The sequence below is a fragment of the Primulina tabacum genome, chromosome 18 (assembly GCF_025594145.1).
Source record: "Primulina tabacum isolate GXHZ01 chromosome 18, ASM2559414v2, whole genome shotgun sequence".
Classification (NCBI taxonomy): domain Eukaryota; kingdom Viridiplantae; phylum Streptophyta; class Magnoliopsida; order Lamiales; family Gesneriaceae; genus Primulina; species Primulina tabacum.
Window position 1 is genome coordinate 16,035,085 of NC_134567.1, and position 72,089 is coordinate 16,107,173.

General features: G+C 39.6%; 1 pseudogene; it reads right to left on the minus strand.

The window, feature by feature from the left end:
* Window positions 1–1,974: 1,974 nt before the first annotated feature.
* On the minus strand, window positions 1,975–43,431 carry LOC142532663 (uncharacterized; annotated as a pseudogene).
* Between the last annotated feature and the right edge of the window lie 28,658 nt (window positions 43,432–72,089).

Genomic DNA, 72,089 nt, shown 5'->3' on the forward strand with positions numbered 1-72,089 from the left:
TTCTAGTTCGATTATGAAGTGTTGGTCAAGTTAAGATTATTTGCATGTTTTTCATGTTAGAATTAGGTCGCAACGAGCCTGGGAACGATCCAACTCATTCGGTAAAAATATGGTTATAATTATATTACGTGCATAAAATATAAAATGTTTATTTTTGAGATATATGCGATATGCCTTGTGGCCACCTTACGCTTATAAGATTGCTTCACCCGGTGACTTACGAACGGTTTATGATTATGTATGAGTACAGATATCCAGTCCAAGGGCTGTGATGATCTCTACCGCCTAGTATACTGTGGTTTAGTCTAATCAGACGTGCATGTTATGTTATGTTATGGGCCACTTGCGTAGAACATTATCTCTACAGGAAATTACGATATGATATGTTATGACAGAGCTCTATCGAGCAAAGCTTTTACGTATGATTTTTAGATATGCACGTATTTATAATTACTCACGACATGATTTCCCCCTTAGGCTTTACGATACGATATTTTTACGTTACACGAAATTTTATGATATATTTTACTTGTTATTCACGATATATGCATGCTGAGTCTTTAGACTCACTAGACTTGATTGTTGTAGGTACTGATGAGGTCGGGACAGAGGGCGAGGACCAGTGAGCTAGCTTGGGTCGGCAGTAGTAGGAACCTGATGACCTCATTTTTGTCATTTACTATTTATGCTCAAACTCCGTTTTTACTTTGACGAATTATTTTTAAGTTGTGGTTTGAAAACAATATTTGCTTCCACTGTTACATTAAACATTAAATCTTTTTATCAGTTTATTTTATGAATGAGGCATTATATTTATTTAAAAACTGAAAATTTTAAATTATTCCGCAAGTTTTCAAATACGAAATACGGGCCTCTACAAAAAATCTCTAAAAAATCTTCGCCCAATCTGAATCAGATCTCAAGGGCACGGACCCCTTGCATGCTTCAGGGAAGGGGTCTGTGTATATTCTGTCCAAAATTTATTCCGGGAAATACTGGACATGGACCCCGTGTAGAGGTTCGTCTCGGGGTCCGTGTAGACACTGGATTTCTCATTCTCGGAGGATAAATGACACAGACCCCGGGTATAGGTCCGGCATGGGGTCTGTGTAGGCATTGTATTTGTCTTCTTCAGGCTTCTAAGACACGGACCCTTACACGGGGTCCGTGTAAGGGTCTGGAGTAAGTCTTTGTAGAACCCGATAAATCAGACTACGTATAAATCATGCATAATTACTATTATTTAAATTAAAATGATTTTTCATACCTGCATGACGGTTTATTTTATTTTTAAAATTGTTAAGTCATGACCATTTATTTTTAAATCATAGAAGTTTAGTTTTATCTTTTCGGTTAAATACGCGAGGCCGGATTGGAGTTGGAGTATTGATATAAAATTTAATAATAAGAAAATATTCCTAGATTTAATTTAAGCCAATGAATAATTTAATTTAATGTAAAAGAATGTTTAAGGATTTATTCAATTAATTGGAGTTAAGTAGTAAATAAGTTCTTTTATGTCCAATAATTAATTTAAAAGCCTAAATTAAAATGTGTAATCAATGGGGATAAATTAATCTAGACCTATTTTAATTAAGAAATTGTAACTTAACATGATAGTAATTTATTTTAAGACCTAGCCATGCATGCAAGTAAAATTGCTATCCTAACTTAATTTATTAATTCACTAAAATACATAATAAGTGTTTAAAAAATTTAAGGAGTTAAAATTCAATAATTAAGCAATATTTTACCTCCATTTATTTAGAAAATTTCGGCCACCCCTTATAGGATTTAATCATGCTTGGCAACTCTCCATTCTTGATCCCTTCCTTATCCTTTCTTGGTATGATAATCCCTCACTTTTAAATCACCAATAATTAATTAATTAAGCAATATTCTTGCCTCCATTTTGATGAGGAAAATCGGCCATCACATCCACCAAATCACCCCTCAATCCATCATTATAGTATATCATTTCCTCATCTCCCATAGAACCAAGGATAGGAAGATTTGAATTGCCATTCTACCTCCCCATTTAATTAGTAAACTTCCCTTCATTCCCTTAGCATTCTCTCCACCCCTCACCTTCAAAATTCCAGAGAAAACCTGCAGAAAAACGTGAGCCATCAACAAAAAGAAACAAGAGAGAAAGAAAGTAAGAAAAGAAACTCCGTCTCCGTCGCGCCGTGTTCGTCATATTGATTTGTTTCTTTCGAAAACAAATTTTCAGGCATGTTTATATTGTTCTTTGCTCTCCAATCAAGTCATATAAATATTTTAAAACATTACATGAGCATGATTTTTGGGAAAAAACCGAAATGTTGACAGCAACTACACAAAAAAATTCTGCACAGATTTTTCGGCTTCCTTCATGCTTCACGGGTTGTGTTGTGTTTGTGATTTCAGGGATTGACTCGGTTCCAGGCGCTCAAGGCTGCATCTAGGCATGTACTAGGATGTGTTGGAATCATGTTGGTCCATTAGTTCAAGCCCCATCCACAATAGACGAAAAGACTTGACAGCAACGTCTTCAATCGTTGCGAGTTGAGTCTTGATTTTCGGATTCTTGATTGTCTAAGGCAAGTGTTCGAATCATGGTTGGTCCAAGGCCGGTAACCATGGTTATAACCTCTCCTTAGCATGTCTAGGACGTGACCAAGATGGCCTTTTAAGGCTTGAGTCATGGTCCCATCGGTTTTTAAAACAAAATATGCAAGTGACCCTCTGTTTCTCTTTTCTGATTTTGTGTGAGTGAGTTTCGAATTGTGGGTGTTGGATGGATCTTGGTTGGATTTTAGCCCTTAGCCATGGTTCATACAATATCTCATGATGTCTAGATCGAGCCATGGTTGATAATATGGCCACTGGAACGACACAAGACAACAAGCGATCCACACCATCGCATCGTACAGAATTTTTGTTTGGTGTTCTCGGTTTCAAGTTTCGGTTGTCCTAGGTGTTTTCTTGGATTGTGGTTGGCCTAGGGTCCTTAGATATGGTTCAAACCACACCTTAGGATGTTGGGAAGAGGCTCTGGTCGGTGGTTCAAGCCTCAATGATCATTACTCTCGTAAACGAACACAGCAAGCGCAGCTGCTGCCATCGCGCATTGGACAGCAGCAGGGCTTCGGTTCAGAGGTGGTGTTTGAGTTCTTGGTTGGCTTTTAGCCTATGGACTTGGACTGGACAGTACCTAAATGAGTTAGGAAGGTCATGTTTTTGGCCGTTAGTGATTTGGTAAAGTTTAGAAGTCGTACGAGGATTTACGGTGCAATGTGCCAAAGTGACTCTCGAAAGAGCGTTTTACGATTTTGGCCTCCATTCACATTTTTCGTGTATTACAGCCCTAGGGTCATGTTTTACAGTATTTTTGATGTATTTTAATCATGGCTAAACGATGTTTCAATGTTGGTTCGCGTTGGTACGAAGCCATGGTTCAATACTAAGTTTGTTGGGCGTAATTGTCTCGTTTTTAGTTCGATTATGAAGTGTTGGTCAAGTTAAGATTATTTGCATGTTTCTCATGTTAGAATTAGGTCACAGTGAGCTTCGGAACCTGTGAAGGGCCTAAAACTCCTTTCTTGAAAATTTGCGGAAAATTTAAAATTTTCTTTTTAAAAGAACTTAAATGGCCTCATTCATAAAATCAGTGGTGAATCAAGTTCAATATTTCAAAATATTGCAGCGGAAGAAAATTAAAGTTTTGCCAACAACAACGATTTAAAAAAAAAATATCCAACGACTGATAAAATTGTTTGCGAAGAAAATAACAACTGCTGCTCTGAGGTCCTCGGGTGCCACTACTGCCGACCTAAGCTGGCTCACTGGTCCCCGCCCTCGGCCCTTGCCTCATCAGTACCTACAACAATCAAGTCTAGTGAGCCTAAAGACTCATCATGCATAAATCGCATCTAACGAGTAAAAATCTGAATTTAAAATATGCATGTGATAAAATATCCTGTCCTGAGGCATACTGAAAATAATCTGTACTGAGCAATTATAATACGTGCATAACTAAACTGGAAATCACTGTAAAAATATTTGCTCCTTGGAGCCTGTACTGAAATATCTGGTAAAATTTTCTGTTGAGATTATGTTTTACGCCTGTGGCCACTGCACTAAGCTGAACTGATCGGTAACTGGCCACCGGGGAGGCTGAAACTGAACTGAGCTGGTCGGTCACTGGCGACCGGGTGGTACCATACTGAACTGATCGGTCACTGGCGACCGTATAAAATAACACTCCCACATAGTGAATGAACCATAAGCCATATCGCATAAATCTCAAAAATAATCATTTTCTGTTTAATGCACGTAAAATAATTAACTGGCATAATGAAAATTCCTGTAATTTTACCAACTGGATTGGATTGGATCGTTCCCAGGCTCGCTGCAACCTAACTGTGCCATGAAAAATATGCAATAGCTTAAACTTGACCAACTATGCAATTTACGTTCAAAAGATGCGACTATGACGCCTAATGACTTCGCATTTAATCATGACTCCGAGCCAACCTGAACCGACACTGAACTGACGTATAGTCATGATTAAAATACGCTGAAAAATCATAAAATAATGTTCCTAAAATGATAGGGTCGAAATCTAGGTGGAATGGAGGCCAAAACACGAAACGCTCTTTCGAGAGTCAATTTGGCACATTGCACCGTAAATTCTCGTACGACCTCAAAAATGATCCAAATGACAAACGGTCGAAAACATGACCTTCCTAACTCAATGAGGCACTGTCCAGTCCAAGGCCATGGGCTAAAAGCCAACCAAGAACTCGAACGAGCCTCTGAACCGACACAGCAACTTGCTGTAATTTCCAGCAGCTGCGACCTAGCTTGCATCGCGTCGTTTGCGAGACTTTTGGCCATTGGGGCTTGAACCACCGACCAAAGCCTCTCCACAACGTCCCAAGGAATGATTTGAACCATGGCTAAGGGCCCTAGGCCAGCCACAATTCGCCTCATTCCAGCAACCACCCGAAAGTTCTCACCGAGGGCCCTCATGCGTGCGTGTGTAGTGTTTATGCTATGATCGATGTCTTGCGTCGTTCCAGTGGCCATTTGATTGACCATGGCACGATCTAGACATCTAGGAGCATGATATGAACCATGGCTAAGGGCCATAGGCCAACCAAGATCCACACCAAGCCACAAAAGAAACGAACCATATGCTGAAAAATGGAAGGGCCGAATGGGGAAAGGGGCTGTTCTTGTTGATTATTTAAAAACCGATGAGCCATGGACCAAGCCACCAAAAGGGCAACTTCGTCACGTCTTAGACATGCTAGGGAAGTGATCCAACCATGGCTATAGGCCTTTGGGGCAGCCAAGATCAGATCCTTCCTCCATGACAACAAACTGAATTTTTCGAACAACATTTTCTGCACCTATGGGGACTTGCTGTCATTCTGAATTTCCAGCAAGCATGGGGCTGGTTTGAATGGACCAACATGGTCCTAATGCATCCTACTACATGTATACAAGCCGCCTTGGGAGCCTGGAGTCGATCCAATACCTGAAACTCACAAACCAAAAGAAATCGTGAAGCTTGCCAAGGAAATCGAAAATTCTGCATGTGTGGTTCCAAAATGTTTTGACATGTATCTCGGTTTTTGCTTGAATAAACATGATCATGTACTGAAAAATAAATGATAATATGACTTGATTGAGGTTTGAAAGAAATCTAGACATGCCTGGTTTCGTTTCGAAAGAAAACGAAAAGAAGAGACGAGACGGCGCGGAGGAGACGGAGTGGCTTGCTTCTCTACCTTTCTTGGCTCTCGATTTTTCTCCCTTTCTCCCTAGCTGTTATTCACGTTTTTTTCTACTGAAAAGGGGTCTTATTTTCGGTGGAGGTGGAGGGGGGAGTGATGGTTATGAAGGTGAGGAGAAGGGTGCACAAAAATAGGATCATATCAAGACCAAGTCTTCATGCATTTGAATTTTGAATTTTGAATTGCTATCAAATGATCTCTTGGGTGGTTCTAGACTATAGTGGCCGATTTATCATGCCAAACAAGGGTTAGGATAGTGGTCTAGTATTAATTAATTAAGGTGGAAAAATAGCTAAAAGAATTAGCATGCTAATCAACCAAGAATGGGTCAAAGGTGAGTTGGCAAGTCCTAGTTTGTTCTTCTAGGGGTGTGGCCGAAAATGCATGATAAATGGTAGGGGGAAAATTGATTATCTAGTAATTTAATAACCCTTAAAAACCTTACTAATCCTTTAATTAATTTAGCGAACTAACCCCTTAATTAAGTAACTTAAATGAGCTCATTTCTTAATCACCTCCAATAATTAAATTAAAGTCCTCAACTAACTTAAATAATTCCTTAAACTTCTTTTTTAACTTAAATGAACTTACTTGCTAGCTAAATTAACTTCTGGAAATATTTCTCAAATCTTAAATTCTATCTCAAAACTCCAACTCCGGTCCGGCCTCACTGAAAATACTGAAATGCTAAAAATCAATCTACTGAACTGAAATAATGAAATAATTAACTTCAAACAAATGCATTTAAAATAATCATGCAATGAAGTCAATTAAATTTAAAAATCTAGAATTACGCATGGCTTATACGTCTACTGACTTACGGGTTCTACAATCCTTCCCCCCTTAAATAAATTTCGTCCTCGAAATTAGAACTCACCGAATAACTCGGGGTATCGACTTCTCATCTCCGGCTCAGACTCCCACGTAGCTTCCTCCTCTGAATGGTTGAGCCATTTGACTTTGACTCGCTTAACCAACTTGTTCCGAAGTTTCTTCTCCTGTCTGTCTAGGATCTGCACGGGTCTCTCCTCATAAGATAAGTTCGGAGTAAGCTGCAACGGCTCGAAATTCAGCACATGCAAAGGATTTGCCATATACTTCCTCAGCATGGAGACGTGAAAGACATTGTGTACTCCGGCCAGATTTGGCGGAAGAGCCACACGATACGCTAGCGTCCCAACTCTGTCGAGGATCTCAAACGGTCCAATGAATCTCGGACTGAGCTTCCCTTTCTTGCCAAATCTCATGACACCCTTCATAGGTGCCACTTTCACGAAGACATGATCGCCCACTGCAAACTCTAACTCTCTCCTCCGCTGATCGGCATAACTCTTCTGTCGGCTCTGAGCAGTCCTCATCCTATCACGGATCTTGACTACTACATCTGCTGCCTGCTGAACAATCTCTGGACCCAACTCTGCTCTCTCTCCTACTTCATCCCAATGAACAGGAGATCTACACTTGCGGCCATACAGCGCCTCATACGGAGCCATACCTATGGACGACTGGAAACTGTTGTTATAGGTGAACTCTACCAATGGTAAGTTCGACTCCCAACTCCCAGAGAAATCAATGACGCAAGCACGGAGAAGATCCTCTAAGATCTGAATAACTCGCTCCGACTGTCCATCTGTCTGCGGATGGAAAGCTGTGCTAAACAGCAACTTCGTACCCATAGTCGAATGCAAACTCTTCCAAAACGAGGAAGTGAATCTGGGATCTCTGTCGGATACGATAGAAACTGGAATACCGTGGAGTCGGACTATCTCTCGGATATACATCTCTGCATACTGAACCATGGTGAAAGTCGTCTTAATAGGCAAGAAGTGCGCTGATTTGGTAAGACGATCTACAATCACCCAGATAGCATTCGATCCTCTGGCTGACCTCAGCAATCCGGTCACAAAGTCCATGGTAATGTTCTCCCACTTCCACTCGGGAATAGGAAGAGGCTTGAGCAAACCTGCTGGTCTCTGATGCTCGGCCTTCACTAACTGGCAAGTCAGGCACTCGGATACAAAACGCCTGATGTCCTTCTTTATCCCTGGCCACCAATACAATAGCTGCAGATCTTTGTACATCTTCGTACTCCCAGGGTGAATGGAGTACGGGGACGTATGGGCCTCTGATAAGATATCTGCTCGGATAGAATAACTGCTAGGAACCCATATCCTATCTCGGTATCTCACAATACCGTCGCTGACTGTATACAAAACACTGCCCTTGGCTTCATCTCTCTTCTTCCACTGTGCCAACTGCTCATCTGCTGCCTGACCGCTGCGAATACGGTCAAAAAGGGAAGACTGAATGGTCAAGGTAGATAAACGAGGAACTCTACCTCGTGGATAAGTCTCAAGATCAAACCTCTGCATCTCAATCTGAAGAGGTTTCTGCATCGTCAAATGATCCATCACTGCGACTTTCCTGCGCAAAGCATCCGCAACTACATTAGCTTTACCCGGGTGGTAGCTAATGTCACAATCGTAGTCTTTCACAAGCTCCAACCAACGCCTCTGACGCATGTTCAGCTCCTTCTGCGTAAAGAAATACTTGAGGCTCTTATGGTCGGTAAAGATCTGACACTTCTCCCCATACAGATAGTGCCTCCAAATCTTCAAAGCAAAATCTACGGCCGCTAACTCTAGATCATGGGTAGGGTAATTCTTCTCGTGGATTTTCAGCTGTCGAGAAGCATACGCTATCACTCTCCCATGCTGCATCAAAACTGCACCTAAACCAAGCTTCGAAGCATCGGTATAAAGGACAAACTCGCCGGGTCCTGATGGCATGGCCAAAACTGGTGCTGAAATAAGAGCTTGCTTCAAAGTATCGAAGCTCTTCTGACACTCCTCGCTCCACACAAACTTTACATTTTTCTTGGTCAGTGCTGTGAGTGGAACGGCGATAGAGGAGAATCCCTGGATGAATTTCCTGTAATATCCTGCTAGCCCAAGAAAACTGCGGATCTCTGATGCATTCTGAGGCACAACCCAATCTCTGACTGCTACAACTTTCGCCGGGTCTACCTCAATGCCACTGCTAGAAACAATGTGGCCCAAGAACGCCACCTTCTCTAACCAGAATTCGCACTTACTGAACTTTGCGAATAGTTTATGTTTCTGCAATGTCTGCAACACTGTGGTCAGATGCCTGCTGTGCTCCTCCCGATTCTTGGAGTAGACGAGAATGTCATCTATGAACACTATCACAAACTGGTCGAGGTACGGCTGAAATACGCGATTCATGAGATCTATGAAGATCGCTGGCGCATTCGTCAGACCGAACGGCATCACAAGGAACTCGTAGTGACCATAACGAGTCCTGAAAGCTGTCTTCGAAACATCAGCACCTCTCACCCTCAACTGGTGATAACCGGAACGCAGATCTATCTTGGAGAAAATCGAAGCTCCCTGCAACTGGTCAAACAGATCCTCAATCCTCGGCAGTGGGTATTTATTCTTCACTGTAACCCTGTTCAACTCCCGGTAGTCAATGCAAAGCCTCATTGTGCCATCCTTCTTTTTCACAAATAAGACTGGCGCGCCCCATGGAGAAAAGCTCGGGCGAATGAACTCCTTGTCGAGAAGTTCCTGGATCTGCTTCTTAAGCTCTGCCATCTCTGTCGGTGCTAGACGGTACGGCGCTTTGGATATCGGAGCCGTACCTGGCATAAGCTCAATGGAAAACTCCACCTCTCTCTCTGGTGGCATACCAGAGACGTCTTCGGGAAAAACGTCTAAGAAATCTCTGACAACCGGAACATCTGAGGCTGACTGGCTGGGTTCCTCGGGGACAGATAAAAAGGTTGCTAGAAATGCCCGACACCCTCTATGCATGAGTTTCCTAGCCTGAACATAAGAAATAATGCGCGGTAAAGGAAAGTACCTGTCCGGCTCAAATAAGAACTGCTCCATTCCAGGCGGTCGGACAAGAACAGATCTCCGCTGGAAGTCTATCAACACTCTGTTCCTCAATAGCCAGTCCATCCCTAGGATGATGTCAAATTCTGGCATCGGTAGGACGATCAGATCCGCATAAACAAGATTACCGTGCAGCTCAAGGTCTATATCTCGTATAACATTGGTAGCTGCCATCTCCTCGCCTGACGGCAACACTACTGAAAAGGCTGTATCTAGCCCAATGGTCTGGATCTTGAGAAAGTTTGCAAAGATCTCCGAAATAAACGAGTGAGTGGCCCCTGAATCTATCAAGGCCTTGGTAGCGGAACCAGATATAAAAATTCTCCCTGAAAGAGCGGAGCTCTAAGTTGAATCCCACTACAAGATCTAAACTTATAGACATGCAAAGGTCTAGGTTCCTCTAGCTTAATTCCTCTGAAATAAATCTGAGTAGAGCATGCAATCCTATAACAGTTCTAAGTTCAAAATCTAAATCCCGATTCCCAAAATGCTGAAATTCGAAGAATAACTTAAAGTTTAAAGGTACCTGTCAACAACATAGTCTCCGGGTTGGTTTCCGCGGCATGGAAAGCAAAAACTCTGCCTTGGGTAGGCAGATTCCTCTGAGGGCACTGCAGCAACATGTGGTCTAGACTGCCACACTTAAAACACTTTCCTGAGCCAGCCATACATGCTCCAGGATGGCGACGTCAGCACCTGGGACAAACTGGGTGCTCCTGAGTCCTCGGGGCTGGGCGTCCCCGCTGCTGCTGCTGCTGCTGCTGGCCTCGGTTCCTGGGAGGTCCATGAAAAGGCCTCTTATTCTGCTGCTGATGCTGATGAGGAGGAGGGCGGTGTGGTGCCTGGACTGGGCGCTTGCCCTGGCGATCCCTCTCGATATCCCGCAGATCCTGCTCTGCGGCTAAGGCCTTGGAGACGGCAACCTCATAAGTAGCAGGGTCAGATACCCTAACATCCCGGCGCAAGATCGGCCGTAAACCCACCAGGAAGTGCATCAGCTTGGCTCTGGCATCATTCGCTATCAGGGGCACAAAGTGACAGCCCCTCTCGAACTTACGGATAAACTCCGTAACCGACATATCCCCCTGTCTCAGACTCATGAACTCGGTGGTCAGCCTGGTGCGAACCTCCTCAGCAAAATACTTGGAGTAGAAAACCTCCGTAAAGCGGGTCCAAGAAAGTGTAGCCAATGTCAGGGCTACCGAAGCTCCTTCCCACCATAAGCGGGCGTCTCCAGTGAACAAGTAGGTGGCACATCGGACTCGGTCTGCATCTCCCAGCTCCATAAAATCGAAGATAACCTCGAGGGATTTGATCCATCCCTCGGCAACCATGGGGTCAGATGTCCCAGAGAATTCCTTCGGGCGCATCTTCATGAATCGCTCATAAACAGCCTCGGGCCCTGTCGGCCTGGCTGCGGCTGCGGCTACGGCTGCGGCATTGCCCCCCGCAAACTGTGCGAAGAACTGTGCCATCCCATCTAACATCTGGGCACTCATGTCCGGTGGGGGCGGTGGAGGAGGTGGTAGGTCTCCCTCCGGTCTATGCTCCTCTCTGTCCTCTCGGTGAGGCTCCACCTCTCTGTTGCGCTCTAAAATGCGTCTAGGGGGCATACTGTTCCAACATAACCCATACGTAACTAACATGCATAATTCCATAATTTATTTTAAATGAACTCTAAAATACTGAAAATCTGGAAGCATGCTGACAAAATACATGCTTTAACTAAAATGCTGAACAAAATGCTGAACTGAAAAACTTACAGACCAAAGGCGTGGCTTCGTGAGCTTCTCGCGGTCAGTAGTAGTGAAACCCTATACAGAACCACCGCTCTGATACCAACTGTGAAGGGCCTAAAACTCATTTCTTGAAAATTTGCGGAAAATTTAAAATTTTCTTTTTAAAAGAACTTAAATGGCCTCATTCATAAAATCAGTGGTGAATCAAGTTCAATATTTCAAAATATTGCAGCGGAAGAAAATTAAAGTTTTGCCAACAACAACGATTTAAAAAAAAATTATCCAACGACTGATAAAATTGTTTGCGAAGAAAATAACAACTGCTGCTCTGAGGTCCTCGGGTGCCACTACTGCCGACCTAAGCTGGCTCACTGGTCCCCGCCCTCGGCCCTTGCCTCATCAGTACCTACAACAATCAAGTCTAGTGAGCCTAAAGACTCAGCATGCATAAATCGCATCTAACGAGTAAAAATCTGAATTTAAAATATGCATGTGATAAAATATCCTGTCCTGAGGCATACTGAAAATAATCTGTACTGAGCAATTATAATACGTGCATAACTAAACTGGAAATCACTGTAAAAATATTTGCTCCTTGGAGCCTGTACTGAAATATCTGGTAAAATTTTCTGTTGAGATTATGTTTTACGCCTGTGGCCACTGCACTAAGCTGAACTGATCGGTAACTGGCTACCGGGGAGGCTGAAACTGAACTGAGCTGGCCGGTCACTGGCGACCGGGTGGTACCATACTGAACTGATCGGTCACTGGCGACCGTATAAAATAACACTCCCACATAGTGAATGAACCACAAGCCATATCGCATAAATCTCAAAAATAATCATTTTCTATTTAATGCACGTAAAATAATTAACTGGCATAATGAAAATTCCTGTAATTTTACCAACTGGATTGGATTGGATCGTTCCCAGGCTCGCTGCAACCTAACTGTGCCATGAAAAATATGCAATAGCTTAAACTTGACCAACTATGCAATTTACGTTCAAAAGATGCGACTATGACGCCTAATGACTTCGCATTTAATCATGACTCCGAGCCAAACTGAACCGACACTGAACTGACGTATAGTCATGATTAAAATACGCTGAAAAATCATAAAATAATGTTCCTAAAATGATAGGGTCGAAATCTAGGTGGAATGGAGGCCAAAACACGAAACGCTCTTTCGAGAGTCAATTTGGCACATTGCACCGTAAATTCTCGTACGACCTCAAAAATGATCCAAATGACAAACGGTCAAAAACATGACCTTCCTAACTCAATGAGGCACTGTCCAGTCCAAGGCCATGGGCTAAAAGCCAACCAAGAACTCGAACGAGCCTCTGAACCGACACAGCAACTTGCTGTAATTTCCAGCAGCTGCGACCTAGCTTGCATCGCGTCGTTTGCGAGACTTTTGGCCATTGGGGCTTGAACCACCAACCAAAGCCTCTCCACAACGTCCCAAGGAATGATTTGAACCATGGCTAAGGGCCCTAGGCCAGCCACAATTTGCCTCATTCCAGCAACCACCCGAAAGTTCTCACCGAGGGCCCTCATGCGTGCGTGTGTAGTGTTTATGCTATGATCGATGTCTTGCGTCGTTCCAGTGGCCATTTGATTGACCATGGCACGATCTAGACATCTAGGAGCATGATATGAACCATGGCTAAGGGCCATAGGCCAACCAAGATCCACACCAAGCCACAAAAGAAACGAACCATATGCTGAAAAATGGAAGGGCCGAATGGGGAAAGGGGCTGTTCTTGTTGATTATTTAAAAACCGATGAGCCATGGACCAAGCCACCAAAAGGGCAACTTCGTCACGTCTTATACATGCTAGGGAAGTGATCCAACCATGGCTATAGGCCTTTGGGGCAGCCAAGATCAGATCCTTCCTCCATGACAACAAACTGAATTTTTCGAACAACATTTTCTGCACCTATGGGGACTTGCTGTCATTCTGAATTTCCAGCAAGCATGGGGCTGGTTTGAATGGACCAACATGGTCCTAATGCATCCTACTACATGTATACAAGCCGCCTTGGGAGCCTGGAGTCGATCCAATACCTGAAACTCACAAACCAAAAGAAATCGTGAAGCTTGCCAAGGAAATCGAAAATTCTGCATGTGTGGTTCCAAAATGTTTTGACATGTATCTCGGTTTTTGCTTGAATAAACATGATCATGTACTGAAAAATAAATGATAATATGACTTGATTGAGGTTTGAAAGAAATCTAGACATGCCTGGTTTCGTTTCGAAAGAAAACGAAAAGAAGAGACGAGACGGCGCGGAGGAGACGGAGTGGCTTGCTTCTCTACCTTTCTTGGCTCTCGATTTTTCTCCCTTTCTCCCTAGCTGTTATTCACGTTTTTTTCTACTGAAAAGGGGTCTTATTTTCGGTGGAGGTGGAGGGGGGAGTGATGGTTATGAAGGTGAGGAGAAGGGTGCACAAAAATAGGATCATATCAAGACCAAGTCTTCATGCATTTGAATTTTGAATTTTGAATTGCTATCAAATGATCTCTTGGGTGGTTCTAGACTATAGTGGCCGATTTTATCATGCCAAACAAGGGTTAGGATAGTGGTCTAGTATTAATTAATTAAGGTGGAAAAATAGCTAAAAGAATTAGCATGCTAATCAACCAAGAATGGGTCAAAGGTGAGTTGGCAAGTCCTAGTTTGTTCTTCTAGGGGTGTGGCCGAAAATGCATGATAAATGGTAGGGGGAAAATTGATTATCTAGTAATTTAATAACCCTTAAAAGCCTTACTAATCCTTTAATTAATTTAGCGAACTAACCCCTTAATTAAGTAACTTAAATGAGCTCATTTCTTAATCACCTCCAATAATTAAATTAAAGTCCTCAACTAACTTAAATAATTCCTTAAACTTCTTTTTTAACTTAAATGAACTTACTTGCTAGCTAAATTAACTTCTGGAAATATTTCTCAAATCTTAAATTCTATCTCAAAACTCCAACTCCGGTCCGGCCTCACTGAAAATACTGAAATGCTAAAAATCAATCTACTGAACTGAAATAATGAAATAATTAACTTCAAACAAATGCATTTAAAATAATCATGCAATGAAGTCAATTAAATTTAAAAATCTAGAATTATGCATGGCTTATACGTCTACTGACTTACGGGTTCTACAGAACGATCCAACTCATTCGGTAAAAACATGGTTATAATTATATTACGTGCATAAAATATAAAATGTTTATTTTTGAGATATATGCGATATGTCTTGTGGCCACCTTACGCTTATGGGATTGCTTCACCCGGTGACTTACGACCGGTTTACGATTATGTATGGGTACGGATATCCAGTCCAAGGGCTTTGATGATCTCTACCGCCCAATATACTGTGGTTTAGTCTGATCAGACGTGCATGTTATGTTATGTTATGGGCCACTTGCGTAGAAACATTATCTCTACAGAAAATTACGATATGATATGTTATGACAGAGCTCTATCGAGCAAAGTTTTTACGTATGATTTTCAGATATGCACGTATTTATAATTACTCATGACATGATTTTCCCTTACGCTTTACGATACGATATTTTTACGTTACACGAAATTTTATGATGTATTTGCTTGTTATTCACGATATATGCATGCTGAGTCTTTAGACTCACTAGACTTGATTTTTGTAGATACTGGTGAGGTCGGGACCTAGGGCGGGGACCAGTGAGCTAGCATGGGTCAGCAGTAGAAGGAACCCGATGACCTCATGCTTCAGTTTATTTATCTTTTTATGCACAAAACTCATTCTCATCATGTTGAATTATTATAAGTTGTGGGTTTGAAAACGATAATTTCTTCCGCTATTAATTTAACGTTAAATCTTTTTATCAGTTCATTTTATGAATGAGGCATGTTATTTATTTAAAGGGAAAAATTTTAAATAATTCCGCAAATTTTCAAATACGAAATACGGGCCTCTACAATCGTTGTGCTATTTTCCTATTTTTCCGGGTATTTCTGAGATGGCATTGCGAAGCTTGACTTTCTTTCCCTTTCGCTGGCTTTTATTATCTTTTGGTCAAACCTGCAAATAGCAATAATAAAACGAATTAAGGGCAAAAATCGGAATAAAAACGCCAAATATGCACGAATAAGACAAAATAAAGTTCCTAAAACGCTATATAATTCGTGCTTATCAACTCCCCCAGACTTAACCTTTGTTCGTCCTCGAACAAATCAGACATCAAAAAAAGATGAGACATATCTTAGATTCAGAACTCAAGTAATACAATCAAAACTTTTCAATTTATCAATTTTTATCACCCCCAGTCAAAAGATCATGCTTCGAATATCACAAGATTCGTGTTCATCGCAATTTAAGATTCAAACATTATCTAGTGAAGATCAACAGAACGAGATGTGTGTAGTGTGCAAGTCAGAACTCATACTCATCAACAGCTACTTGGTTTCAGGATCACTTATATTCATCATCATTCATTTTTTTTATAACATAAGTTTACCTTGCACAAATTTACCATCAATGAGCAAACATCTGACCACGTGCATGGAATGAAATGTCAATACAAAACTGGTTCATGTCTGACTCTCTCCTTGAAACTACGACTCTTCTCATTCAATACTAGTCATGAAACGGTTTCCCGGGTGATCCAAAATCTAACAAATTAATCTGTTTATCAAGTAAAACACGATTTCTCTATCTAGATATAATCTCATCCTACGTGAAAAATGTTGTTATGTGCTGTGCAACGATGCGAACAAAACTGACCCACCCCCGCTATAATGCCCGAGATTTTAATTCTGTTAATCTGAGATTATTGATTATGAACTGATGTGATTATAGCCGGGCCATTCCGAGACCAGATTGGGCAAAGCATAGGAATTACAAAAATGTTGGACCGAAAGTTCGGCGCCCGGGTGGTAGTTTTTGACCGCCCGAGCGCCCCTAAATAACAAGGGAGGAGCGAACATTCTGCGCCCGGGCGGAAATTCATGACCGCCCGAGCGCCATTGTATAATACACGAGGGCCGAACATCATATATATATATATATATTTATATATATGTATATTACAATTCTTTAGAAAGGAAAAAGGGAAGGAACCGAGAGCTAGGGAAAGCTTCCAATCTTTCTATACTAGAATTCTATTTGTGCGAAAATCCGCTCGTTAGATTTTGAATCCGACTTCAGTACCGTGTTCTTATCGACGAGAGCTTCAACTGGACGTAAGTTTTGTTACGTTTTGTTATCATTTGAAATTATGATACTGCCAGAATCGAATATGATTCATATATGGTGTTCTCGATATGTTAGACATCGTATAATCGAAACTTGATTGAAGAACAGATAGCGTATGGAATTGTTATTATTTTTAGATTTGATTTGATTGAGATTGATATCAGATTTGTGTTGTATCGATTATGAGTTGTGGTAATTGATATCTGTTGATATTATATTGACGGGGATATTCAGATTGTTCCGTTATGCCGTTGATTTTGAGTTAGATTCAGATTGATCAGATTCGGTATTGATTTGAGCAGTATATTGATATTGTACTTCTTGATATTGTCATTGCCAGATTGAGTATTGACAGAGTTTGAATTCCAGACTTGAACGTTGTCAGAACTACTATTAAAGAAAGGTATAAGTCAATGTCGAACCGGGAGAATGACTCGAGTCTGAAATACTTGAGTTTCCCTGTAATAGCCAAGCCTGGTGAACGGTATGGTTTAAGTTTTCGTATGTTTATGGATTATTTGGTTTAGATGTTAAGAGTTGTGATTATGGGTCATAGTATTGTTGGTTATTATTGTTTTGTGGCATTGTTGATATTAGTTGATGGTAGTTGTATTGTATCAGCGTTGCGATTCGATTTTAGTTGCATAAGAGTTTGTTTTGGCCAGACCAGACCGCATCCGCGGTATTTGAGCAGCGCCCCCGCGGTCTTTATTGCAGCATTTTTGGTGGATTGCCGAACAGACACCGCACCCGCGGTAAGTTTTGTACCGCACCCGCGGTCGTCAGTTTCAGAATTTTGGTTGTATTGCCGTAGGCACACCGCACCCGCGGTGCATGTTGGAGCGCACCTGCGGTCGATGAATAGTGAAAGCGTGTTTTCGAGAATTTTAATGATATAAGGCATAGATTTGTTCACTTTTCCTCATTCTTTTCCCCTCATTCTCGATTCTTCTCCTCAAGTGAAGGCTAGGGTTCCATTTCCTTTCACATCATCTCTTTGATTCTTGCATCTTGTTGGAGTTTTGTGTTGAGAGCAAGGTTTACTTGGGTTCAAGGAAGCTAAGGTAAGCTTTTGGTTTAGTTTATTCTTGGTTTTGGTGTTGGGAGAAATAATGGGTTTGGTGATTGTGTTGGTTTTATGGATTAATTGTTATGGGTTTATGATTATTGAGATGTTGATGGTGTATTTCATGATTTATTGTTGTAGGTTGTGTACCAAGAGATATATTCTAGGTTCCAAGTGGTTGTAAGTGGAATTTCATTCCTTGTGCTCACATGATAGTATATATATGGTGTTTCAAAGGTTTTATCATGTTATTCCCTTCCATTTGATTCATATTATGTATTGATATACTTGGTTGTATATTAGAGGCAATTGAATGTCTCAATTGTGAAAAAGGGAATACAAAAGAAAGAGTCTTCAAAGTGTTTGTTTAAATGCCCAAGAGAGAGTTCAAATGATTTATGGATTGATTGATACCTAGTCAGAGATTGCATGCAATTAGTTGATCAACGACCATAGGCTTATATCCCTCAGAGTTATCGATGTATATCGATGGGATATAGGTACAGAGACAGAGATACTATATAGATATCAATCCAACAGAGAAAAGAGAAATACCATCTTATTGTTATATTATACTATGTTATTCATGTTTCAGAGTTGATGGTATTTAATGTTTTCAAAGTCATGTTTTACAAAGTATGATATATGTATCCATTGCTATGTAAGAGTTCCACTTGCTGAGTTTTATACTCATTCCAGTTATTTCATGTGATGCAGATAAGAGCGAAGGGCCGGGACGTTGATTGTGGGCCGGAGTCATATGCATATAGAGAAGGAAGAAAGAAAACTATTTCGATAGAATTTTTGACATGATCACAAAAATGATATTTTGTATTTTTGTTGTATCATTTGATTGATCATGTATACTTTTGATTATACATTGACATGTATTTTAAATCCTTCTTTCTTTTTATTAAATTTTAAATTAATTCCGCTGTTATTTTATTAAAACCGGTCGAGGGTGTTACATTTAGTGGTATCAGATCACCGTTCTTCGGACCAATGCATATGACTTCGTCTACTTTCAACAGTCCGAGTATGTCTTCTTCTACATCTATTCATTGTTATCTATTGATATGTATTGTGTGAGCACATTGTAGGAGTTATGCCTCCTAAGAGAAAGGCCGCAGAGGGTGAGGATAGTTCTTCCTCTAGAGTTGTCGATGAGTTCGGCAAGTTGTTGAAAGAGCAAGCTAAGGTCCACAGTGAGCAGATCCAACAGTTACTACGTTTGCAAGGTACAAGTCAAGGTAGAGGTCAAGTGAGAGGCCAAGTGGCACAAGCAATCGGTACTGATGGGATCTTTACTGCTTTCAAGAGAATGGATCCGCCGGAATTTGCAGGAAGCACTGATCCGTTGATGGCCGTAGAATAGGTCAAGGCACTTGAGGCTATTTTTGATCAACTCAACTATGGGGACAAAGACAGAGTTGGATGTGCAGTGTTCATGTTAGTCAAGGCTGCACGCATTTGGTGGAATGCTACCAAGGTTAGTGTGGATGTTCCGGCATTGAAGTGGTCAGAGTTCACTGATCTTTTCTATGACAAGTACTTCCCAGACGCACTTCGAGCTAGGAAAGTGACTGAGTTCTTGGAGCTTCGACAGGGAGGTATGAATGTTAATGAGTACATTCTGAAATTCGAGGAGGGCTGTCTGTTTGCCCCGTATATTGCTTCCAATGACAAAGACAAAGGTGCTCATTTCATTAGAGGCCTTAGAGCAGAAATCAGAAGGGACATTAATATGTCAAAGGCAGTGACATTCAAAGAGATTGTAGCTAAGGATTTGTTGGCCGAGCAAGATGAGAAAGACATTGCCAGAGAGAGACAAGCGAGGCAGCAGGCCATTGCGCAAAGAGGCCAGGGTTTGAACCAAAGAGGAAAGGGCAATTTCAAGGGGAAAGGCAAGTTAGAGTCGAGTCCTAAACCACCGGCAGTTCCATTTGATCCCGAGAAGCCATTGTGTCCCAAGTGCGGTAGGCATCATCGGGGAGAGTTCAGATTTTGTACTCATACTTGCTACAGATGTGGCACTGCAGACCATATTGCCAAGGATTGTCCAAGAGGGGCGAGTAAAGAGAAGGTGCAGGGACGCATCTTTACCATGACAAAGGAAGGTATAAACCATGATTCTTCTGTGATCTCTAGTACTATTTTAATTTCAGGCAGAGTAGCTACGACATTGATTTATATAGGTGCTACTCATTCTTTTATGTCTGAACTATTTTTGAGATCTTTGGGTATAGTTCCTTTTGTTCTTCCCCTCCAGTTTAATGTTGTATTGTCTTCGGGGGATGTGTTGTGCCCGACATCAATTGGGTATGCGTGCTCTGTTCAAATTGATGAGCGAGTGGTTTATGCTGATTTGATTGTTATCCCGATGGTTGCGTTTGATATTATACTTGGCATGGATTGGCTATCAACCTATCGTGCAGTGATTGATTGCGTTGCTAAGACGGTGAAATTTGCAGATGATGGCAATAGGGAAGGTATGCTCGCCAGTGCAGGTACTTCGCTGGTCCTTCCTTTTATTTCATGTCTTGAGACTAAGAAGTTGTTGTTTAGAGGTTGTGATGGGTTTTTGGCTTTGATTGTGGATGTGGATAGAATTGTGAAATTGAATATTGATGATATTGATGTGGTGAGAGAGTTCCCTGATGTTTTTGAGGATGATGTGCCGGGTTTGCCGCCGGACAGAGATGTGGAGTTTGTGATTGATCTAGTTCCAGGTACGGTTCCTATTTCTAAGGCTCCGTATAGAATGGCCCCAACAGAGATGAAAGAGTTGAAGACGCAGTTTCAGGATCTTTTGGATAAAGGTTTCATTCGGCCGAGTTCTTCGCCTTGGGGAGCTCCGGTTCTATTTGTCAAGAAGAAAGATGGATCTTTGCGGCTGTGTATTGATTACAGAGAGATCAACAAAGTGACTATCAAGAATAAATATCCGTTGCCACGGATAAATGATCTTTTTGACCAACTGCAAGGGGCTACCGTGTTTTCGAAGATTGATCTGCGATCTGGCTATTATCAGTTGAAAGTTAGGGAGTATGATATCCCTAAGACGACGTTTCGGACCAGGTATGGTCATTATGAATTTCTTGTGATGTCTTTTGGTCTGACTAATGCTCCTTCAGTCTTCATGGATCTGATGAACCGAGTGTTCAAGCCGTATTGGGATAGCTTTGTCATTGTTTTCATCGATGACATATTGATTTATTCCAAGACCAGAGAGCTTCATTCAGAGCACCTCAGAGTTGTTCTTCAGTTGTTGAGAGAGAAGCGGTTGTATGCTAAGTTGAAGAAATGTGAGTTCTGGTTGGAGCAGATTTCTTTCTTAGGCCATGTTGTCTCGAAGAATGGTATAGCGGTTGATCCAGTGAAAATCGAGAAGATTCAGAAATGGCCTATCCCTACCACTGTATCAGAGGTACGCAGTTTTCTTGGTTTGACGGGTTGTTATCGTCGTTTTATTTCAGATTTCTCCAAGATTGCCCTGCCGTTAACCAATCTGACGAGGAAGACTGTGAAGTTTGAGTGGTCCAATGAATGCCAAAGTGGATTTCAAGAGTTGAAAGATAAGTTGACGTCAGCTCCTGTACTTGCATTGCCCAGTGGTTTAGAGGATTTTGTTGTTTATACCGATGCGTCGAAGAAGGGCCTCGGTGCAGTGCTGATGCAACGTGGAAAGGTTATAGCCTATGCTTCTCGCCAGTTGAAGGACTACGAGAAAAATTATCCTACGCATGATCTGGAACTGGCAGCTGTGGTTTTCGCCCTGAAAATCTGGAGACATTACTTATATGGCGAAAAGTGTGAAATTTTCACGGACCACAAGAGTTTGAAGTATTTGTTTTCTCAGAAAGAACTCAATATGCGACAAAGACGGTGGTTAGAGCTTGTCAAAGATTATGATGTGACGATTAGTTATCACCCAGGGAAGGCAAATGTTGTAGCAGATGTTTTGAGCCATAAGTCAAGTTCTTCTTTGAATTCTTTGATTCAGAAGCCATTGTTGTTAGATTTGCAGCGAGAAGAGATAGCTTTGGTTGTTCCGGGGACCATTGCTCGCTTTTCAACATTGGCCATTCGGGCTACATTGACGGACATGATCCGTAGAGAGCAGGTCAATGATTTACAGTTGACAGAGTTGAGAGCTAGAGCAGAGGAGAGAGGTAATTCAGAGTTTGGATTGAATGGAGATGGTTTGGTGACTTTCAGAGGCCGTATATGTATTCCTGTTGGTGATGATATTCGATGAGACGTCTTGACAGAGGCACATACCGCGCCATACTCGATACATCCAGGCAGCACCAAGATGTATCAGGATCTTTGTAGACTCTATTGGTGGCCAGGTATGAAGAAAGATATTGCCATGTTTATTTCTCAGTGCCTAACTTGTCAGCAGGTGAAAATCGAGCATCAGAGACCTGCTGGGACATTGCTGTCATTACCGATTCCTCAATGGAAATGGGAGCATATTACGATGGACTTCGTGAGTGGTCTTCCAAGGACGCAGAAAGGTTTTAACTCTATTTGGGTTATTGTTGATCGGTTGACAAAGTCAGCGCATTTTCTTCCAGTCAAGACGACGTATTCTATGAACCAGTATGCTGAAGAGTACATAGCAGAGATTGTTAGACTTCATGGTGTTCCTGTGTCGATCGTGACCCTAGATTTAATTCAGAGTTTTGGAAGAGTTTGCACAGAGCGATGGGTACACGGTTAGCATTCAGTACAACATATCACCCCCAGAGTGATGGTCAATCAGAGAGAGTTATTCAGATTCTAGAGGATATGCTCAGAGCTTGTACTATTGATTATCCTGATAGCTGGGATTTTAAATTGCCTCTTGTTGAGTTCACGTACAATAATAGCTACAAAGCGACGATTGGCATGGCACCGTATGAAGCACTTTATGGCAGAAAGTGTAGATCGCCCTTGTATTGGGACGAGATTGGTGAGAGGAAGATGTTGGGTCCAGAGTTGGTCCAACAGACAGCTGATGTTGTTGCTGTTATTCGAGAGAGAATGAAGACAGCACAGTCGAGACAGAAGAGTTATGTTGATGTGCGTCGTAGGCCGTTGCAGTTTGAGGTTGGCGATCATGTGTTCTTGAAGATAGCACCTCTTAAGGGTGTGATGCGGTTTGGCAAGAAGGGAAAGTTGAGTCCGAGATTTATTGGCCAATTTGAGATCTTGGATAGAGTTGGTGATCGAGCTTACAGGTTAGCCCTACCGCCAGATCTTGACAGAGTTCATAATGTTTTTCATGTCTCCATGGTCAGGAAGTATATTGCGAATCCTTCCCATGTTCTTCGCCATGAGCCATTGGATTTGACGTCGAATTTGACGTACCAAGAGATTCCAGTCCAGATTCTGGATCGCAAAGTTAAAGTGTTGAGAAACAAAGAGATCGGCATTGTTAAAGTCCTTTGGAGGAATCATTTGATTGAAGAAGCCACGTGGGAACCAGAGGATGCAATGATAGAGAAGTATCCTGAGTTGTTTGCGCAGTGACGTCAATTTCGAGGACGAAATTCCTCTAAGGAGGGGAGATTGTAATAGCCAAGCCTGGTGAACGGTATGGTTTAAGTTTTCGTATGTTTATGGATTATTTGGTTTATATGTTAAGAGTTGTGATTATGGGTCATAGTATTGTTGGTTATTATTGTTTTGTGGCATTGTTGATATTAGTTGATGGTAGTTGTATTGTATCAGCGTTGCGATTCGATTTTATTTGCATAAGAGTTTTTTTTGGCCGAGACCAGACCGCACCCGCGGTATTTGAGCAGCGCCCCCGCGGTCTTTATTGCAGCATTTTGGTGGATTGCCGAACAGACACCGCACCCGCGGTGTGATAGTTACCGCACCCGCGGTGGAGGCACCGCACCCGCGGTAAGTTTTGTACCGCACCCGCGGTCATCAGTTTCAGAATTTTGGTTGTATTGCCGTAGGCACACCGCACCCGCGGTGCATGTTGGAGCGCACCTGCGGTCGATGAATAGTGAAAGCGTGTTTTCGAGATTTTAATGATATAAGGCATAGATTTGTTCACTTTTCCTCATTCTTTTCCCCTCATTCTCGATTCTTCTCCTCAAGTGAAGGCTAGGGTTCCATTTCCTTTCACTTCATCTCTTTGATTCTTGCATCTTGTTGGAGTTTTGTGTTGAGAGCAAGGTTTACTTGGGTTCAAGGAAGCTAAGGTAAGCTTTTGGTTTAGTTTATTCTTGGTTTTGGTGTTGGGAGAAATCATGGGTTTGGTGATTGTGTTGGTTTTATGGATTAATTGTTATGGGTTTATGATTATTGAGATGTTGATGGTGTATTTCATGATTTATTGTTGTAGGTTGTGTACCAAGAGATATATTCTAGGTTCCAAGTGGTTGTAAGTGGAATTTCATTACTTGTGCTCACATGATAGTATATGTATGGTGTTTCAATGGTTTTATCATGTTATTCCCTTCCAATTGATTCATATTATGTATTGATATACTTGGTTGTATATTAGAGGCAATTGAATGTCTCAATTGTGAAAAAGGGAATACAAAAGAAAGAGTCTTCAAAGTGTTTGTTTAAATGCCCAAGAGAGAGTTCAAATGATTTATGGATTGATTGATACCTAGTCAGAGATTGTATGCAATTAGTTGATCAACGACCATAGGCTTATATCCCTCAGAGTTATCGATGTATATCGATGGGATATAGGTACAGAGACAGAGATACTATATAGATATCAATCCAACAGAGAAAAGAGAAATACCATCTTATTGTTATATTATACTATGTTATTCATGTTTCAGAGTTGATGGTATTTAATATTTTCAAAGTCATGTTTTACAGAGTATGATATATGTATCCATTGCTATGTAAGAGTTCCACTTGCTGAGTTTTATACTCATTCCAGTTATTTCATGTGATGCAGATAAGAGCGACGGGCCGGGACGTTGATTGTGGGCCGGAGTCATATGCATATAGAGAAGGAAGGAAGAAAACTATTTTGATAGCATTTTTGACATGATCACAAAAATGATATTTTGTATTTTTGTTGTATCATTTGATTGATCATGTATATACTTTTGATTATACATTGACATGTATTTTAAATCCTTCTTTCTTTTTAGAAAACTTTAAATTCATTCCGCTATTATTTTATTAAAACCGATCGAGGGTGTTACATTTCCTAAACCACATACTTATTGTTATTGTGTGCATTGCTTGGATTGATTTGCTGGTTCTATTGATTTATAGAAAGAATGTATTAGACGATTGGTCTTGTGATAGACGGGCCTGATGGTGATGGAATCGTCACTGATCCATTGCACATTGTCACCGAATAGTGATTGGCGGAGGTAGCCAAAGTCTGTGACGGATAGGTCAAGACACTGGATGTTTGGTTTATATCGATGTTTGATTAGAGGTGGATTTACTTCTTTTACTGAAATTCGATATAGTATGCCAACGTCTGGAAACCGGGATCCCTAGACTAGGAATGAGTCTAGTCTGAGATATAGAGTCAGGAGTTGATTAACAGATTTATATTGAATTATATGTTCAGATTTTGATACATATTACTGATATTTGTCTCATGCTTTATATTGATTATATGATTGCATGTATCGTTGATTTATACTGAGATATATTTCTCACCGGAGTTATCCGGCTGTTGTCGTGTTTGTATGTGTGCATGACAAAAGGTGGGACATGATCTGGGTCGAGGAGATGAAGAGAGATCGTGAGTATAGTGGAGACTACGGACTTGGATTCTAGATAGGGTTTGAACACTTGATATGTAGTTGTTAAACCTTAGTGTTAAATGATTGTATACGGTACAAGACTTGTACTTTGTTTTCAATGTATATATTCGAATGAATTCCATTACGTTCCGCATTTGACACTTGTATAAAAAAATTTTAGACCCTGTTTATTATAATTGATTTAATTATTCCCACAGAAGATTAAAAAATGAATTAGTGTCCGGGTCCCCACAACAGGTGGTATCAGAGCGATAGATCCTTTAGATTGAGATACAAGCTAGTGAGCGGGGTAGAATGAGTTTTCCTTCCTTGCTTTTGATTGCTAGCATGATTTACTGCTTTAATACTTGTTTACCTGATTATCTGACTTTGATATGGTAATGTGTATTATTGAGATTGAATCAGAACCAATTCTTGATCATTGGTAAGATGATCAGAAGGGAACTGATATATATTTGTCAGATTTTATTGCTAACCTTTTTGATAATCAGATATGCCTCCTCGAAGAATATCAGAACAGGGTAGCACTTCGAATCCTCCAATGGATGTGACAGCAACACCGATGGAAACATTGCTGAAGAGATTTCAGTCGTTCTATCCACCGACTCTGAAAGGTACTGAGACTTCAGTGGATTGTGAGAGTTGGCTAGATGACATTGAGATGCTGTTTGAGTCCTTGGATTACACCGATGAGCGGAGAGTGAAACTGATTGGGCAACAATTGCATGACTTTGCAAAGAATTGGTGGATTACGACGAAGAGAGCACTGGAGCATCGAGGTACGACTATTACCTGGAATGTATTTAGAAATGAATTTTAACAGAGATTCTTTCCAGTGTCGTATAGAAAGGACAAGGGAGCGGAATTTGCAAACTTGAGACAGCGATAGTTGAACATCGAGGAGTATGTGGCCAAGTTCTCTACCTTGTTGAGATTAGTTCCACATGTGGCTGAAAACGACGAATCTGTTGCTGATCAGTTCATTAATGGCTTGCATCCTGAAATATTTACATTGGTGAATACGGGGCGACCGAACAATTTTACTGATGCCTTGAATAGAGCCAAGGGAACCGAAGCCGGTCTGATGAGACAGAAGGGAGCTTCGTTTGTGCCTCCAGCACCGAGACCACAGCAACCACCTCCCCGGTTTGAGAGTGGCATAAAGCAGTGGTGGAAAGAAAGATTTCCAGAAAACCAGAGGGAAGCAGTTTAAGAGATCTGGAAGCAGTTCATCTAGTTCTAGTGGCTCGAAACAGACCGGTCAGGGCCAGAGTTATACAAGAGCCTACTGCAGCACTTGTGGAGGGAAACATGCCACAGAGCAGTGCCGAGGAGTGTTTGGCAGTTGCCGTATTTGTAGATAGCAGGGAAATTTTGCTAGAGTTTGTCCCCAGAGAGATTCTCAGAGATCACATGGTGCCGAATCATCTGGATCAGCGGCACAGACTGATAGACGATCAGCTGTTGTTCATTCGTTCCAGCCAGCACCATCTCAGTCACAGCATAGGCCAGGAGGTAGCCAGACAGTGAGCCAGCCTCCTAGACAGCAGGCCACAGTATTTGCTTTGACAGAGGAGCAGGCTCAAGAGGCACCTAACGATGTTGTTGCAGGTAACTGTTTTATTTCCGGTTATCCTGCATATGTAGAACTCGTAAATCAGACCACGTATAAGTCATGAATAATTTCTAGTATTTAAATTAAAATGATTTTATTGCATGGGTATTTAAATCCTTTTCTTTAAATTTAATTATTTACGCAGTAGTTTAATTGTTACCTTTTTAGTTAAATAAGTGAGGCCGGACTGGAGTTGGAGTATTGAGATAAAATTTAATATTAAGAAAACATTCCTAGAAATTATTTAAGATAAATAATAAGTTAATTTAAAAGAATGTTTAAAGAATTATTTAAATAATTTGAGTTAAGTATTAAATAAAGTTCAATAATTAATTTCTTAATTCACTAAAATATTTAATGAGTAGATAAAACACTAAAGATTTAAAATACCATATTTAAGAAATATTTTCCCCTCCATTTTATTCCAATTTTCGGCCACCTTGATAAAAGATTTGAATTAAAATTTCCAACTCATTTTCATTGATATATCTTCCTAATCCTTTTCTTGATAATTAATCCCCTCACTTTAAATCCCCATTTAATTAATAATTAAACAATTTCCCTACCCTACTTTAACTAAATAAAATCGACCACCTCTTGGTATGATTTAATATTGATTTGTCAACTCATCATTTTATTTCCTTCCTTATCTCTTTTCTTGGTACATAATCCCTCACCATTTAATCTTCAACAATTAAATAATTAAGCATTATTTCCTCCCTTGCTCCTAGAAACCATAATCGACCAAGTGCACCCCTTGATTAACCTACAAATCTTTTGATATCATTCTTGTTTCCTATCTAACCAATAAACTAGGATAGAAAGATTCATTTTCCTTCCATTTATCTTGCAACCTCCCATCTATCTTCCTAGACTCCCTTCCCACCATTACCACCGAGTTTCAGAACATTTGAGAGAGTAAAAAGAAAACAAAAACGTGAGGTAGCAAGGAGAAAAAAAAATAAGAGAGAAAAAGTGAGAAAGCGAAGCACTCGCCTCCTCCGCGCCGCGTCGTCGTTTCGTTTGTTTTTCGTTCAAAACAAACCAAGGCATGTTTATATTTCTTTCACTCTTCAATCAAGCCATATAGGTATTTTTAAATATCGCATATACATGATTTTATATGGCAAAAACCGAAAATTTGTTGGAAACTTTCAAAGGATATCGTGCAGAATTTTTCTGGTTTCACTTGTGCCTTCACGAGTTGCATGTTTTTGTTGTTTCAGGAAGGTGGCTCGATCCTAGGCTCTCAAGGCTGCACCTAGACACGTACTAGGGTGTGTCATAATCACGTTAGCCCATTAGTTCATTGTGTGTCATTGTGTGTCTCGGTTTTGTGGTTTTGCTGTCAAAGGAGAAGGTTTCGAATCCTGGCTGCCCTAGGGGCTGTAGCCATGGTTAGAACCTCTCCTCGACTTGTCTAAGACGTGATCAAGTCGGCCTTTCAAGGCTTGGTCCATGGTTGCATTGGTTTTCAAACAAAACAAGACAAACCCTTCGGCCCCTTCGTTTTCTGCATGTGTAAGTGTGTGTTCGGTTTTGAGGCTTGTAGAGATCTTGGTTGGCTTTTTAGCCCTCAACCATGGTTCATACAATACCTCATGATGTCTAGATCATGCCATGGTCAATCCAATGGCCACTGGAATGGTCCGTGACAGCAAGAACATGCGAAACACCCCACGCGTTGGTGGTGTGCTCTCGGGTGAGGCGTGTGTTGTCAAGGGTGATGGATTGGATTGTGGCTGGCCTAGGGCCCTTAGCCATGGTTCAAACCATTCCTTAGGATGTTGGTAAGAGGCTCTCATTGGTGGTTTGAGCCCCATTGGCCAATAGTCTTGAAAACAACGCAAAGGAACGCAAGCGCCGATGCAGTATTTTGTGACAGCAAATTGTGCTTCGGTTCAGAGGTGTATTTCGAGTCCTTGGTCGGTTTTTAGCCTATGGCCTTGAACTGGAAAGTACCCCATTGAGTTAGAAAGGTCATGTTTTTGGCCGTTTGTGATTTGGTCAAGTTTAGAGTTCGTACGAGAATTTACGGTGCAATGTGCCAAAGTGACTCTCGAAAGAGCGTTTCATGTTTTTGGCCTCCATTCACCAAATTTCGAAGTACTGAAATGTTAGGAACATTATTTCATCATTTTAAGTGTATTTTAATAATGACTAAATGATGGTTCGGTGTTGGTTCGGGTTGGCACAAAGTCATGATTAAATACCAAGTCATTGGGCGTAATTGTCTCGCTTTTTGGAGTCAATTACAAAGTTTGGGCAAGTAAATCATTTGCATATTTTTCACGTTAGATTCAAGTCGAGCCTATGAACGATCCAACCCATTCGGTAAAATTTACAGGATATTTAATTATGTTATTTAATTATATTACGTGCAAAAATATAAAATATTCATTTTTGAGATTTATGCGATATTGCTTGTGGCCACTTCATTATCATGGGATTATTACTTCACCCAGTGGTCACTTACCGGTTCAATTCAGTTCATTTATTAGTACGGATATCCAGTCCAAGGGCTGTGATGATCTCTACCGCTCAGTATACTGTGGTTTAGTCTGATCAGGTGATCCAGTTCAGTTCAGTTCAGGGGCCACTTGCGTAGAACATATTCTCAATATAAAATTATGACATGTTATTTTATGACAGGGCTCGCTTGAGCAAACATTTCACTTATGATTTTCAGTTCAGTTATGCACGTATTATAATTACTCATGACATGATATTTTACGTTACGCCAGACTCATGATATTTTTACCATGCATGCAATTTTATTATTATTACTTGTTATTTATGATATATGCATGCTGAGTCTTTAGACTCACGAGACTTGATTGTTGTAGGTACTGATGAGGTCGGGATCGAGGGCGGGGACCAGTGAGCCATCTTGGGTCGGCAGTACTGGAACCCGAGGACCTCATTTTCAGCATTTACCATTTTATGCCCAAACATTTTATCTTTGTTGGATTATTTTAAATTGTTATTTTGCAAACAATAATTACTTCCGCTGTGCCATTTTGAACATTAAACTCTATTTATCAGTTTATTTTACGAATGAGGCATATTACTTATTTTAAAAGAAAATTTCAAATTTTTCCGCAAATTTTCAAGTACGAATTTCGGGCCTCTACAGCTGGTATCAGAGCCTATGTTCTTGTAGAGGGTTGCACTACTACTGACCACGAGAAGTTCACGAAGTCACGTCTTCGGTCTGTAAGTTTTACATTTACACATTTCGTTTACAGAATGAAATATTTTAACAGCATGTTCTCATGAAATATTTTATGTTCAGATTTTGTTTATTCAGTATTTATTTAAAATTTTAAAGAAATTATGGAAATTATGCATGTTAGTTACGTATGGGTTATGTATGGAACAGTATGCCCCAGGATCAGAGACAGGAGAGGAACGGACCTCCACCCCCTCCACCTGACATGAATGCCCAAATGCTAGCTGGGATGACTCAGTTCTTCGCACAGTTTGCGGGGAACAACGCTGTGGCAGCCAGGCCAACAGGGCCCGAGGCTACTTATGAGCGGTTTATGAAGATGGGTCCGAAGGATTTTTCAGGGACGTCTGATCCCATGATTTCCGATGGCTGGATTAAGTCCCTTGAGGTTATCTTCGAGTTCATGGAGCTTGGAGATGCAGACAGAGTTCGTTGTGCCACCTATCTATTCGGAGGAGATGCACGCCTATGGTGGGAAGGAGCATCAGTAGCCTTGAACTTGGCTACACTGAGTTGGACGCGCTTCATGGAGGTATTCTACTCCAAATATTTTACTGATGAGGTGCGTTCCAGGTTGACCAGGGAGTTCATGACCCTGAGGCAGGGAAATCTGACTGTTACGGAGTTCGTCCGTAAGTTTAAGAGGGGTTGCCACTTTGTGTCCCTGATCGCCAATGATGCTGGAGCCAAACTGAGGCATTTCATGGATGGTCTGCGGTCGATCTTGCGCCGCGATGTTAGGGTGGCTGGCCCTACTACTTATGATGTTGCCAACTCCAGTGCTCTAGCTGCAGAGCAGGACCAGCATGACATTGAGAGGGATCATCAGGGTAAGCGACCGGTTCCAGTACCACACCGTCCTCCTCCTCCTCAGCAGCAGCATCAGAACAAGAGGCCTTTCCACGGCCCACCCAAGAACAGAGGACAGAGGCAGCAGCATCAGGGACGTGCAGTCCCAAGGACCTTTGAGCACCCAGTCTGTCCCAAGTGCTCACGCCGCCATCCTGGAGCATGTATGTATGGTTCCGGGAAGTGTTACAAGTGTGGTAGTCCAGACCACTTGCTACCGCAGTGCCCACAGGGAAGTCTGCCTAACCAAGGCAGAGTCTTTGCTCTCCATGCAACGCAGACGAACCCAGACACCATGCTCATGATAGGTATCTTACAGCTTTAAGTTTATATTTGAAATTCGATGTTTTGGGAATCTGGGTTAAATTTTGAACTTAGAATTGCGATAGGATTGCATGATCTACTCAGTATTATATTCGGGAATTAGGTTAGAAGAACTTTGACCTTTGCATGTCTATAAGTTTAGTTCTTATAACTATTGGGTTCAACTTAGAGTTCCAATCTTTCAGGGAGAATTTTTATATCCGATTCCGCTACGAAAGCCTTGATAGATTCAGGGGCTACTCACTCGTTTATTTCGGAGGTCTTTGCTAACTTCCTCAAGGTCAAGACCGTTGGGTTAGATGTGGCGTATTCAGTAGTACTGCCTTCTAGAGAGGAGATGACAGCTACCAATATGATCCGAGACATAGACCTCGAGCTTCATGGCAATCTTGTTTATGCGGATCTTATCGTACTGCCGATGCCAGAGTTTGACATCATCCTAGGGATGGACTGGATATTGCGGAACAGAGATTTGATTGACTTCCAGCGGAGATCTGTTCTAGTCCGACCGCCTGGGATGACGCAGTTCTTATTTGAGCTAGACAGGTACTTTCTTTTACCGTGCATTAAACCTTGTGTCCAGGATAGGAAGCTCATGCATAGAGGGTGTCGGGAATTTTTAGCAACCTTTATATCATTCCCCGAAGCATCCAGTCAGTCAGCTTCAGATGTTCTGATTGTTAGAGACTTCTTAGACGTTTTTCCTGAGGACGTCTCTGGTATGCCACCCGAGAGAGAGGTGGAGTTTTCCATTGAGCTTATGCCAGGTACGGTTCCGATCTCAAAAGGACCGTACCGACTAGCACCGACAGAGATGGTAGAGCTTAAGAAGCAGATTCAGGAACTTCTAGATAAGGAGTTCATTCGCCCGAGTTTTTCTCCATGGGGCGCGCCAGTCTTATTTCTGAAGAAGAATGATGGCTCTATGAGGCTTTGCATTGATTACCGGGAGTTGAACCGGGTAACAGTGAAGAACAAGTACCCACTTCCCCGGATTGAGGATTTATTTGATCAGTTGCAGGGAGCTTCGGTATTCTCCAAGATTGATCTGTGTTCTGGTTATCACAAGTTAAGGGTGAAAGACACCGATGCTTCCAAGACTGCTTTTAGGACTCAATATGGCCACTACGAGTTCCTTCTGATGCCGTTCGGTTTGACGAATGCGCCAGCGATCTTCATGGATTTCATGAATCGCGTATTTCAGCCGTATCTTGATCTGTTTGTGATAGTATTCATAGACGACATTCTCGTCTACTATAAGAATCAGGAGGATCACAGCAGACATCTGACCACAGTGTTGCAGACCTTGCAGAAGCATAAGTTATTCGCAAAGTTCAGTAAATGCGAATTCTGCTTAGAGAAGGTGGCGTTCTTAGGCCACATTGTTTCTAGCAGTGGTATTGAGGTAGACCCAGCGAAAGTTGCAGCAGTAAGAGATTGGGTTGTGCCGCAGAATGCATCAGAGATCCTTAGTTTCCTTGGGCTGGCAGGGCATTATCGGAAGTTTATTCGGGGATTCTCCTCCATCGCAGTTCCACTCACATCATTGACCAAGAAGAATGTTAAATTTGTGTGGAGTGAGGAGTGTCAGAAGAGCTTCGATACTTTGAAGCAAGCTCTTATCTCAGCACTAGTTTTGGCCATGCCGTCAGGGCCCGGCGATTTTGTTTTGTATACCGATGCTTCGAAGCTCGGTTTGGGCGCAGTATTGATGCAGCATGGGAAGATGATAGCGTATGCTTCTCGTCAGCTGAAAATCCATGAGAAGAATTACCCTACCCATGATCTAGAGTTGGCCGCCGGGGTATTTGCCTTGAAGATTTGGAGGCATTATTTTTATGGGGAGAAGTGCCAGATCTTTACCGACCACAAGAGCCTCAAGTACTTCTTTACGCTGAGAGAGCTGAATATGCGTCAGAGGCGTTGGTTGGAGTTAGTGAAGGATAACGACTGTGACATTAGCTACCACCCGGGCAAAGCTAATGTAGTTGCGGATGCATTGAGCAGGAAGGTCGCAGTGATGGCTCATTTGACGATTCAGAGGCCTTTTCAGTCTGAGATGCAGAGGTTTGATCTAGAGACTTATCCTCGAGGTAGAGTTCCCATCTATCTACCTTGACTATTCAGTCCTCTCTTCTAGATCGTATTCGCAGTGGTCAGTCAACAGATGAGCAGTTGACAAAGTGGAAGCAGAGAGATGAGGCCAAGGGCAGTGTCCTGTATACAGTCAGCGACGGTATTGTGAGATACCAAGACAGAATGTGGGTTCCTAGCAGTGGTTCTATTCGAGCAGATATTCTATCAGAGGCCCATATGTCGCCGTACTCTATTCACCCTGGGAGTACGAAGATGTACAAAGACCTGCAGTTATTGTATTGGTGGCCGGGAATGAAGAAAGACATCAGACGGTTTGTATCCGACTGTCTGACATGTCAGCTTGTGAAAGCAGAGCATCAGAGACCAGCAGGTATGCTCAAGACTCTTCCCATTCCCGAGTGGAAGTGGGAGAATGTAACCATGGACTTTGTGACCGGTTTGCCGAAGTCAGTCAGAGGATCAAATGCTATCTGGGTGATTTTTGATCGTCTTACCAAATCAGCGCACTTCTTGCCTATCAAGACGACTTTCACCATGATTCAGTATGCAGAGTTGTATATCCGCGAGATAGTCCGACTTCATGGTATTCCAGTTTCTATCTTATCTGACCGAGACCCCAGATTCACTTTCTCATTTTGGAAGAGTTTGCATTCGAATATGAGTACGAAGTTGTTGTTTAGCACAGCTTTCCACCCTCAGACAGATGGGCAGTCAGAGCGAGTTATTCAGATTTTGGAGGACCTTCTCCGTGCTTGTGTTATGGATTTCTCTGGGAGCTGGGAGTCGAACTTGCCATTAGTAGAGTTCACCTATAACAACAGTTTCCAGGCATCTATAGGTATGGCTCCGTTTGAAGCACTGTATGGCCGTAAGTGTAGATCTCTTGTTCATTGGGATGAAGTAGGAGGAGAGATCTAGAGTTTGCCGTTGGCGACCATGTTTTCGTAACGGTAGCACCTATGAAAGGTGTCATGCGGTTCAGAAAGAAAGGGAAGTGATTGTTGCACTCCCAAGAGCAGGTTGTCCACAAGTAGTATAATTCGGTGAGTCCGAATATCGTATCCACAGGGAAGCTAAGGTAATTAACAAGTCCACTACAATGTCTTTTTATTTTTATTTGTTTTAGTTGTTTGAATCTTTAATTGGTAATTTTTAATTGTTCAAATTTTAATTAAGTAGTTGAGATTAAAGGATCCACTCTTGGTATTTTAAGAAAGTTAACATTAACGAACATTATTGAAATCCACTTAATAAAATAGTTCCAATATATTAAATAATCATATTTATATTATGTTATATATTATTATCTTATAAATATATAATATATGCCAAAACTTATAAATATTGTCAAGTATTTATTGTGCTATATATATATTTGTAAACACTAAATCAAGGTTCCCACTTTAAATGGTTGGTAAAACTAAACTAACATTTAAATGGTACCAAGAAATTATTATTATGATATATTTATATATAGTAAATCAAGGTTCCCACTTTAAATGGTTGGTAAAACCAAAAAACATTTAAATGGTTCCAAGAATTTAATATTATAATATATTCATATATAATAAATCAAGGCATCCACTTTAAATGGTTGGTAATACAAAACTAACATTTAAATGGTTCCAAGAATTTAGTGTAACATATAGCAACAATAAATCAAAACTCCCACTTATAAGTAGGGTATAAAAATGCTTAAAGAAATAAATATAACATAAACAATAAATAATGATTAAATAATATAAAACATAGATTCTTACCTTTTAGTAACTTTATTATCATGCCAAGAGTTTCACCTTTTCAGCTCAACTTTAGGAAGTTAGCTATTCATTATTCAAAGTGTAAAACTTTGAATATGAAATTAATACGCTAATTATATTTAAATGAAGAAATAAAGGAAAAATATAGAGAGAAATATTATGAACTCAAAGGTTTGTTCATAGAATGAGCGATATCTCAATACATTACAATGCACCCCTATTTATAGCCAAATTTGGGGAGACAACCACAAATAAAATATTATTTTTTTACACATAAGTCTTCATTGGTGTTCCAAGATATTATATTATATTACACATCACTTTTGAAAATCTTCTTTTCTGAATTTGCTTCTTCACATAAAAAAAAACATGTGGATAATTGAGTTGTCTAGTTGTGATATTTTTTTCAAACCATTTGACCAAGTAATTTGAGAGATATTGTCAAAATACTAGAACAAGGTAAAACTGCCACTCCTTTGATAACTTTATTTGTTGCTTAATTTAATCCCAATTGTGAGAGGATTTTTATCTCATGCTTGCCACCTATATTGTAGATATTAACATCAACTTTCTACAGGTCCAAGAATCATCTTAATCCCATTTGCAACGCCAAGTTTATTCTTGTTTTATCGAACCTGTAAAAAATAGTAAAAACTTATAATTACACAACAACTTATATTTTATACAATTTATTATAAAACATATAATATTTAAACATTCAATAAAACAAAAACTATATATTTATATTATAAAACATTTAATTAATGTACAATTTTTATGTTTATCACACCTCCCAACCATCTTATTGCTAGTCGCTAGCAATTTAAGCGTTAATAGCAATACAAAACATATCGATTAATTTAAATAGAAATATAATCAAAACTATCTAAGTGTTTAAATCAAATTTGAAAACTGTCAAAGTTGTATCAAGATCATCATAATTATAATTTATGAAATAATTTGAGATGATCAATTCAAAGCTTATTTCAGGTAGTTAAATGTACACGGCCTTCATAAATTCCTAGTAAGAGTCTCAACTCTATATCCTCACAGGTTAATAAATGTTTCAATTTATGGCAACGATTTCTCTCATGGAGTTGGAATACAGATAAATACTCAGAAAAATGGTTTACAGAATGCAGACAAACAAACGAGCCAAACTAATCAAAAGATAGAAAATCCATTGATTCAAAATCTAGTTGTTCTTATTATATATTTTTTCCTGATATATATATATATATTTTTCATAACATCATGGAATCAGACTAAGTTTATGCTTCTTGACCACATATTTATTTAATTTGTACAATAAATTTCTCTTTTTTTAGGAGAGATATATGGGTCGTAGCATATAACTTAAAAATTACATAGATCTTCAATATCTTTCTTTTTGTATTTTTCTCCTTTTTTTTTCAGGAAATCTCAATTTTTTTTTTCAAAATAAGAACTCAAGATCTAAACAATAGATAGTCTCTCTCATGATCAATAAAGGCTCGAAAGCTGTTTTCTCAGTCCTCTCCACTCACTCACAAAATATGTGTGAGTTTAAAATTTTAGGCACTCTTATAAGGTATATCTTGGGTCATATACTTTAATACCTGATTTTATCACAATGGTTAATCACTCAAAAAGATTTCATAAATCATATTTTTATTTTGATCAGAATATTAAAATTGACTTTTTTTTTCAAATAAAAATTTAAACATTATTAAATAGATTAATGCATGTTCTAATTTAAATCTTTCAAACATGTAATGTATGACATTTTTGCAAAAATTACTAAGATACAAACAATAAACATGATTTTATATATTTTTTTTTAAATTTTTTTTTTTTATAAGTTTTTTCTCCCCCTAATTAGAATATGACATTGTCCCTAATGCCAAAATAACTATTAATAAAGAGTACATAATGAAAGAGATATCACCTGGAATTTTATTGAAGATAACAAACTGAAACAAACGCAAACCAATCCACGATTTTTGAATCAATGATCCAACTTCCTTTTCTTATTGCTTGATTGCGACCAATTGATCTTTGTTATCATCGGATCAGGCTTATGAACAAAAGCTTCCAAATCATCAATTAATTGGTCGGCAGTCGAAGCACAGATTAGCATCCGTCGTGAATTTTCTGAAATGAAATTCTGTTCCACAGCTTTATCAAGAAATGTCAACAAACTGTCATAATAATTATTGATATTCAACAAGCCCACATGTTTATTATGGATATTAAGTTGTGCCCAAGAAACAATGTGAAAATTTTCTTCTAATGTACCAAAACCACCTGGTAGTGCGATAAAAGCATCAGAATTTTTAATCATTTGAGTGATTCTTTCATACATAGAAAAAAATTTTAATTTCTCCCCAATTGTAACACCTGTAATATTTCCTTCAGCTAAAGCTGTAGGAATAATACCCAAAACCTGACTACCTCCAAGATGAGCAGATGTTGAAACAGATCCCATTAACCCAATTTTACCTCCCCCATATACCAAGTGAATTTTTCTCTCAGCCAATATATTTCCAAGATTATTCGCTGCTTCTACAAACACTTCATTTTTTCCAGGACTCGACCCACAAAATGCACAAATATTTTTCAATGTTTGTGCAGACGATCCAGCCATGTTTTTACTTTTTTTTTTGTCTGCGAAAATAGAGAGAAAGATGAGAGATTTTATCGGGGTAATATGTTATCATGACAAAACTATGGGTCACAGCTGTAAACAGAATAAATAGTAAAAACAATAATGACACACATACATATAAACAGTAGTGTGATTGTGGCTCACAATTTTCCTCTTGTTTTACGTCCAGAAACGGCTTCAACGCCTTCTATGAGTCGAGGATATGCTTCCCATCCAATTTTCTTATAAATTGGCAAACATGGTCTTTTTTAGTCGGATTCCCAAGACTGTGACGCTCATCTTGGAATTGTTTCTATAAACGGAGAAGTTCAATATGCACATGTCCATTAGAATGTGTCTCAAGAGTCAACAATATGTTATCTAAAGACTCCTCACTCAGCCCATTCTTAATGAAACCAATTTTATCTTCTCTGTTATTGGAAACACATCCCAAAGATCTGCATCGTTTGTCACAAGTCCATCTTGCACACTTATGAAAAACCCCTAAACTTTTGGCCCTTCGTTTTTTCGCATAAGTGCTTTTTCCTAATCAAGGAAAATACTGAATGAGCAATGATTGTGGAACTTCTCCTCCTAATCGGACCTTAGCTTCTATTACAAGACGAATATCTTCTGGAATTCCTTTTTGCATTAGCAATCTCAATCTTTCACACCTTTCTTAGAACATTTTCAGAAACAGAGGGAAAATATTTACAAATTTTTGAGAGAATTTCATCCATTTTGAAAAGAAAAGAAATGATTTTTTTTATTTTTGTATCAGCAATTGTGGGAAACTGATTTAACCGACTATGAGAGTCACGGAGTACCGTTATCGCCATTTAACCAGGAAAATAAAAAGATTAAGAAAACCTGAAATAAAAACAAACAAACTTAAATACAACACCAAAAAAATAAAAAAATCAAGGATCAGAAAGGGAAATAAACTCTTCTTGAAAGATTTCATTTTCTAAAAATGGTTTAAGCCTTTGTCCATTTACTCTAAAAATATCACCATTTTTAGGATTTTCAATATCCACAGCTCCATAAGTATACACATGCTTTACAACATATGGGCCTGTCCATCTTGATCGTAATTTTCCTGGAAATATGTGAAGTCGAGAATTATAAAGCAAAACTTTTTTACCAATCTCAAAAGATTTTCTAAGAATTGTTTTATCATGAAATGATTTGATTTTTGCTTTATAAATCCTTGAATTCTCATACGCGTCATTTTTGAGTTCATCAAGTTCATTAAGTTGCAATTTACGCAATTTGTTGGCATCATCCATGCTTGAATTTAAAGTTTTGATCGCCCAATAAGCTTTATGTTCCAATTCCACAGGCAAATGACAATGTTTTCCATAAACCAACCTATAGGGAGACATACTCAATGATGTTTTAAAAGCTGTTCGATATGCCCAAAGTGCATCATTAAGTCGCAGAGACCAATCTTTTCTATTTGAGTTAACAGTTTTTTCCAAAATTTGCTTTATCTCCCTATTAGCTAATTCAACTTGTCCATTTGTTTGAGGATAATAAAGAGTAGTTACTTTATGAGTAATACCATATTTTTTCATTAATGAAGCAAATGGTTTATTAACAAAGTGAGTTCCCCCATCACTTATCATGGCTCGAGGAATTCCAAATCTACTAAAAATATTTTCTTTTAAAAATTTGATGACGATTTTATGATCATTTGTTCGACATGGAATTGCCTCTATCCATTTGGAAACATAATCAACTGCAACTAAAATATACAAGTATCCAAACGACGGTGGAAAAGGTCCCATAAAATCAATTCCCCAACAGTCAAAGATTTCAATTTCAATGATAGGATTCAAAGGCATCATGTTTTTTTTGAAATCGCACCCAATTTTTGACAATTTTCACAGATCTTGCAGATTTCGTGGGTGTCTTTAAACAAAGTGGGCCAATAAAATCCACACTGCAAGATTTTTGCAGCCGTTTTCTTTGAAGAAAAATGTCCTCCGCATGCTTCTGAATGACAAAATTTAATGACACTACTTACCTCATTGTCGGGTATGCAACGTCGAAAAATTTGATCCGGACAATACTTGAACAGATACGGATTTTCCCAATAAAAGTTTTTTACCTCATTCAAAAATTTTCTTTTATCTTGAGAACTCCATTGCGGTGGCATTTTTCCTGTCACAAGAAAATTTACTATGTTAGCAAACCAAGGTGTAGTAGTAACTGAAAATAGATGTTCATCAGGAAAATTATAGTTAATTGGTGTCATTTCACAAGATGATCCTGTTACTAGTCTCGATAAATGATCGGCTACGACATTCTCGGTTCCTTTTTTATCTTTGATCACAATGTCAAATTCTTGGAGCAACAAAATCCATCGTATCAGTCGTGGCTTTGCATCCTGTTTGGTCAACAAATATCTAATAGCAGAATGATCAGTAAACACAATAGTCGTTGATCCAATCAAATAAGAACGAAATTTATCTAATGCAAATATTACAGCAAGTAGTTCTTTTTCAGTTGTGGAGTAATTCATTTGAGCATTGTTTAAAGTTCTACTTGCATAATATATCACATAAGGCTTACCGTTTCTTCTTTGACCCAATACTGCACCGACTGCATAATCACTCGCATCGCACATGATTTCAAATGGTAAAAGACCAATTAGGAGGTTGCATGATAGGAGCTGATGTTAAATGTCGAATGATTTTATCAAAAGCATTTTGACATTCTTGAGTCCACTCAAATGCAGTGTCTTTTGTTAAGAGGTTACAAATGGGTTTAGAGATTAAACTAAAGTCCTTTATAAACCTTCTATAAAATCCAGCATGTCCCAAAAATGAGCGAATTTCTTTAATGGTTTTTGGAGATGGTAAATTGGCAATGACATAAACTTTTGCTTTATCAACTTCAATTCCATGAGATGACACGACATGTCCCAAAACAATTCCAGAAGTAATCATGTAATGACATTTTTCTCAATTTAAAATAAGACCTTTTTCCTCGCATCTTTTTAAAACTTTTTCCAAATTTTCAAGACAATTATCAAATGTATTCCCAAAGACTGTTAAATCATCCATGAAAATTTCCAAAAAATTTTCAACCATGTCGCAAAAAATGCTTAGCATACATCTTTGAAATGTTGCTGGGGCATTGCATAATCCAAATGACATCCTTCTAAATGCAAATGTTCCAAAAGGACATGTGAATGTAGTTTTATCTTGATCTTCGAGTGCAATGGGAATTTTATAATAACCTGAATATCCATCAAGAAAACAGTAGTATGGATGACCTGCTACTCTTTCTAAAATTTGATCCAAAAATGGAAATGAAAAATGATCTTTTCTAGTGGCGACATTTAATTTTCTATAATCAATGCACATCCGCCAACTAGATGGGACTTGACTTGTTAACAATTCACCTTTTTCATTTTTTATCACTGTGATGCCAGATTTTTTTGGAACTACTTGTGTTGGGCTTACCCACTTACTATCAGAAATAGGGTAGATAATCCCAACATCAAGTAGTTTGAGAACTTCAGTTTTCACAACATCTTTTATGTGTGGATTTAATCTCCTTTGTGGCTGTTGAGATGTTTTTGCATTTTCTTCTAAGTGAATTTTGTGAGTGCAAATTAGTGGATTAATGCCCTTGAGATCTTTTAGTGTCCAACCAATTGCATTTTTATGTCTTTTAAGCATATCAACTAATTTACCTTCTTGATCACTTTCTAGTTTGGAAGAAATTACCACCAGATATGTTTCATCTTCTCCAAGAAATGCATACTTCAATTCTTCTAGCAAGGGTTTTAACTCCAATATGGGTGGTTCGTCTTTGTTTGCATCAAATTCTTTCTCTGATCCTGGTAACGAGTGATACCTGATAAAATCATCAAGATCAATTTCAATATTTTCTTTAACAGTTTCAATTGAACAAATATCTAATTGATCACGAGTACTCCCATCTTGAATGTTTTCTTCCACAAGAGTTTCAATAAAATTTTCATCTTCACTTTCATCTCCTTTGTCATGTGGTTGCTTACAAAGATTAAAAACATTGAGCTCCAAGTTCATGTTACCAAATGACAACTTCATTATTCCATTCCTGCAATTTATAAGAGCATTAGAAGTTGCTAAAAATGGACGACCCAGAATTACAGGAATTGCATTACAAGCTTCGATAGGTTGTGTATCTAAAACTATGAAATCGACAGGATATACAAAGTTATCAACTTGGACCAATACGTCTTCTACCATACCTCTTGGCACTTTAACAGATCTATCGGCAAGTAAAAGTGTTACCGAAGTAGATTTTAACTCGCCTAGATTGAGTTCTTGATAAACTCAATATGGAAGTAAATTCACACTAGGTCCAAGATCAAGCAAGGCTTTTTTAATCTTTCGTTCTCCAATAATACATGAAATAGTAGGACAACCAGGGTCTTTGTATTTCAAAGTATTATTATTTTGAATGATTGCACTTACTTGTACTGCTAAAAATGCTTTCTTTTTCACATTCAATTTTCTTTTCACAGTGCACAAGTCTTTCAAAAATTTGGCATATGATAGTACCTGTTTTTTGCATCTAATAAAGGAATATTGACTTTTACTTGTTTAAAAATATCATATATATCAGAATTCAAATTTGATTTTTTTGTATTTTTCAATGCATGAGGGAATGGTGGTGACACTGTCTGTTGAACCTCCTCTTCGCAAGTTATGGGTTCCACTTCCTTACCCTTTGGAGTTGATTTATCATCATCTTCACAAGGTTCAAGAATGGATTTTTCCACAACCTTACCACTTCGAAGGGTAATAACAGATTTTACCTGATCCATCGGTTGAGTTCCAGAAGTTCCAGTTTGTGAATGATGATCCTTGGGATTAGGCAGAGGTTGTGAAGGAAATTTACCTTTTTCATGAACATTAAATGCAGATGCAAATTTAGCAAGAGTATCTTTCAAATCTGTCATGGTTTGAGCAGTTTGAGTATTGATAGACTCTTGCTTTGCAATGAAAGAATTCAATGTATCTTCCAAATTTCTTTTAGGTAGAGGAACATAAGGTGCATAATTTTGAAAATTTTGAAAATGTGGTTGTGAAAATTGTGCAGCATTATCATTCCTCCAACTAAAATTTGGATGATTTCGCCAACCTAGATTGTTATTTTGAGAAAATGGTTCAAAATTTGGCCTTTTGAAATTGTTCAAAACATTGGCTTGTTCATGGAGACATTCTTTAAAAGAGGGCAAAGTGGGACAATCTTTTGTAAAATGATCACTTGTATCACAGATGTGACACGCAATTTCTTGAACAGATTTTAATTGACCATTCTTTTTCAATTCAAGTGCCTCAACTTTTCTTGCCAAAGAGGTAAATCTAGCTTGAAGATCATGTTCATCTTTGAGAGTGTACATACCTCCACCAGATGTAGGAGATTGAATCTTGTTTGATGGTTCGATTGTACCTATAGTGTCCCAATTTTGAGCATTTTCTGCTAATGAATCGAGATACTCAATTGCCTCGTTTGGATCTTTATCTTCAAATATTCCATTACACATAAATTCAACCATTTGTCTATCTTTAGGTGTTAAGCCTTCATAAAATTGAGAAACAACTCTCCAAATTTCAAAACCATGATGTGGACAAAGATTAAGCAATTCTTTGTATCTATCCCAACACTGATAAAAAGTTTCTCCTTGTTTTTGAGTGAAAGTGATGATTTGCCTTTTGAAAGAATTTATTCTATGAGATGGAAAAAACTTTTTCAAAAATTGTTGTTGCAATTCATCCCAAGTTCGAATGGATCCCGATCTAAGATTTTGTAGCCAAGTTTTAGCTTTATCTTTTAAAGAAAAAGGAAAAAGCTTAAGTCGAATGGTGTTCATGCTACAATTTAGATCATTATATGTGTTGCACACTTCTTCAAACTCTCGTAAATGCATGTATGGATTTTCAGAATCTAAGCCATGAAAATTAGGTAAAAGTTGGATAATACCAGGCTTAAAATTGAAATGAGATGCATCAGGGGGAAAAACTAGACATGAAGGTGCACTAGTACGTGTAGGATTCATGTGATCTCTAAGTGTTCTTCGTCTATCATGATCATGTTGAGATTGAATTTCATCTTCATTTTCTTGAATGGGTTTTTCCGCCATGTTTTGTAAAAATAAAGGGTTATTTCGAATGAGTCGACCACTAAGTGTATGTGATCAAATGCTCATGCAAATGAAAATGCAAAAGAATAAAAACACACAAAAGCAATAAAAATTCAAATAAAGAAAAATAAACTATAAACAAAATTAAATAGACTTGAAATTAAATTATACTTCCCCGGCAAAGGCGCCAAAAACTTGTTGCGACTTTGATTGTTGCACTCCCAAGAGCAGGTTGTCCACAAGTAGTATAATTCGGTGAGTCCGAATATCGTATCCACAGAGAAGCTAAGGTAATTACAAGTCCACTACAATGTCTTTTTATTTTTATTTTTTTATTTGTTTGAATCTTTAATTGGTAATTTTTAATTGTTCAAATTTTAATTAAGTAGTTGAGATTAAAGGATCCACTCTTGATATTTTAATAAAGATAACATTAACGAACATTATTGAAATCCACTTAATAAAATGGTTCCAATATATTAAATAATCATATTTATATTATGTTATATATTATTATCTTATAAGTATATAATATATACCAAAACTTATAAATATTGTCAAGTATTTATTGTGCTATATATATATTTGTAAACACTAAATCAAGGTTCCCACTTTAAATAGTTGGTAAAACTAAACTAACATTTAAATGGTACCAAGAAATTATTATTATGATATATTTATATATAGTAAATCAAGGTTCCCACTTTAAATGGTTGGTAAAACCAAACAAACATTTAAATGGTTCCAAGAATTTAATATTATAATATATTCATATATAATAAATCAAGGCATCCATTTTAAATGGTTGGTAATACCAAACTAACATTTAAATGGTTCCAAGAATTTAGTGTAACATATAGCAACAATAAATCAAAACTCCCACTTATAAGTAGGGTATAAAAATGCTTAAAGAAATAAATATAACATAAACAATAAATAATGATTAAATAATATAAAACATAGATTCTTACCTTTTAGTAACCTTATTATCATGCCAAGAGTTTCACCTTTTCATCTCAACTTTAGGAAGTTAGCTATTCATTATTCAAAGTGTAAAACTTTGAATATGAAATTAATATGCTAATTATATTTAAATGAAGAAATAAAGGAAAAATATAGAGAGAAATATTATGAACTCAAAGGTTTGTTCATAGAATGAGAATATCTCAATACATTACAATGCACCCCTATTTATAGCCAAATTTGGGGAGACAACCACAAATAAAATATTATTTTTTTACACATAAGTCTTCATTGGTGTTCCAAGATATTATATTATATTACACATCACTTTTGAAAATCTTCTTTTCCGAATTTGCTTCTTCACATAAAAAAAAACATGTGGATAATTGAGTTGTCTAGTTGTGGTATTTTTTTCAAACCATTTGACCAAGTAATTTGAGAGATATGGTCAAAATACTAGAGCATGGTAAAACTGCCACTCATTGGTAACTTTATTTGTTGCTTAATTTAATCCCAATTGTGAGAGGATTTTTATCTCATGCTTGCCACCAATATTGTAGATATTAACATAAACTTTCTACAGGTCCAAGAATCATCTTAATCCCATTTGCAACGCCAAGTTTATTCTTGTTTTATCGAACCTGTAAAAAATAGTAAAAACTTATAATTACACAATAACTTATATTTTATACAATTTATTATAAAACATATAATATTTAAACATTTAATAAAACAAAAACTATATATTTATATTATAAAACATTTAATTAATGTACAATTTTTATGTTTATCAGGAAGCTCAGTCCGAGATTCATTGGACCATTTGAGATCCTCGACAGGGTTGGGACGTTAGCTTATCGTGTTGCTCTTCCGCCGAATCTGGCCGGGGTACACAATGTTTTCCAAATCTCTATGCTGAAGAAGTATATGACAAATCATTCGCATGTCTTGAATTTTGAACCGCTGCGGCTCACTCCGAACCTGTCTTATGAAGAGAGACCAGTGCAAATTTTAGACAGACAGGAGAAGAAGCTTCGGAACAAGCTAGTTAAGCGAGTCAAAGTCAAATGGCTTAACCATTCAGATGAGGAAGCTACGTGGGAGTCGGAGCCAGAGATGAGGAGTCGGTATCCCGGATTATTTGGTGAGTTTTAATTTCGAGGACGAAATTTCTTTTAGGGGGGGGGGGGGGGGGGGAGAGTTGTAGAAAACTCGTAAATCAGACCACATATAAGTCATGCATAATTTATAGTATTTAAATTAAAATGATTTTATTGCATGAGTATTTAAATCTTTTTCTTTAAATTTAATTATTCTACGCTGTAGTTTAATTGTTACCTTTTTAGTTAAATAAGTGAGGTCGGACTGGAGTTGGAGTATTGAGATAAAATTTAATATTAAGAAAACATTCCTAGAAATTATTTAAGATAAATAATAAGTTAATTTAAAAGAATGTTTAAAGAATTATTTAAATAATTTGAGTTAAGTAGTAAATAAAGTTCAATAATTAATTTCTTAATTCACTAAAATATTTAATGAGTAGATAAAACACTAAAGATTTAAAATACCATATTTAAGAAATATTTTCCCCTTCAATTTATTCCAATTTTCGGCCACCTTGATAAAAGATTTGAATTAAAATTGCCAACTCATTTTCATTGATATATCTTCCTAATCCTTTTCTTGATAATTAATCCCCTTACTTTAAATCCTCATTTAATTAATAATTAAACAATTTTCCTACCCTACTTTAACTAAATAAAATCGGCCACCTCTCGGTAGGATTTAATATTGATTTGTCAACTCATTATTTTATTTCCTTCCTTATCTCATTTCTTGGTAAATAATCTCTCACCATTTAATCTTCAACAATTAAATAATTAAGCATTATTTCCCCCCTTGCTCCTAGACACCATAATCGACCAAGTGCACCCCTTGATTAGCCTACAAATCTTTTGATATCATTCTTGTTTCCTATTTAACCAATAAACTAGGATAGAAAGATTCATTTTCCTTCCATTTATCTTGCAACCTCCCATCTATCTTCCTAGACTCCCTCCCCACCATTATCACCGAGTTTCAGAACATTTGAGAGAGGAAAAAGAAAAAAAAACGTGAGGTAGCAAGGAGAAAAAAAAAATAAGAGAGAAAAAGTGAGAAAGCGAAGCACTCCGCCTCCTCCGCGTCGCGTCGTCATTTCGTTTGTTTTTCGTTCAAAAGAAACCAAGGCATGTTTATATTTCTTTCACTCTTCAATCAAGCCATATAGATATTTTTAAACATCGCATATACATGATTTTATATGGCAAAAACCAAAAACTTGTTGGAAACTTTCAAAGGATATCGTGCAGAATTTTTCTGGTTTCACTTGTGCCTTCACGAGTTGCATGTTTTTGTTGTTTCAGGAAGGTGGCTCGATCCTAGGCTCCCAAGGCTGCATCTAGACACGTACTAGGGTGTGTCAGGATGACGTTAGCCCATTAGTTCAAGCCCCATGCACGCTAGAATTAAGAAATGACAGCAACTCTTCCTTTATTTCATTGTGTGTCTCGGTTTTGTGGTTTTGCTGTCAAAGGAGAAGGTTTCGAATCCTGGCTGCCCTAGGAGCTGTAGCCATTGTTAGAACCTCTCCTTGACTTGTCTAACACGTGACCAAGTTGGCCTTTCAAGGCTTGGTCCATGGTTGCATCGGTTTTCAAACAAAACAAGACAAGCCCTTCGGCCCTTTCGTTTTCTGCATGTGTAAGTGTGTGTTCGGTTTTGAGGCTTGTAGGGATCTTGGTTGGCTTTTTAGCCCTTAACCATGGTTCATAAAATACCTCATGATGTCTAGATCATGCCATGGTCAATCAAATGGCCACTGGAATGGTCCGTGACAGCAAGAACAAGCGAAACACCCCACGCGTTGGTGGTTTGCTCTCGGGTGAGGCGTGTGTTGTCAAGGGTGATGGATTGGATTGTGGCTGGCCTAGGGCCCTTAGCCATGGTTCAAACCATTCCTTAGGATGTTGGTAATAGGCTCTGGTTGGTGGTTTGAGCTCCAATGGCCAATAGTCTTGAAAACGACGCAAAGAAACGCAAGCGCCGCTGCTGTATTTTGTGACAGCAAGTTGTTGGTCGAGTACTTGGTCGGCTTTTAGCCTATGGCCTTGAACTGGACAGTACCCCATTGAGTTAGGAAGGTCACGTTTTTGGCCGTTCGTGATTTGGTCAAGTTTAGAGGTCGTACGAGAATTTACTGTGCAATGTGCCAAAGTGACTCTCGAAAGAGCGTTTCATGTTTTTGGCCTCCATTCACCAAATTTCGAAGTACTGAAATGTTTGGAGCATTATTTCATCATTTTAAGTGTATTTTAATAATGACTAAACGATGGTTCGGTGTTGGTTCGGGTTGGCACGGAGTCATGATTAAATACCAAGTCATTGGGCGTAATTGTCTCGCTTTTTGGAGTCAATTACAAAGTTTGGGCAAGTAAATCATTTGCATATTTTTCTCGTTAGATTCAAGTCGCAGCAAGCCTGGGAACGATCCAACCCATTCGGTAAAATTAATACAGGATATTTAATTATGTTATTTAATTATATTACGTGCAAAAATATAAAATATTCATTTTTGAGATTTATGCGATATTGCTTGTGGCCACTTTATTATCATGGGATTATTACTTCATCTGGTGGTCACTTACCGGTTCAGTTCAGTTCATTTATTGGTATGGATATCCAGTTCAAGGGCTGTGATGATCTCTACCGCCCAGTATACTGTGGTTTAGTCTGATCAGGTGATCCAGTTCAGTTCAGTTCAGGGGCCACTTGCGTAGAACAAATTCTCAACATAAAATTATGACATGCTATTTTATGACAGGGCTCGATTGAGCAAACATTTCACTTATGATTTTCAGTTCAATTATGCACGTATTATAATTACTCATGACATGATATTTTACGTTACGCCAGACTCATGATATTTTTACCATGCATGCAATTTTATTATTATTACTTGTTATTTATGATATATGCATGCTGAGTCTTTAGACTCACGAGACTTGATTGTTGTAGGTACTGATGAGGTCGGGATCGAGGGCGGGGACCAGTGAGCCATCTTGGGTCGGCTAGTACTGGAACCCGAGGACCTCATTTTCAGCATTTACCATTTTATGCCCAAACATTTTATCTTTGTTGGATTATTTTAAATTGTTATTTTGCAAACAATAATTACTTCCGCTGTGCCATTTGAACATTAAACTCTATTTATCAGTTTATTTTACGAATGAGGCATATTACTTATTTTAAAAGAAAATTTCAAAATTTTCCGCAAATTTTCAAGTACGAATTTCGGGCCTCTACGGCATATGTATTGATAGATACTGGTGCATCGCATACATTCATATCTGAGCGATTTGCATTGATGCATTCTTTGCCTATTGAGTCATTATCTGCTGTAGTGTCTGTCTCTTCTCCTTTGGGGACAGGTTTGATATCAATGAAGTCTGTGAAACATTGTATGCTATAGTATGATGGGCATGAGATTGAATTAGACTGTATTGTGCTTGGGTTGTCTGATTTTGATTGTATTATCGGTATCGATATGTTAACCAAGTACAGAGCCACTATTAATTGTTTCCACAAGATTGTGAGATTCAGACCGGATATGGCTGATGAGTGGAAATTCTACGGTAAGGGTTCTCGATCTAGAATTCCTTTGATATCCGTATTGTCTATGACTCGATTGTTGCAGAAAGGAGCGGAGGGATTCCTTGTCTATTCAGTTGATCTACTAAAATCGAGTCCATCATTGGCGGATTTGCCAGTGGTTTGCGAGTTTGCTGATGTCTTCCCAGATGAGATACCTGGTTTGCCTCCGATTCGAGAGATAGACTTCAGTATTGAGTTGATGCCAGGTACAGTTCCGAATTCGTGGGCTCCGTACAGGATGGCACCGATTGAGTTGAAAGAGTTCAAAGAACAGTTGGAAGATTTACTGGCCAAGGGATACATCAGACCGAGTGTTTCGCCTTGGGGTGCTCCAGTATTGTTTGTTCGAAAGAAAGACGGTTCTATGAGACTCTGTATCGATTACCGGCCAACTGAACAAAGCAACGATAAAGAATAAATATCCCTTGCCTCGTATTGATGATTTATTTGATCAATTGCAGGGTTCTTCTATATATTCCAAGATCGATCTGAGATTTGGATATCATCAGCTGAGAGTCAGGGATTCTGATATCTCGAAGACAGCATTCAGAACCAGGTATGGACATTATGAGTTTATTGTCATGCCGTTCTGTTTGACTAATGCTCCAGCTGTGTTTATGGGTCTGATGAACCGTGTATTCCAGAGGTATCTTGATGATTTCGTTATTATATTCATTGCTGATATATTGATTTATTCGAAGAATATGATTGATCATGCCGAGCATTTGAGAACTGTATTAAAAATTCTGAGGGCTGAGAAACTGTATGCGAAATTGTCAAAATGTGAATTTTGGCTGAGACAGGTTGTATTTCTGGGTCATATTATATCTGGAGATGGGATTTCTGTTTATCCTAGCAAGTTTGAGGCGGTGATCAATTGGCCGAGACCGACATCTGTGCCAAAGATTCGCAGTTTTATGGGTTTCGCTGGTTATTACCGACGATTTATTAAATATTTCTCGAGTATTGCCAAGCCTATTACTCAGTCGACTCAGAAGAATGCTCCGTTTATATGGTCTGAAGACTGTGAGTCAAGTTTTCTTGAGCTGAAGAAAAGACTGACCAGTGCACCGATATTGACTATTCCATCAGGTACTGATGATTTTGTGGTTTATTGTGATGCATCTCACCGAGGATTGGGTTGTATTCTGATGCAGCGAGGACATGTTATTGAAAGCCTCAAGACAGCTGAAGCCACATGAGACTCGTTATCCAATTCATGATCTTGAATTGGCTTCCATTGTATTCGCTTTGAAGATATGGCGACACTACCTTTACGGTGAGAAGTTTGAAATCTATTCTGATCATAAAAGCTTGAAATATCTCTTTTCACAATCAGAGTTGAATATGAGACAACGAAGATGGCTTGATTTGCTTAAAGACTTTGATTGTGAAATCAAGTACTATCCGGGGAAATCTAATGCAGCAGCAGATGCACTGAGTCGAAAGGTATGTTCTTTATCCTTATCGACGATTGGTGTTTCAAATTTGATAGAAGATTGCTGTTTGTCTGGATTGGTATTTGAGACAGATTATAGACCGATGAGATTATATGTTGCTCAAGCCGAACCAGAGCTGATTGTGAGAATTAGAGCGGCTCAGAAACTTGATCAGAATGTGCAGAATTCGATATCGATGGTCAGAGCAGAGCATCGATCAGAGTATCAAGTACGGGTTAGTGTACTGTGTGCGAATAATCGTCTTGTTGTGCCGAATGTTTTCGATTTGAAACGACAGATCTTGTCAGAAGCGCATAGCAGTCGATTCAGTATTCACCCTGGTGGCAGAAAGATGTATAATGATTTGAAAAGACAGTTTTGGTGGAAACAGATGAAAGCTGATATTGCTACATTTGTATCCAAATTTCTGAATTGCCAACAGGTGAAAGCCGAGAGAAAGAAACCAGGAGGTCTACTGCACAGTTTATCTATTCCTGAATGGAAATGGGATCACATTTCCATGGATTTTGTGACGCAGTTACCACGTTCCTCCAGAAGTTGTGATGCGATTTGGGTTGTGATTGACAGATTGACCAAATCCGCATGTTTTATTCCGTACAAGATGACGTACAGACATGACTAAATGACCGATATTTATGTCAGAGAAGTGTTCAGATTACACGGAGTGCCGAAGTCGATTGTATTAGACCGTGATCCTCGGTTTACTTCGCACTTGTGGCAGAGTTTACAGCAGGCTCTAGGTACGAAATTACAGTTGAGTACCGCATATCATCCACAGACCGACGGACAGTCGGAACGGACTATCCAGACACTGGAAGATATGCTGAGAGCTGTAGTGTTTGATTTTAGCACTAATTGGCAGGATGCATTGCCACTTTGTGAGTTCTCGTACAACAACAGCTATCAGACGAGTATTGAGATGGCTCCTTTCGAGGCGTTGTACGGAAAGAAATGTAGATCCCCTCTGTATTGGGATGATATCTTTGAGGTACCTGAGATTGGACCTGATATGATCAGAGATATGACTGATAAAGTGAAGCTGATACAGAAAAGAATGAAGGCAGCTCAAGATAGACAGGCCAAATATGTCAATGTTCGACGTAGACCATTGGTATTTGAGGCAGGAGACTGAGTATTCTTGAAGATTTCACCTTTCCGAGGAGTTGTCAGATTTGGCAAGAAAGAGAAACTGTCTCCACGATATATTGGGCCGTATGAGATTCTCGAGAAGATAGGAGATCGTGCCTATCGACTCGCCCTACCTGCCTTCTTTACCTGGGATACATGATGTCTTTCATGTATCATTATTGAGGAAATATCTCGCTGATGCGTCACATGTCATTCAGCCAGACGAGGCCGAACTGGACGAGACATTGAGTTATTTCAAGAAACCGATCCAGATTCTCGATCGTAAGAAAAAACAACTCAGAACGAAGACTATTTCGCTTGTGAAAGTTCAGTGGAGTCGTCATGGCATCGAAGAAGCTACTTGGGAGATTGAGTCTGATATGAGGCAGAGATTCCCAGAGTTATTTCACTGATGTGAGTTTCTATTTAGCTTCTGTTACATTTCTTTATGATATGATTGATTGCCTGTGATTTCGGGGACGAAATCGTATCTTAGAGGGGGAGAAATGTAATGCCCGAGATTTTGATTCTGTTAATCTGATATTATTGATTATGAACTGATGTGATTATAGCCGGGCCATTCCGAGACCAGATTGGGCAAAGCATAGGAATTGCAAAAATGTTGGACCGAAAGTTCGGTGCCCGGGCGGTAGTTTTTGACCGCCCAAGCGCCCTTAAATAACAAGGGAGGACCGAACATTCTGCGCCCGAGCGGAAATTCATGACCGCCCGAGCGCCAACCAGAATTGAAGAAAATGATGACACGTATCTTGGCCATGCAATGTGTATATATATATATATATATATGTATGTATACTACAATTCTTCAGAAAGGAAAAAGGGAAGGAACCGAGAGCCAGGGAAAGCTTCCAATCTTCCTATACTAGAATTCGATTTGTGCGAAAATCCGCCCGTTAGATTTTGAATCCGAATTCAGTACCGTGTTCTTATCGACAAGAGCTTCAGCTAGACGTAAGTTTTGTTACTGTTTTGTTATCATTTGAAATTATGATACTGCCAGAATCGGATATGATTCATATATGGTGTTCTCGATATGTTAGACATCGTATAATCGAAACTGAATTGAAGAACAGATACCGTATGGAATTGTTATTATTTTTAGAGTTGATTTGATTGAGATTGATATCAGATTTGTTTTGTATCGATTATGAGTTGTGGTAATTACTATCTGTTGATATTATATTGACGGGAATATTCAGATTGTTCCGTTATGCCATTGATTTTGAGTTAGATTCAGATTGATCAGATTCGGTGTTGATTTGAGCAGTATATTGATATTGTACTTCTTGATATTGTCATTGGCAGATTGAGTATTGACAGACTTCGAATTCCAGACTTGAACGTTGTCAGAACTGCTATTAAAGAAAGGTATAAGTCAATGTCGAACCGGGAGAATGACTCGAGTGTGAAATACTTGAGTTTCCCTAAACCACATACTTGTTGTTATTGTGTGCATTGATTGGATTGATTTGCTGGTTCTATTGATTTATAGAAAGCATGTATTAGACGATTGGTCTTGCGAAAGACGGGCTTGATGGTGATGGAATCGTCACTGACCCATTGCACATTGTCACCGAATAGTGATTGGCGGAGGTTGCCAAATTCTGTGATGGATAGGTCAAGACACTGGATGTTTGGTTTATATCGATGTTTGATTTGAGGTGGATTTACTTCTTTTACTGAAATTCGATATAGTATGCCAACGTCTGGAAACCGGGATCCCTAGACTAGGAATGAGTCTAGTCTGAGATATAGAGTCAGGAGTTGATTAACAGATTTATATTGAATTATATGTTCAGATTTTGATACATATTACTGATATCTGTCTCATGCTTTATATTGATTATATGATTGCATGTAGTCGTTGATTTATACTGGGATATATTTCTCACCGGAGTTATCCGGCTGTTGTCGTGTTTGTTTGTGTGCATGACAACAGGTGGTACAAGATCAGGGTTGAGGAGATGAAGAGAGATCGTGAGTAGAGTGGAGACTACGGACTTGGATTCTAGATAGGGTTTGAACACTTGATATATAGTTGTTAAACCTTAGTGTTAAATGACTGTATACGGTACAAGACTTGTACTTTGTTTTCAATGTATATATTCGAATGAATTCCATTACGTTCTGCATTTGACACTTGTATAAAAAAATTTTAGACCCTGTTTATTATAATTGATTTAATTATTCCCACAGACGATTAAGAAATGAATTAGCGTCCGGGTCCCCACACCCACACTTGAAATCGACACTGCCCTCAGTGTAAAGTGATGAAATCTGAACTAGCAAGAAAATTAAATCAAAACACTTTCTTGGAAAAATGTCGAGTAAGTGGTGAAAATGTTGTGGCAATCATCAACTCTTGAAAAGAATGACATCGAATACACAAAGAACCATAAAACGGAAATAGAAAATGCACACAAGCAAACGAATAAACCCAAAAGATGATAATAATAAATAATAAGTGCCATAAAATGAACATCAACATCTGAACGAAATGCACGAAATGAGAAAACTGATAAAATCCTCCACAAGTCCAAAAATAATAAAGCTAACTACTCGTCGTCGGATCCTACGTCCAAATCCTCTAGGCCATCGAGTGTCGATCTGTCAAAAGGTGGCGCATAGATATCATCGGAAAATGACTACGTCCTGGCCTGGTGCTCGAGTCGAGCCAATCGGGTGCGCAAGTCGTCCATGCAGTCAAATATGGTCGACAATATGTGACGAGTATCTCTCGGGGCGCGCTGTCGTGGGGGCAAACCAACTTGAGGTCCTGCTCGGGCATCCAATGCTGCCTCTTCCTCCACTCGATTTTCCCAGGCTCGCTCATCAGCTATAGGGGGAGGCACCGGTGGGTCACGGGGATGGGGACTGATATGTCGACTCCCGGGATTACGGTACCAAGCACCCTGTCGGAAAATGAAGTACATGCCCTGCATGGCCTGGGTTGTGAGCATCTGTGTAGAGGTAGGCAAGAAGGAAGTCTCACAAGTGAAAACGACACCATGGGCCGCCAAAATCCGGGAGATTATGATAGGAAAGGGGGCATATGGCGTCTTATTTTTCGTGAGATCAATGTGGGCGACTGAACGCATATAGGAAATCATGATCGACGCCAGCAGGAATAGCAGAAATGGACCCCAATCCATTCAACATCTTGTCTATGATATATAGAACAATATGGCGGACCTCATTGTTCCCGGCCTTCCTTGGAATTATGTTCGCTCCCGTGAAGTAGCAGATAAGGCGATCAAGCAACGAGAGGGACTTCGGAAGGACGCTGGTGCGGGAGCCGGTTTGGGATGTGAAATAGTTTAGACGGCTTCGTGCCTGAGGGATCCGGAAAGTGATGTCGGACATGAAAAGATCCAACTGATTGAAGACTACCGGAGGCCCTTCATTGGGGACATTCAGAATAGCGGCCAGAGATGCCCTAAGTAAGTCAATAGCAACCCCTTTGATGTAAGTACGTATATGCTGCATCCCGGTCTTGTCTTTTTCCTCAAAATTTGCGTAGAATATCCAGACCAACTCGGGGTAATAGGGGCCGACGATGTCCAGGAGAGGTCCCCGACCAAATTTATCAAACTCTGCCCGGAGTGGCACCTCGTTATCGATCCGGGGATGAATGGAACGTTAAACGATCACGGAGTTCTCGTTAAGTGCCGAGTACCACTCAAAATTGTCTCTGCTGGTGAACTTAAAAGCATCAAATGCCAATTTAGCGGAACCAGAAGATGAGGAGGCACCGCTTCGTGCGCACTTACTACTCTGTTTGCGAGGAGGCATTTCGACTGAAGCAAGTATATCCAAACACCCTAACAACTCAGTCACAACAACCCAACAAATGATCACAATCAGATCGGACCAATATAAGAGCTTATCCCAACGCAACGATAATAAACCAAGGCCAATGCGAATTAATCAACGGACAATAGGTTCCAACAACAAGTTATCCCGAAAACAGACTAGTAGTGATAATAACGCAACCCTAAACAAACAAAGTCCAGCAATCCAACAATCTAAGAATGATACCCAATCACAAACTGAAATAATGTGCAATTAACTCACTCTCGCACATCGGTGGAGGGCTTCCGGTGACATGAGGCAGCGTGATTCGGTTGATGGTGGAAGAGGGGCTGTGCGGATTTTGTGGTTTTTGAGTGGCGTGGGTTCACGGTGGTTGCTGGAGTAGGCGGCTGAAGTCTGTGATGGAAAGGGAGGCGACGTCGATTACGGTGTGAGGCGGCATGAGTAGGGAGAAACGATTTTAGGGATTTAGGGATTGTGTGGAATTGGGGCAGGAAGTCTGATATTTTGTGTCTGAAAGTTGTCAAAATTAGAAGGCACGGACCCCGTGTAAAGATCCGTATCATGGTCCGTGTAGGTTCTGTAAATCGGTGGCTTTGAAAGATTGGTACACGGACCCCGTGTAGGGGTCCGTAGAAAGGTCCGGGTAGGCTCTGTAATCAGTGGCTTTGAAAGATTGGTACACGGACCCCGTGTAGGTGTCCGGCTATGGGTCCGTTCAGTCACTGTTATTTATATATATTTTTTATTTTTTTAGAATACCCGACACATACTAGAACCAAACACATATGTGAAGTCAAGAATGTACAATTCTATCAATCTACATATCAAAATTGAAACTCGATCAAGCACACAAGATGCAAGAATTGTACAGAAACTTACCTGGCCTTTTTTGACGTTCTCAGTCCGCTGGTCATAATAGAATCCCTACACTTGAGAAATCCCATCGCTAGTGAATAACCTACATGCACCACCATTCAATGAAATTAGCTCACGAGATATGCATAAAACAAAAAGAAAGAAAACTAAATTAAAGATGAAAGAAAAATAAAACCGAACACTGGGTTGCCTCCCAGCAAGCAATAAATTTATAGTCGATAGCCTGACTGTACTCCCTTTATTCAGTTTGGATCCTGCAGATCCACGGTGATCGGCTCATCGGGCATGGTAACACCATGATAAACCTTCAGCCTATGCCCATTCACCTTGAATGCTCCAGTTGCTTCACTAGTGATCTCCACTGTCCCATAAGGGAAAACTTGCGTGATGGTGTATGGTTCTGACCACCGTAAACGCAACTTACCTGGCATCAACTTCAGTCGAGAATTGTATAATAGTACTAATTGTCCCACCACAAATTATCGATGGACGATGTTTTGATCATGCCAACATTTGGTTTTCTCCTTGTAAAGCTTTGCGTTCTCATAAGCATCCAACCTAAACTCATCCAATTCATTCAGTTGCAGCACTCTCTCGTCACCTGTGGCTTTAGCATCAAAATTCAAAAATTTAGTAGCCCAATAAGCCTTATGTTCAAGTTCTACTGGTAGGTGACACGACTTCCCATACAATAATTTAAAAGGAGACATGCCAATGGGAGTTTTAAAAGCAGTGCGGTAAGCCAAAAGTGCATCGTCGAGTTTTCTAGACCATTCTTTCCTTGAAGCCCCGACAGTCTTCTCAAGAATGCGTTTAAGTTCTCTGTTCGATACCTCGACTTGGCCACTAATTTGAGGATGATAAGGTGTGGCCACCTTATGTCGGACCCCATACTTAGCCAACAAATTATCAAATTGACGATTACAAAAATGAGTACCCCCATCGCTAATAATGGCTCTAGTTGTGCCAAAACGTGAGAAAATATTTTAATGAGAAATTGAACGACAACCCTAGAATCATTAGTTTTGCATGCAAGTGCCTCCACCCACTTAGACACATAATCTACAGCCACCAAAATATACTTGTTCTCAAAAGAAACCGAGAACGACCCATGAAATCTATACCCCACACATCAAATATCTCACACACCAAAATACTATTGAGAGGCAATTCATGTCGCCTAGAGATATTACCTGTGCGCTGACAATTTGGACATTTTGTAACATATTCATGCGCATCCTTAAATAAAGTAGGCCAATAAAAACAAGACTGGAGGACTTTTGACGCAGTTCTAGTTGCCCAAAAATGGCCTCCAGCCGGACCAGCATGACAATGAAACAAAATCTCACTTACCTCTTCCTGGGGAATATATCTCCAGACTATACCATCTGCACATATTCTAAACAAATAAGGATCCTCCCACAAATAATATTTCAAATTTGAGAAAATTTTTTTCTTTTGCTGATAAGTGAAATGGGGAGGAATGAACTTACTGGATAGATAATTAACAAAATCGGCGTACCATGATAAACTGTTGACCTCAAAAAGTTGTTCATATGGGAAATCATCGCGAATAATTTCATTACCTTGACTTGGATTCTCCAAACGCGAGAGGTGGCCTGAAACTTGGTTCTCTGTCCCCTTCCTATCGATTATCTCCAAGTCAAATTCCTTCAACAGAAGAATCTAGCGAATGAGCCGTGGTTTTGCATCCTTTTTGGCCATCAGGTATTTCAAGGCTGAATGATCAGTGTGCACTACTACTTTGCTCCCTATCAAATATGATCTAAATTTATCCAGAGCAAAAACCACAGCAAGAAGCTCCTTCTCTGTAGTGGCATAGTTCAGTTGGGCAGCTGACAGTGTCATACTGGCATAGCAGATGACATGAATACATTTCTCCTTCTTTTGTCCCAACACTGCCCCTAGAGCTGTGTCGCTTGCATCACACATCACCTCAAATGGTGACCCCCAATCATGTGCTATCATCACAGGTGCAGAGATCAATTTTTCCTTCAGAACCTGAAATGCGAGCACACACTCATCGGAAAAATCAAAGCGCACATCTTTTATCAGCAAATTGGTTAGTGGCTTAGCAATGCAAGAAAAATCTTTTATAAAGCGTCTATAGAACCCTGCATGGCCTAGAAAACTACGCACTCCTCTGATGTTTGTTGGGGTTGGGAGTTTTTCAATTACTTCAATTTTTGCCTCATCAACTTCAATCCCAGTTTCTGAAATTTTGTGCCAGAACACAATTCTCTCTCTCACCATGAAATGGCATTTTTCCCAGTTTAAAACCAAATTTGACTCCTCACATCTCTCTAAGACTTTAGACATGTTAATCAAACAAGTATCAAACGAAGAGCCAAAGACAGAAAAATCATCCATGAATATTTCAATAAAATCCTCAATCATGTCATGAAAAATTGACATCATGCATCTTTGGAAAGTTGCTGGTGCATTACATAGACCGAATGACATTTGTTTATATGCAAATGTCCCGTAAGGATAGGTAAACGTGGTTTTCTCCTGATCTTCAGGGTCAATGGGAATTTGCATATAATTTGAATAACCATCTAGGAAACAGTAGAAAGAATGTACAGCTAACCTTTCCAACATTTGATCAATAAAAAGAAGGGAGAAATGGTCTTTACGGGTGGCGTCATTAAGTTTTCTATAATCAATGTAAACACGCCACCCTGTAACCGTTCTGGTAGGAATCAACTGATTGTTCTCATTTTTTACGACCGTGATCACACCTTTTTTCGGAACAACATGTACTGGACTTACCCACCTACTATCAGAAATCGGGTAAATAATACCTGCGTCCAGTAGCTTTATCACCTCCTTCTTGACCACCTCTTGCATAGCCGGGTTTAGACGTCTTTGAGGTTGGGTAGATGTCTTGTGGTCAGCCTCCATCAAAATTTTGTGCATGCACATGGAGGAACTGATCCCCTTGATGTCTGCAATGCTCCAACCTATGGCTTTGATATTTTTCCTCAGAACTCGCAACAGCTTTATTTTCTTCCGTCCCTGTCAAAGTAGAGGAAACTATCACTAGCAGTTTATCATTATTAAGCAAAAATAGATATTTCAAGTGAGAAGGAATAGGTTTCATCTCTAGGATTGGGGCTTCTTCAATGAATGATTTTAAGGGTCTTGGGACATGCCAAAGCTCCCCAATCCTAGAGTTTATCGTTTTTGAAATCGGTCTGCATGCTTCCAAATAGTGTACGTATTCCTCGGTCTCTTTATTTTCCAAATCTCCTGGACATATATGGGTCAAACAAACTTCCAAAGGATCTTCACATATCAATCTCTGCAAACCACACTCAACGAACTCGTTAGTAGCATCAATTCTAAAACAATCAGATGTATCATTGGGGTATTTGATGGAATGAAAAACATTAAAAACCACACTCTCATTATTCAATCGCAACACCAACTCACCCTTGTGTACATCTATCAGAGATTTTCCAGTTGCTAAATATGGTCTACCTAAAATAAGAGGGATCTCACGATCCTCTTCCATATCCAACACAACAAAATCAACCGGAAAAATGAACTTGTCAACTTTTACCAACACATCCTCGACAACTCCCCTGGGATACTTAATTGATCTATCAGCCAATTGTAGAGAAATTGTAGTTGGCTTCACTTCACCTATTTTCAGCTTCTCAAAGCATGAGTACGGCATTAAGTTAATGCTTGAACCTAGGTCACACAAAGCTTTACTAAAATTTGAAGTTCCTATGGTACAAGGAATAGAGAAGCTACCTGGGTCCTTAAGCTTCGGCGGTAATTTATTTTGCAAAATTGCAGAACATTCCTCCGAAAGCTTAACCGTCTCAAAGTCCACCAATTTCCTCTTGTTCGATAAAATATCTTTAAGAAATTTATCATAGGAGGGCATTTGAGCTAAAGCCTCTGCAAATGGGATATTTATGTGCAGCCTTTTGAAAATCTCAAGAAATTTTGAAAATTGAGTATCCTGTTGCAGTTGCTTTGCTCTTTGGGGAAACGAGAGTGAATTAATATCAATAGTGGGGTTCGATTTTAGAGACCTACCTTTCTCCTTTGCGTCCTCGGACCTTTGCTTGGATAACCCATTTTCTTTCACATTTTCCTCAACATCAACTACCTCTTGCTTTATGGGAGATGTCACCATGACTGCATTGACACCCTTCGGATTCTTTTCCGTGTCACTAGGTAGTGAACCCGGAGCTCGTGTAGCCATTTGTGTCGCCAACTGCCCTAGTTGAGTCTCTACCCTTTGCATCATGGCATCGTGATTTTGCCATCTCATCTCATTCCCGGCTATGTACTTGGATAGCATATCCTCAAGATTCGACTTGCTATCTTGTGGCTTGAAACCGGGTGTCATAGAAGGTCCAGTACCTTGCGGAGGTTTAGGTGGTTTATGTGGAGGCTTTTGCTGTGTAGGATGTTGCGGAGGATTGAAATATGGTTGCTAAACAGTATTTTCTGATTGCCTCCACCCAAAATTCGGATGATTCCTCCAACCTGGGTTATAAGAGAAACTGTATGGATTATATTGTTGTCGACCTTGGTTTCCTACATAGTTAACTGAATCCCTTCCAAAGCACTGTATTCCCTCACAAGACATATCTGGCATGACATCCATGTCACCAGATGATCCACCAACTATCTCAGCGTTTCCCTGAATTTGATTTACTGGCTTGACTGGTGTTGATCTATTTGTTTGTAACTGTGCCATCTGATGTGTCAATCCATCAAGCTCTTCTGTGATCGCTGTCAAAGCGTCCATCTCAAGGAATCCGACTTTCTTCTCCCTTCGATTCTCTTGCCAGCCTACATTGTTTTCTGCCATATTAGATATGATTTCAAGCGCTGCGTTTGGTGTTTTCCTGTATAGGCTACCATTCGCTGCTGCATCAAGCATAGACCTCACAGAAGGATCCACCCCGTAGTAGAACGTCTCAACCTGCTGGCCTATCGAAAAACCATGTCTCGGACACATTCTCAACATCTTCTTAAACATTGTGTAAGGCCCGAGATTATAGAGATGATATTATTTTAATTCGAGATTATTGAATTAGAGAAGTATGGAGTGTTGAATTATATTCCATGATGTTTGCAATTATTTAGGATTGGAATTGAATCGAAAAGATTGAATAGGGGCTGATGTGCAATTAATGAGAAATTGAGGGACTAAAGTGCAATAAGTGGGATTGGCCACTTGTCATGCCATGCAAGAGGAAGCTTGGGACGTGCCATATTGCTACTTTTTCACTCCATTTCATTCAGATTTTTTGAGGATATGGCCGAAACCCTCCATGAATGAAAGCTTCAAGTTCCTTTCTCATTTTTCAAGTTTCATTGAGATGATCCAACCATAATTTCTTGAAATTGAATTTAGATTCTTGCTCCTCAACTCAAGGGCTTCAAGGTGAGGTAAAATTCATCATTTTTCAGCATGTTTCGAAATCTATATGTTGGAGGAATTGTGATTTTATTAGAGATATATCTTCTTGAGTAGCTAGAGATCATAACGCCGTAAACGGATCGATTATCGGATGTCGTATGCAATTTGTGTAAAATTCCAGCATGTTGGCCGAAACTTGATGGTGCAGAATTATTGTGTTTTGGCTTGGTATTGTTGGGGATTATGAGTTGTTGATGTTAGTTGATTGTTGTGTGAGTTATCGGGATACCGAAATTACGCCGTTATGCTGCCGAATTTGATATAGAATGAGTAAATCAATTTCATGTCTTGAGTGGAGTTTGATATTGCTAATGTGGAGCTCGAATTGTGCATTCCAGATTTCGTGTGGATAGCCTTGAATTCGAATGTGTAGCTCCAACCTTGGATAGAAGAATGAGCAATATTTCCTAACTTGTGTTCTTGTTGACCGAGAAGAGTTGAGCAAGATTGTGTCAAGTGTGATAGCATCCAAGAACCGAAAAGAAAGGTATAAGTCAATGTGGTATTGGGAGATCGACTCAAGTAGGATATACTTGAGTTTCCCTAAATCACATACTTCTTATTATTATGTTCATTGATTTGACTTGATATGCTTGTTCTATGGATGTATAGAAAACAGGTATTAGACGAGTGATCTTGTGACAGAAGTGCCTGATAGTGGTGGGATCGCCACGGGCACATTGCACGATGTCCCAAGATAGTGAATTGGCGATAGTGCCACAGTCTGTGACGGATAGATCAAGACACCAGATGTTTGGTTATATCGATTGAATAGAATTGGAGTTTATTCTATTATTGAATTCGATATAGGAATGCCAACGTCTGGAAACCGGGATCCCTAGACTAGGATTGAGTCTAGTCTGAGACGTGGAGTCACGAGTCTGATTTACGATTTTATATTGATTATGTTTCAGATTTTGATACATGTTACTGATATTTATTACATGCTTTTACATTGTTTATATGATTGCATGTTCGTTGATTTATACTGGGATTATATTCTCACCGGAGTTATCCGGCTGTTGTCGTGTTTGTATGTGTGCAAGACAACAGGTAGGACAGGATCGGGGTCGAGGAGATAAAGAGAGATCGCGATTAGAGTGGAGACTACGGACTTGATTAGAGATAGGGTTTGGAGACTTGATATTTAGTTGTTAAACCTTAGTTTGAATGATTGTATATAGTACAAGACTTGTACTTTAATACTGACATGTATATTAGAATGTATTCCATTACGTTCGCATTTAATACTATATTTAAAAAAAATTAGACCCTGTTTATTATAATTAATTAAATTGTCCCAATGATGATTAAGAACATGATTAGCGTCCGGGTCCCCACAACAGGTGGTATCAGAGCGATAGATCCTTTAGACTGAGATAGGAGCTAGTGAGCGGGGTAGAATGAGTTTTCTTTCCTTGCTTTTGATTGCTAGCATGACTTACTGCTTTATAATGCATGTTTATCTGTTTATCTGATTTGATTTGAAAACATGTGTTATTGAGAATAAATCAGGGCCGATTCTGGATCAGCAGTAAGATGATCGGAGGAGGACTGAAACAGAATTATTTGTGTTTGGGTTACTAATCCATTTGATTATCAGATTTGCCTCCGAGAAGAGTACCAGAACATGGTAGTACTTCGAACCCTCCAATGGACGTTACAGCCACTCCAATGGAGACATTGTTGAAAAGATTTCAGTCATTTCATCCACCAACTCTGAAAGGTACCGAGACTTTAGTGGACTGCGAGAGTTGGTTGGACGATATTGAGATGCTGTTTGAGTCCTTGGACTACACCGATGAGCGGAGGGTGAAATTAATTGGACACCAGTTGCACGATATTGCAAAGAACTGGTGGATCACCACTAAGCGGGCATTAGAACATCGAGGTCGACTATTACCTGAAATGTGTTTAGAACTGAATTTTATCAGAGGTTCTTTCCAGTGTCGTACAGGAAGGACAAGGGAGCCGAATTTGCTAATTTGAGACAGGGCCAGCTAAACATTGAGGAATATGTGGTCAAGTTCTCGACTTTGTTGCGGTTTGCTCCACATGTGGCTGAAAATGATGAGGCCGTTGCGGATCAGTTCATAAATGGCCTAAATCCTGAAATCTTTACCTTGGTGAATACCGGGAGGCCAAACAATTTTACTGATGCTTTGAATAGAGCCAAAGGAGCCGAAGCCGGTCTGATGAGACAGAGAGAAGCTTCGTTTGTGCCTCCAGCACCGAGACCAGAACAACCACCTCCTCGACTAGAGAGTGGCAGTGGGAGTGGAAAGAAAGATTTCCTGAATGCTAAAGGGAAGCAGTTTAAGAGATCTGGAAGTAGTTCATCCAGTTCTAGTGGCTCGAGACAGACTGGTCAGGGCCAGAGTTATACAGGACCTTACTATAGCACTTGTGGAGGGAAGCATTCCACTGAGCAGTGCCGAGGAGTGTTCGGCAGTTGCCGTATCTGTAGGCAGCAGGGACATTTTGCCCGAGTATGTCCACAGAGAGGTGCCCAGGGATCCCAGGCAGCAGAGTCATCTGGATCAGTGGCTCAAACAGGGAGACGACCATCTGCTGTTCATTCTTTCCAACCAGCACCGTCTACTCAGTCACAGCAGAGGCCAAGAGGAAGCCAGACAGTGAGCCAGCCTCCGAGACAGCACGCCAGAGTGTTCGCTTTGACTGAGGAGCAGGCACAGGATGCACCTGATGATGTTGTTGCAGGTAACTGCTTTATTTCTGGTTATCCTGCATATGTATTGATTGATACTGGTGTATCGCATACATTTATATCTGAGCGATTTGCATTGAGTCATGCATTGCATGTTGAGTCCCTATCTACTGTAGTATTTGTTTCTTCTCCTTTGGGAAAAGGTCTTGTATCAGTGACTTCTGTTAGATCTTGTACACTACGGTATGACGGACATGAGATTGAGTTAGACTGTATTGTGCTTCGATTGTCTGATTTTGACTGTATTATCGGAATTGATATGTTGACCAAGTACAGAGCTACAGTTGATTGTTTCCACAAGATTGTGAGATTCAGACCTGAGATGCCTGAGTAGTGGAAATTTTATGGTAAGGGTTCTCGAGCTAGAATTCCTTTGATATCTGCTATGAATATGACTCGATTATTGCAGAAAGGAGCGGATGGATTCCTTGTTTATTCAGTTGATTTACTGAAATCGAGTCCATCATTGGCGGACTTGCCTGTGGTGTGTGAGTTTGCTGATGTCTTTCTAGATGAGATTCCTGGTTTGCCTCCGATTCGAGAGATAGACTTCAGCATTGAGTTGATGCCAGGTACAGTTCCAATATCTAGAGCTCCATACCGAATGGCACCAATTGAGTTGAAAGAGTTGAAAGAACAGTTGGAGGATTTACTGGCCAAGGGGTATATCAGACCGAGTGTGTATCCTTGGGGTGCTCCAGTACTGTTTGTGAGGAAGAAAGACGGTTCAATGAGGCTCTGTATCGATTACCGGCAACTGAAAAAGGCAACGGTAAAGAACAAATATCCCTTGCCTCGCATTGATGATCTGTTTGATCAGCTACAGGGTTCTTCAGTGTATTCCAAGATCGATCTGAGATCTGGATACCATCAGTTGCGAGTCAAGGATTCTGATATCTCGAAGACAGCATTCAGAACCAGGTATGGACACTATGAATTTATTGTCATGTCGTTTGGTTTGACGAATGCACCGGCTGTATTCATGGGATTGATGAACCGTGTCTTTCAGAGATATCTTGATGAGTTTGTAATCATATTCATTGATGACATTCTGATTTATTCCAAGAATATGATTGAGCATGCAGAACATCTGAGAACTGTGTTGAAAATATTGAGAGCTGAGAAATTGTATGCTGAACTGTCGAAATGCGAGTTTTGGTTGAAACAGGTAATATTTCTGGGTCACATTATATCAGGAGACGGTATTTCTGTTGATCCCAGTAAGGTTGAAGCCGTGATTTCTTGGCCGAGACCGACTTCTGTACCAAAGATTCGCAGTTTTATGGGTTTGGAAGGATATTATCGACGTTTTATTAAAGATTTCTCGAGCATTGCCAAACCGATTACTCAGTTAACTCAGAAGAATGCTCCGTTTGTGTGGTCAGAAGACTGTGAGTCCAGTTTTCAGGAATTGAAGAAAAGATTGACTAGTGCACCGATACTGACTATTCCCTCAGGTACTGGTGGATTTGTTGTTTATTGTGACGCTTCTCACAGAGGTTTGGGTTGTGTGTTGATGCAGCGAGGGCATGTGATTGCTTATGCCTCGAGACAGCTGAAGCCACACGAGACTCGCTACCCAAGTCATGATCTTGAATTGGCAGCCATTGTATTAGCTTTGAAGATATGGCGACACTACCTCTACGGTGAGAAATTTGAAATTTATTCTGATCACGAAAGTTTGAAATATCTGTTTTCACAATCAGAACTGTATATGAGACAGCGAAGATGGCTAGATTTACTGAAAGACTTTGATTGTGAAATCAAATACTATCCGGGGAAGTCCAATGCAGCAGCTGATACATTGAGTCGAAAGGTATGTGCTTTATCCTTATCGACAATAGGTGTTTCAAATTTTATTGAAGACTGCTGTTTGTCTGGATTGGTATTTGAGACAGATTGTAGACCGTTGAGATTGTATGCTATTCAAGCTGAACTAGAGCTGATTTTGAAGATTAAAGCGGCTCAGAAAGTTGATCAGAAAGTTCAGAAATCGATTGAGATGGTCAGATCAGGTCATCAATCAGAGTTTCAGGTACGTGAGGATGTACTGTATGTGAATAATCGTCTTGTCGTGCCGAATGTTTCAGATTTGAGACAGCGAATATTAACAGAAGCGCACAGCAGTCGTTTTAGCATTCATCCTGGTCGCAGAAAGATGTATAATGACTTGAAGACACAGTTTTGGTGGAAGCAAATGAAATCTGATGTCACAGAATTTGTGTCAAAATGTCTGAATTGCCAACAGATAAAGGTTGAAAGAAAGAAACCAGGAGGTCTACTGCACAGTTTATCGATTCCTGAATGGAAATGGGATCACATTTCCATGGATTTTGTGACACAGTTACCGAGATCCTCCCGAGGTGGTGATGCGATTTGGGTCATGATTGATAGATTGACCAAATCAGCATGTTTTATTCCGTACCAGATGACATACAGGTATGACCAGATGGCAGAGATTTATGTTAGAGAGGTGGTCAGATTACACGGAGCGCCGAAGCCGTTTGTATCAGACCGTGATCCTCGGTTCACTTCGCACTTCTGGCAGAGTTTACAGCAGGCTCTAGGTACGAAGTTGCATCTGAGTACCGCATATCATCCACAGACTGACGGACAGTCAGAGCGAACGATCCAGACATTGGAGGATATGCTGAGAGCTGTAGTTCTTGATTTTAGCACTTGATGGCAAGATGCATTGCCACTTTGTGAATTTTCGTACAACAACAGCTATCAGACGAGTATTGAGATGGCTCCATTTGAAGAATTGTATGGAAAAAAGTGCAGATCCCCTCTGTATTGGGATGATATCTCTGAGGTTCCTGAGATTGGACCTGATATGATCAGAGAGATGACGGAAAAATTAAGCTAATACAGAAAAGAATGAAGGCAGCTCAAGATAGACAGGCCAAATATGACAACATCAGACGACGACTATTGGTATTTGAGGCAGGAGACCGAGTATTCCTGAAGATTTCTCCTTTCAGGGGTGTTGTCAGATTTGGCAAGAAAGGAAAATTGTCTCCACGATACATGGGGCCGTACGAGATTATCGAGAAGATAGGAGATCGTGCCTATCGACTCGCATTACCGCCTTCTCTATCTTGGAATACATGATGTTTTTCATGTATCTATGCTGCGGAAGTATCTCCCCGATGATTATCATATTATTCAGCCAGACGAGGCCGAGCTGGATGAAAATCTGAGTTATATTGAGAAACCGATTCAGATTATTAATCGTAAAGAAAAGCAACTCAGGACGAAGACTATCCCACTTGTAAAAGTTCAATGGACTCGTCATGGCACTGAAGAAGCTACTTGGGAGACTGAATCAGACATGAGACAGGAATTCCCAGCATTATTTCATTGATGTGAGTTTTCTATTCAATACTCTCTTATATACATTTCTTTTCGATATGATTTGATTGCATGCGAGTTCGAGGACGAACTCATATCTCAGCGGGGGAGAATTGTAAGGCCCGAGATTATAGAGATGATATTATTTTAATCCGAGATTACTGAATTAGAGAAGTATGGAGTGTTGAATTATATTCCAAGATGTTTGCAATTATTTAGGATTGGAATTGAATCGAAAAGATTGAATAGGGGCTGATGTGCAATTAATGAGAAATTGAGGGACTAAAGTGCAATAAGTGGGATTGGCCACTTGTCATGCCATGCAAGAGGAAGCTTGGGACGTGCCATATTGCTACTTTTTCACTCCATTTCATTCAGATTTTTTGAGGATATGGCCGAAACCCTCCATGAATGAAAGCTTCAAGTTCCTTTCTCATTTTTCAAGTTTCATTGAGATGATCCAACCATAATTTCTTGAAATTGAATTTAGATTCTTGCTCCTCAACTCAAGGGCTTCAAGGTGAGGTAAAATTCATCATTTTTCAGCATGTTTCGAAATCTATATGTTGGAGGAATTGTGATTTTATTAGAGATATATCTTCTTGAGTAGCTAGAGATCATAACGCCGTAAACGGATCGATTATCGGATGTCGTATGCAATTTGTGTAAAATTCCAGCATGTTGGCCGAAACTAGATGGTGCAGAATTATTGTGTTTTGGCTTGGTATTGTTGGGGATTATGAGTTGTTGATGTTAGTTGATTGTTGTGTGAGTTATCGGGATACCGAAATTACGCCGTTATGCTGCCGAATTTGATATAGAATGAGTTAATCAATTTCATGTCTTGAGTGGAGTTTGATATTGCTAATGTGGAGCTCGAATTGTGCATTCCAGATTTCGTGTGGATAGCCTTGAGTTTGAATGTGTAGCTCCAACCTTGGATAGAAGAATGAGCAATATTTCCTAACTTGTGTTCTTGTTGACCGAGAAGAGTTGAGCAAGATTGTGTCAAGTGTGATAGCATCCAAGAACCGAAAAGAAAGGTATAAGTCAATGTGGTATTGGGAGATCGACTCAAGTAGGATATACTTGAGTTTCCCTAAATCACATACTTCTTATTATTATGTTCATTGATTTGACTTGATATGCTTGTTCTATGGATGTATAGAAAACAGGTATTAGACGAGTGATCTTGTGACAGAAGTGCCTGATAGTGGTGGGATCGCCACGGGCACATTGCACGATGTCCCAAGATAGTGAATTGGCGATAGTGCCACAGTCTGTGACGGATAGGTCAAGACACCGGATGTTTGGTTATATCGATTGAATAGAATTGGAGTTTCTTCTATTATTGAATTCGATATAGGAATGCCAACGTCTGGAAACCGGGATCCCTAGACTAGGATTGAGTCTAGTCTGAGACGTGGAGTCACGAGTGTAATGCCCGAGAATTAATCACTTTAATTAACGATGATTTATTTACAATTTTATGCGATTATGAAAGGATTAACCGAGACCCGATTTGAGATAACGCGTAAAAAGATGTATGTGCGAGGATGCGCTCTCGTGCATATGCGCGACCAGCCGGGCCCATATGCGCGACCTGAACCCGCGCATGTGCGCGAGGGTGGCAGAGAGTTGGGCAGAAATTTGAGTACCTCGCGCATATGCGCCGAATGAGGGCGCGCATATGCGCGAGGCACTGTGCACATCACGCGCCGAGACATATGGTCTCGCGCATATGCGCCGGTAGATGTCGCGCATATGCGCGAGACGTGTTGCACGTAGAGTGAGCCATTTGCCTTGATGCATGTTACATATATATATATATATATAAGCAAATACGTAAACTTCAGAAAACGAGAAATCGAAGGGGAAACTTTGGGGAAAAATTGTCCTTGAATCTTAGGACCGCGATTATGTAAAATCCGTCCGTCTGATTTTGAATCTGACTTCGGTACTGTGTTCATATCAACGCAGGCTACAACTGGACGTAAGTTTTACTACGTTTTGACATGTTTTGAAATTATGATATTGTCAGAATTGCATGGAATTCATATATGATGTTCTGGACATGTTAGACATCATAGAATCGAAGTCAGATTAAGAAACGGACTGATTATGGAATGGTTATGGTTTCTGAAGTTAATTGACTGAGATATGATATCAGATTGTATTGGTATCGGTTATTAGTTGAGGGAATTATTATCTGGTGATGTTATATTGACCGGGATATCGAGATTGTGCGGTTATACCGTTGATTTTGAATTATTGATCAGATTGGAATTGGTTTGAGCGGTATATTAATATGATATTATTGATATTGCCATTGCCAGATCGAGGGATTGACAGAGTTTGAATTCCAGACCGAAACCACGAACGAAAGGTATAAGTCAATGTGGTATTGGGAGATCGACTTGAGTTGGTTTAGACTTGAGTTTCCCTAAATCACATACTTTACTTTATTGCATCGATATTTGCACTGATTTGATTGAGGTACTTGTTCTCTTGATTTATAGATAGCAGGTATTAGACGAGTAATCTTGTGACAGAAGTGCCTGATAGAGGCGGGATCGCCACGGGCACATTGCACGATGTCACAAGATAGTGTATTGGCGATAGTGCCAAAGTCTGTCACCGGATGATTGGCTATCGATGTGGATAGAAATGTGGCTTCTTCTATTACTGGTGATCGGTATTGTATCGATGTGGATAGAATCGTAACTCTTCTATTACTGATGATCGATATCATATCGATGTGGATAGAATTGGAGTTTCTTCTATTACTGGTGATCGATACTATATCGATGTGGATAGAATCAGAGCTTCTTCTATTACTGGTGATCGAGACCCTATCGACGTGGATAGAACTGGAGTCTTTTCTATTACTGTTGGTCGATATGGGAATGCCAACTTATGGAAACCGGGATCCCTAGATTAGGATTGAGTCTAGTCTGAATTGTAGAGTTACGAGTATTGTCGACAGTCTGATATTGATTATGTTTCAGATTTTGATACATATTGCTGTTATCTGTTACATGCTTTATATTTGTTTATATGATTGCATGTTTCGTTGATTTATACTGGGATTATATTCTCACCGGAATTATCCGGCTGTTGTCTTGTTTGTATGTGTACATGACAACAGGTGGGACAGGATCAGGGTCCAGGAGATGAGGAGAGATCGTGATAGAGTGGAGACTTCGGACTTTGATGTATATAGGGTTTTGGCACTTGATAATTAGATGTTGAACCTTAGTTTTTACTGATTTGTAGACGGTACAGGACTTGTACTTTATTTTATACTGAGTTGTATATTAGTTTGATTTCACTACATTCCGCATTAAAAAGAAAAAAATTTTATGACCCTAATTACTTTATTAGTAAATTGATCCTGATGACGATTAAGAACTGATTAGCGTCCGGG